The sequence below is a fragment of the Mustela lutreola genome, chromosome X, assembly GCF_030435805.1.
Source record: "Mustela lutreola isolate mMusLut2 chromosome X, mMusLut2.pri, whole genome shotgun sequence".
Lineage (NCBI taxonomy): Eukaryota > Metazoa > Chordata > Mammalia > Carnivora > Mustelidae > Mustela > Mustela lutreola.
The window spans coordinates 55,541,694-55,613,782 of NC_081308.1; the positions used below are offsets into that span (position 1 = coordinate 55,541,694).

The window sequence follows — 72,089 nt, forward strand, 5'->3', positions numbered from 1 at the left end:
CAACAACTGGATAAAAAACAAAGAGTGAAATGTGTATAGAAACATATTCTAAGAGAATGGACAAAGTATGAGAATCAGGAAGTAAATTCCTCCACGTCATCAGATAGAAGTTAAAAATTCAGGAAAATTCAATGCACTCCTGGGACATACAAACAAAGCTTGAAAATCCTATTGATGAGAACAGCAAAAGGAGGACTGACCTGTTGTCAGGAACCTGTCTTTGATCTGTCTCAGGATGTCTGTGTTTAAACGCACAGTTAATGATTGGGTTGGTGGTTGGCATGAGGGGATGGTCACTGAACAAAGGCACCCCACCTATCCTCTGCTCTCTGACTTCCTCCCTCTTCTCCAGGATCCCTATAGCATGTGACAAGCAGAATTAGCTCACATAAAGCTATCAAAGAACTCTCTCATTAACTTAGCCCCCAGGTGTCAAAAGAAACAGCTTAAGTCCCTGAAACATAAAATGAAGATGTGTCCCCACCTTAACGATATAACACCCCTTCCCTCACATGCTGCACACCATGGGAAGCTCTAATCACATCCATTAGGGACCTAGTTGCTGAGCATATATCAAAGGAATAGGACAGAAGTGAGGAAAGATAATTATGTTTAACAAATGAATTAAAACAATTATACAACCACCCACTGAGTACAGAGCTTTGAGCTCTGCTTCAAATAGGATATGAAAAGAATCAGCTGAGAAATTGTATTGCAATCAAAACTGGCCAGCACTTTCAGAGACCTTTTTTCTGCAGGATCAGAATGCAGACATTATTGGTTAGAGAAATCTAAAAGGTGCTCTCTTATGAGATATCTTATGAACCTACAGTAAATGATTCCCAGTAACATTAAAACCCAATAATAACTGTTTCAAGACATGAAAACCCCACTTCTGATGGTCAGTGGTATTGTTTGTCATGTTTGTTGTAATTTGCAACAGCCAGCATCCTTTGGACACTCTTCCTACCTCTGAGGAATTTTCCCATGTTGACTTTCTACCCCAAGAGAAGCCAGAAATTACTTTGCAAATGATACAAGGTCTGCCCATCAGATGCACCCACAGGAGGCTCTGATGGGAGAAGAAGAAGCAAGCACCAAGTAGGTAGGATCTGTTTCTAAGGATGTATGCAAAAGACTGGAGTTCTCTGAGCAGCCATGCCCACGGTTCCATCCAGGGGTCAACTGTTGGGGTATCACTGCACTATCTCCCCTGGGCAGTCCTACGGTGGTACAGCCCCAGAACCTGGCATTGGCACTCCGGGCATCTTCAAGGCCCTTGATAATGTTCAATAAAGTTCTTTTCTGTTCAAACTAATTACATCATTGACTGATACACATTTTGCTTTTCAGAAGTAAAGAATAGGGGAAGAACTCATAAGTGCTTTGAAAACTGTAAAAGTCTACCAATCTATGGTAGCAACTACAGTGCTTGGCTTTTAAAGGCAAGAAGCAGCAACCTAAGCTTGCAAATAAATAGGCCACTCACAAGCTTGTTGAATGTTTGGAATTCTACAAAGTAAAACATGGGTCATGGGATTAATGTTGTAGACGTCCCTTCATAGCCAGATGGATGATGAGTTGGGTTTTCAGAAGTTTCCAAAGCTACTCTTAGAGTAGGAACTAACTGAGGCTATTTCTGTCCCCACGCTCCGACACTGGACACTTGTCCTTTGGGGGGCAGATATCAGGAAGCACCAAGTTGGTTGGACGATGCAGGTTTTCAGTCCAGTCCTGGCTTAGGTCCCAGCCAAGAGACAGCGTGGCCCACCAGGGACATCACCCACACTCCTTCCTTTGTTAAGCTGAATAATCTTCCATTGTAATTTATTTATTTATTGCATCGCAATTTTATTTATTTATTGCATTTCATTTATTGATATAATAATATAACATTATGATAATATTTCATATATTATATGTAGTATATCATATCATTGGCTCTCTCCCGTCTCTTCCCATAAGGGCACTAATCCCATTGTTAGGGCCCCACCACCATGACCTAATAATCTCTTAAAGGCCTTATCTGTAAATGTCATTACACTTGGATTAGGGTTCCAACATATGACTTTTTTTTTTTTAATATTTTATTTATTTATTTGACAGACAGAGATCACAAGTAGGGAGAGAGGCAAGCAGATAGAGGGAGGGAAGCAGGCTCCCTGCTGAGCAAAAAGCCTGATACAGTGCTCGATCCCAGGACCCTGGGATCATGACCTGAGCCAAAGGCAGAGGCTTAGCCCACTGAGCAACCCAGGCGTCCCTCCAACATATGACTTTTGAGAGGGGACACAAACATTCGGACTATAGAGGAGCTATATTTTTTAAATTATTTTTTAAGAAACAGGAATAATTAACCAAAAACCATTAATGTAAAAAAAATGATAAAAGTACATTGTATTACTGTAGATTTATTTTGTAACTGCTAATATTCACTTAATATAATCAATCACCTGGGATGATTAAAAAATGTGGATTCAACAGCTTTGCCTGACAATTTGAGTTGGCATCTAAACTGTATCTGTGTTTTATTTTGTGTGTACGTGTATTTTGTGTCTTGAGAATAATCTGATTACAGAGATAAGTAACTGTAGATAAAGGCTGGCTCGTGACAATTTGCCTTAAAATCTCAGAGCACCCCTTAATTTAACCCAAAGTCTTGAAGAAAAGATGAAAAAAGCCTTTGCTTCAAAGTTGAATCACTAAGAAGGTCAAATACGTGTTCAGATTCCTAAACAGAAACATGCACATTTTATTATGGCAGCAGAAATTTACACAGTGATGGGTTAGTCCCTCACTTGCTATTGTATAACACTATCCGGTCCCGGAGGAAATTCCAGGGAGGAACATGAATTGAGCTACGCCCATTGGGGCAAAATAGTGCACATTCAGCATCTTCGCCTGACGTTTTAAGGGTTACCAGAAGGAGACACTTTGGGCTAAAAACCAACCTGTGCTTTGCTCCCCAAGCAGTCTCCACAGCACACAGCTGCAACCATGCAAAGGAAGGTGCTTCTTTTCCTAATCCACACCCAAGCACCATACAAAGATAATAAGACACCATACATTCAGCAGTGGGAGGGGTCCTTGTGTAATCAGGCATATTGTTTTGATTTTCTATGCACGGATATTTACAAGCCTGAATTTCTTAAAAGAGCAGTCAGAGTTTAAATTTTCCTGGTTAATTGCGTATTTGGAAGGTCGAAGATAGGCACAATAATGCAGAGAAAAAAACGTATTCAATAATCAGTATGAGGATGAATGAACAATGGCTTTATAAGTGAATGTGATGGTGGAAATTCAGGATATATAGCACACCTCGAGTTTTGCTGTCATCATTTTAATAAAAAAATATGAATAAAAATATTTTTAAGACACGTGAGTAAAGACTAGAAGTGCAGTCCTTACAGGCTACCCACATCAAATGAGGTCACACATCCATTACATCGAAATTAAAATGGCTTCAAGTTCTCACCCTCTTCCCTCAAAGGAATCTGAAGGTTGAACATTGCTATGCTGTCACTTGGGATGCCATTGTTGGCGCTGTCACCTTGCAAGGACAGAAATATGCACTGGTTATTATGGGATCAGAAGGAAGAGTCACAGAAACCTGATTTAGGGGAAGAGGGTGAAAAAAATATCAGGGAAGAATAATTGAACTCTGCATTAGAAACTATTGATACAGTCTACGTTAACTCATTGAATTTAAATAAAAGAAGTTTAAAAAGAAAAAAAAATCAGGGAAGATGAGTAACCGTCCTTTATTTTCCATATTTTGATACTTTGACCATCATGAGTGCTTGCTGAAGCTGGAAGGACTGCCCCTCCAGGGTTGGTCAGCTCCTAGAGAGAGTTACCCCTCAGCTGGGAGTGAGGTTTTTAAATGCAAAGCAATGAATCTAGAGTCTGAATTCCTGACCACCTTCTCTGTGGAACTGTTACTCAGGGTCCGAATCACCCCAGGGCCAAGTACCAGACAACCAGGGACAGCCGTTATACCCCAGCTCCTGCTGAAAGTGTCCAAATCAGCCAGTCCCAACCTACCATCCCTACTTCCCCCATTCCTTCCTACAGAAACCACAATAAAGGCTCTTATCCTCAGTCCCATCCTGACGGAACCCGGTGCTCCCCTTTGTCCTCCCCCACCCCTCCCTGGTGGCTGCGCCAGCCCCCTCCTTCTGGGATCTGTGAGTAACCAATTGTCTTTTCAACAGCAGTGATCTCCTGGTCTGTTGGCCTTGCTATCCCTAAATGACAATAAAACCCCTAAGTCCAAACAAAGACTTCCTGGAGGAGGTGATGTATGAGGTGTACGATGTGTGAAGAATGTCTGGAAGTATTATCTTTGTATAACAAGCCAGAAAACAGGGTTTTAGGCACAGAGAGCAGCAGGTGTGGCCAGATGCAGGTAAGAGAGAGCCAAAGCAATCCACGAATTCACAGGGGCTCACTGTGGTTCAAGCACAGAACCTGCGGAAGGAGCAGGGAAAAGTGGAATCGAGGAGATCATGTAAATGGTGGAAACTGTGGGCTATGTGTTGTGCCTGACCGCTGTACTTTCTCATCTTCCTCTTTCTGGGTACACAACGCCGTTCACTCTGGATAATTTCCCCTGTGCTTCACAGTATGAAGGTTCCTCAAAGAGGTAAATAGAATTACCCTAGGACCCAGCAATCCCACTAGTGGGTATTTACCTAAAGATACAAATGTAGTGATCCAAAGGGGCATGTGAACCTGAATGTTTACAGCAGCAATGTCCACAATAGCCAAACTATGGAAAGAACCAAGATGTTCATCAACAGAGGAATGGATAAAGAAGATGTAATACACACACACACACACACACACACACACACACACACACACAGGAATACTATGCAGCCATCAAAAATGAAATCTTGCCATTTTCAATGACTTGGATGGAACTAGAGGGTATTATGCTAAGTGAAGTAAGTCAATCAGAGAAAGGCAATTATCATATGATCTCTCTGATATGAGGAATTTGAAATGCAGGGTAGGGGATCATGGGAGGTAGGGAAGGAAAAAATGAAACAAGATGGGATGGGGAGAGAGACAAACCATAACAGACTTAATCTCACAAAACAAACTGAGGTTTGCGGGGATGGAGGGGGTATGGAGAGGGTGGCTAGGTTATGAACATTGGGCAGGGTATATGATATGATGAGTTCTGTGAAATGTGTAACACAGATGAATCACGGACCTGTACCCTTGGGGGCAAATAATACATTATAAGTTAATTTAAAAAAATTTCACCTGTGCTTTATGCAGTCTGAGGGAGGATGGGCACACATATAAACCCATATAGTGATTGGTCCACCTGACACCAATAGGACCAATCTGAGTCTCCCTGGGATTGATATGTAAATGACAGGAAGACAAGGTTCTCTCTTTAGGCGAGTGACTGGCCTTGCTGGATGGGATTCAGGAGCTGGCAATGGCCATCTTCCTGGACACTTGAAGAGTCCGACCAGAGAAGAAAGCAGCCATATGGAGACAAGTAAACATGAGACATGGACAAAGAGAAAAGTGTTTTGCCGGTTTCCAGTCCCTAGTTCTTGATTCTGAAATTTTAGTTCTGCAGCTCTTCTTTTGACTTTTTAAAAAGATTTTTTCTTTATTTATCTGACAGAGATCACAAGTAGGCAGAGAGGCAGGCAGAGAGAGAGGAGGAAGCAGGCTACCTGCAGAGCAGAAAGCCCGATGTGGGGCTCCATCCCAGGACCCTGGGATCATGACCTGAGCCGAAGGCAGAGGCTTAACCCACTGAGCCACCCAGGTGCCCCGTCTTCTTTTGGATTTGTATGAACTTCTGTGGTATCCACCCCTACAGGAACCTGGACATTCCTTTGTTTTTTGTTTGTCTGCTTGCTTTTCCCTTTTGGTTCCTCCAGTTTTCTTTGGATTGCTGCCACTTGCAAGCAAAGGGTCTTGTAAAAATACCACACCAAGGAAATTCACACGTCCTTAGGAGCTATTGAGTAAGTTCCTGTAGGGGGAAGGACACAATGAGATGCACATTTTAGAGTGATCATCTTAGAATAAGTTTAGAGGATGAATTGGTGTGAGGAGGGGAGGGAAAGGGGCATATTCCTGAAGATGAGATGACAGGTTGGAAGGCCGTTATGGTCATTCTGGCAAAGTATGGTGAGTGCCTGAAACAGAAGAGAAAAGGGGGCTGAGGAAAGATTAAACTTACACAAGGTGAGAAGACTAATGAGACTTTATGAAATCTGAGTTTGTGAAATCGGATATTGCTAGGCTTTTAGCACACTTACTTTGGGATCTAATCTTCAAAAATATTTAAATATCTCTGGTGGTAACAACACCATCGTCTTTCCAGTGATTAAGAACTCTGAAATCTTAATCTGGCCTGGGCTGTAGAATGTCAGCTGCGGCTTGAGCACAACGAAAAGCCATTGAAGGGTTTTACACTGGCGGGTGGAGGGTGGTCATGGGATTCCTTTTGCATTTTTAAAATGTCATTTTTGGATGCTGTGTAAAGAATGGATAGAGAAAAGGCAAAAATAGAAACAAATCATTCTCCAATATTTCCGGAACATCTACTATGTGTCAGGTACTGTTCTAAACCCTAAAGACAGAATGGTTAACAAGAGACAAAATAAATTTGATGTCCTCTTGGAGTTTTCATTTTAGTTGTTGAGTGAGAAATGAAGCAAATAAATATACATACATATCAGGGGTTGATGTGGGGTAGGAAGGAAACTAAGCTGAGTGAGTGGACATGGGGTGTGGGGGTTTAGGGGAGCAGGTTGGTATTTTCTATGGGACTGTGTCAGGGAAGTCTCCCTCATTTGAGGAAAGACCTGGAGGAAATTAAGGAACGAGCAGTTGTGCTGTTTGGAGAAGAGCATCCCACACAAAGCAAACAGTAAGCCCAAAGTGGGAGCACATCTAGTGTGTTAAAAGAATGACACGGCGACCAATAATGCTGGGCAAAAAATGAGCAAGATGGCAAGTGGTAGGAGGTAGGTAAGGAAGGTAGTGGGGTCAGATCACATAAAGTCTTGAAGGCCATTGTAAAGATTTGCCTTTAACTTTGTGCCAGATGAGAAGAGCTTGGATGGTTTTGAAGAGGTGAAAGACCCCTCTCCCCTTGCTAAAGGCTTGTTTAAGTAACCTGATGTCCCCAAAGCACCCCCTATCCCCTTGCTGAAGGCTTGATTGTTCCCATAGCCGGATGGCAACACATACCAGGATGTCTATTGTCTGTGATCACCTGGTCTGTCAAAAGAAAAGACAGATGAGGAATAGAGTATACCTGGGACTTTCCAGAGTGCTGAGCCAAGGCCCACCAGAGCAAACCGTTGTGTCCTTGCCTTAAACCCAGTGCCTGACAATGCTTGATTTAAGTTAACCAATCAGATCCCTGTAACCAAGCATCTGCTTCTGTAAGCACGCTTCCCGCCACCCCAACCTTGCCCTATATAATCTGCTCCCCAACTTAGCCCGGCGCGCTCAGCCCACAAAGGCTGATGCGTCCGCAGGCGCCTGTGTAACCAATAAACCTCTTGCAACTTGCATCCAGTGGAGGCTTGGTGTCTGCTTCTTGGGTGCGGATCGAGGGTCTTTCAGAGGCTTGACTTGATTTAGATTAGAAAAGGATCAGGGCGCCTGGGTGGCTCAGTGGGTTAAGCCTCTGTCTTCAGCTCAGGTCATTGTCTCGGGGTCCTGGCATCGAGCCCCGCATTAGGCTCTCTGATCATCAGGGAGCCTGATTCTCCCTTTCCCACTGCCTGCCTCTCTGCCTACATGGGTCTCTCTCGCACTCTGTCAAATAAATAAATAAAATCTTAAAGAGAAAAGAAAAGAATCACTCAGGCTGCTGTGTGCAGAACGGACTTGCGGGGTTGTGAAGTGGGGATGCTACTTGCATTAATGTAGACTGAGATTTCTATACTGCTGGCATTTGGGGCCATATTAATTTTTGCTATGGGGAGCTGTCCTGTGCACTGACCACTAGATCACAGGAGCGCCCTTTCCCAACTCCCAAGTTGTGACAACGAAAAGTGTGTCCAGACCCTGTCAAAATCCCCTGGGGGGGGGGAGCAGGTGCACAAAACTCTCCTGGTTGAGGACCACTGATCTGGGTGAGAGGGGGTATTGGCCCAGACCAGAGTAGTAGATGCAGGGGTGGGGAGAAGGGGGGAGATTCTGGGTGTATATTGAAGACAAAACACGCAGGATTTATAAATATATTAAGTGTGGAGTGTGCGGAAAAGACAAGAGTTGGGATGATTTTACAATTTTGGGAGCCTGAGGCCCTGGAACAGTGACGTTACCACTTGCTAAGATGGGAAAGACGACGGGAGAAGCAAGTTTGATAGGCAACAGGTGTTTGGTTCTGGAGATGGTGGCTGAATCCACATGGGGATGCCCAACCAGCAGCTGAACACACGAGTGTGGCATTCATGGGTGAGGTCTAGGCTTGAGGCACAAATATGAGCACCGTTAGGACATAGGGTTCAAGCTCTGAGAAGAAGTGGGCTTACCTATGCAGTGAGTATGGACAGAGGTGTGTTTGGCAACATGATAAGGCAGCTTCATGATATCTGTCCCCTGGTATTTGTCCTGTGAGTATGGATTGGAGTGTGTATGGGACTTAGGACTTGCTTTTAACCAATAGAATTTGGCAAGGAAAGAAGATGTCACTATTATAATCTCATTATATTAAATCAGACTGTTTTACTGATTGGAGTGAGAGGCTGTCCTGGACTTGAAGAAGCAAAGAGCCAAGTTCAGAATCACCTGTGGAGAGAGTTATATGGCAGGAAACCGCAAGCAGCCTCTGGGGGCTGAGGATGGTTTCCAGTTAACAGCCTGGAGAATCTCCCTGGCCCGCCCCAGCATGGGTTGCCCCCCAAATCACACAGCTACAAGGAAATGAGTTCTGCCAACAACCCGAGTGACTTTGGAAGCAGAGCTTTCCCTAGTGGAACCTGCACGTGAGAACACAGCTTGGTGGGCGCCTTCTCTCCTCCTTTGAGTGAGACGCAGAGCCGAGGACCCTGGTTAAGCTGTGTCTGGCCTCCTGACAGCTAGAGATGGTAGGATAGTAAACTGAGCTGTTTAAAGTTACTAAACTTGTTATTATTTGTTATGAAGTAACTATTAAAAACAAAACAAGAGGCCCAAAATGGAGTTGCTTATGCTAAGCCCCATGTCCCCCAAACCAGACTTAATTATGATTTCAGCTGTCCCAGAAATGGAATCTGAGCCCAGGCAAGCAGACACCACCTGATCCCCACTCCCTCGGACACCTGCCATCCCCAGAAGCCAAGTCACCTGGACATAACCAACCTGCCTTGTTTGCCTGATGTGAATTCCTTGCTCCTCCTCTCTTCTGCCTATAAAAGTATTTCATTTTGTACTGCTCCTCCGAGCTCCTTTCAGTCTGCAAGCAGGATGCTGCCCATTTCGTGAATCATTGAATAAAGGCAATAGGTTCTTTAAAATGTACTCAGCTGAATTTTTATTTTTTTTAACAAAACAGAAAACTCAAGCAGAAGGTCCGAGTCCCAGAGCACAGGACTGATGTCTAAAGGTCAGGAAGCTCAAAAAAACCCAGCCAGGAAAGGAGCCATCATCACTGACCAGTGTGGAAGAGGAAGGGAGAGCCAACATCACGATGAAAAAGATAGAATATTTCCAGAGAAGTGGAGGGACTTCTATGTCTATAGGACTGACAGGTTGAGTCATTTGGATCTGAGGGTTAACCATTGGGTTTGGCAACTTGGTGGTGATTAGCTATCTTGTAAAATATCTGTGTAGGTGTAGTCGTGGGACCAATGACTGTTAACAGTGTCTGAAGTGCAAAAAAAATTTCAGGGTTTGGATTCAAATGGGAGCAGTGGATATAAAAAGCAGTGAGCAAGTCTGACTTCTGTTTTGGAGGTCAAATCAGTTGGTTTTGCTGATGGATTAGATACGAGAAAAGGGAAAGGGGGAATTTATCCCAGGGGCTGAGGCTTTAGCCAGTAGGTGGTGGGGATGCTGTTTACTAAGATGGGGAGACTGGGACAGGATCAGGTTGAGGAGGGAGCAGGATAGAAATCATGGTGAAAATAAGACTCCTGTTACATATTCATGGAGAAATATGCTGCAGGCAGCTGGCCATGTGATTCTCAGCTCCAAGGGCGGGTTAGAATTAAAGACGTTAACTTCAGAGCCTTCAGCTTCTACAAAGAACTTAAATCAATGATGCTGAATGGAATCGGCTAAAGCAGTGGTTTTTAAACTGGGGCTGGGAGGCCAGGAGTTTTGCTCCCAGGGCTGATTGAACAATATCTGGCGACATTTTTGGTGGTCACCACTTGGGGGGGGTGCTGCTGGCATCTAGTAGCTAGAGACCAGAGATGCTGCTAACTGTCCTGCAGGGCACAGGACAGCCCCACAGCAGAGAATCACCCACCAGGTATCAATAGTGCTAGGTTGAGAAAGCCTGATCGAGGGAGAGAGAGAGAGAGAGAGTGAACTCATAGCTACAGAAGACCCAGAATCAAGCTCTTCAAAGGGGCGGAGATGAAATAGAAAAGCAAATTGAGAATACAGATCCAGGATGGTAGGAAGAGAAACCATGTGATTAAGAGGGCACTAAGGAAGCGGGAACCTGGAGACACTGAGTACATCCACGTTTGCTAGTAATAGGCGTGTATGGTGCATGGACCGCCTATGAGAATTCACACACCTTGCACATTTTTAAGTGGACATCTGAAACTTTTTAATCATAAAATTTTCATCACAATATATGTATATTTTATTAACTAGGTGTTGAAAATATTAAACATTTAAAAAATGAGATAGAGGGAATCTGGGTGGCTCAGTCACTAAGCAGCTGCCTTTGGCTCAGGTCATGATCCCAGGGGAAAGACCCACATTCCTGATCAGCAGGAAGCCTCCTTCTCCCTCCCCTGCTCTCCCTACTTGTGTTCTGTGTGTGTGTGTGTCTCTACCAAATAAATAAATAAATCTTGAAAAAGAAAATGAGATAGGAAAGGATCGACTTCATTGGAATAACATTTGCTGCTCCAAGTTGATTTTATTTTTTTAAAGCAGAACAGTCTCATTTTCTGTTATTTTATTTCCCAAACCACACTGGAATGGAATGAAACCATTAAAATCCTTACTTGTGCTTTTTCCTATTATGTCCCTAAAAATATGTTGTTTAATTTAAATATGAAGGAATGAGTGTCATTAACCAAAACTGATTGTTATTCTGATGTCAGAGCACTTCCAACATCTGCCCAAATCCCCTTTCCGATGTTAACCTTTACCCTAATAAGGAGAGGAAGCCCTAAAGGCAGAGCCCCAGGACTGCCCACAGAAGGGCATTATTTGAAACAAAACTGGTATTTCAACTTTGGTATCAGCCCAAGTCCTACACTCTAATAAGATCTGAGAGGAGTGTCTTGATCTTCCAGGAAGGAGAGGAGTATCCTGATATCAGACCCAAGAATGGGCATATCACCTATCCTACAGAGCATACATGGAGTTTGGATCTGGAAATGGACTCCCTTAAAATGATCTGCACATAAGGATTCTTTATAGAGATTTTTCAACTACCCTTGGGGACATGGTACCCTACACCCACAGGTGTAGACAAATATTTTACAAGCTATGCTGGGAATGAGGTGGGGAGAGAAATATGGAGGTTGTTATAGGAAGATAGAAGGTTAAAGGAAGTCTTTGTTTTGCGTTTTTTCCTTTTGTTTTTAAGAAAAAGGTCATTTGTCTTCTGACTGGAAGGATCCATTGGAACAAGAACTTGATATTGACCCTGGAGTGAAGTCCTGGAGAGGGCTGGAGGGAACAAATCCCAGGCATAAGGAAGAACAAACCCCAGCTGGGGATGTCTGCTCTTCTCAATAAACCTGCGCTGTCTTCAACTCTTTCTGTGTTTCTTGTACACTTCTCCAATTACCATGTAAATTCCATGATGCCAGGGACTTTTTTGTGTCGTTCACCACAGATTTACAAACACTCAGGGCAGTGTGTAGCACACAGTAGGTACTGACTAAATATTTGTTGAGTAAATGTCTAAAAAAAATTAAAAATGGATACAAATGTAGGTATAGATTTGATTGGGTGGTGGTAAGATAAGGGAATTCCTGCACAAGGGGCTTTTATTTTCTTGAAGTGTGACACTAGTGATGAAGTTTTGGAACACAGGTGAGGTTTGGGGGGTGAGGTCCAGAGCCGATGACCAAGAAAGGATTCTTGAGACGTCTTAGGTGCAAATGGTGGTTTTATTAAAACACAGGGACAGGACCCAGGGGCAGAAAGAGCTACTCAGACAGAGGCATGGTTGACTGGGAGCTGAGGAAGGTGAGGACAAAGTGGGTGTCCAGAAGGACTGTCATATGCTCAAGAAGAATTTCAGGATGAGTGAGACCTGGTTATTGTCAAGTCAAGGCTGTTTTTGCCTCCAATGAGGGAAAGCATGAAGACAGTTGAGAGTTTCCTGGAGATATGTTACATTCCTCCTATCACACATCCTTGTCAGTGGGCTTTGGGCTTAGAAAAAATTCAGTTTTATTACACTTCCCTTCCCCTTAGCCTCCCTCAATTTTATGGAGGGGAGGGTGATGTTAGGGCTTCCGGAAACTGAGGTATGCGTCTCTGGAAGTCAGGCTATTGATGAGAAAGCTTCTTCCTTCCTTGTAAGTCGCTAGGACATTTGTAGATGGAGGGAGACTCCTGTCCTGCAGGACTGGGATCTCTATCAGTTAAGCATCGTTTTTCCTTTAGGGCAGCCGGGAGTGCATGAGGAATGTTACACATATGGCATGGGGAGAGGGTGTAGGCTGCCAGTTTCTGCTTTGTCCTCAGTTTGCCTTCTGCTCCCTCATCCATAGGACAGGAGCTGAGAGTGAGGTGACATAGTTCAGAAGAGGTGGGGGTAGGGATTGTTGAGGCAAGTCTTGAAGGTGTGAAACGGTCATCCATTAGAGGGAAAGCAAACTCACCGGAGAGACAAGGGAGTTTGAAGCCAGAGTTGAGTATCCACTGGAGAATTGTGGTCAAGTGTTTTAAAGTACAGCAGGTTGGCTCAGCTGTATGATTCCTTCCTGGTTTCTGGTGCATGCCGCTGGCATTGGTAGAATCATTTCTAAAGAAACAAAACAAAAGAGGATAAGCCGTTCTTTCAGAAACGATGATGAATCAAGTTTTGAACATGCTGGGTTTTGAGGCACAGGTGGGACATCAATGAAATAGCATGAGTAGGTAGTCAGTTACACGGGCCTGGTGGGTAGGAAAGAAACAGATGGTCGTGTATCAGTGGGAGAGATGTTGGCTAGGGAATGGGAGCTGAAACCAAGGGCACAGTTGATATCACTACAAGAGCGGGTAGCTTGGAAGAGAAAGGTTAACTGAACCCCTGGGGAAACCCTGATGGGAAAGTCACATGCATTTCTCAGGCATGCCAATGTTGACACAGATTATTGTAACTCCTGGGGGCCAGAAGCCATGTCTTTGAGATTCATTCATTCTCTGCCTCTGGCATAGCCTGGGCCACATTGATGGTAATTTTAAAATTCATTCCGATTTGATTTCATTGCACTTTTCATTTACCAGAATCTTGTCATGGTTTGCTAGTGTATCATTTTCTCGAAAAGATTAAATAAGGACCATTTTACAAATATGAGATGAACGCCTGAGGGATTTTGTTTAATTCATTCATTAGCTCGAGAACCACTAAGAGGTTACCACCACTTCAAGCAAGAATCTCAAGGCAGACACATATACAATCAGTAATACTTAAACGAATTTGCTTTGATAGATGCAAATAGATATGCAAGTAGAATGCAAATGGATGCAAAACTGCCTTCTACCAAAAGAAAGGGGGTCAACTGTACTTCCAGTGGACAAAATTCATTTACATATAGCTAGACAAGATCATCTGCATCCACATCAATTATGTACAGTCTATAGAGTTACAAAATAGCTCAAAGACAAGAAAGGCACAGAATATCCCATAGAATTGGTCAGCCCAGAAGGGTACATGAGACAACACCTGTTTTCCCTTGGAAGACACTATAATCTTTTAGGTTCATTTCAATATCTTTCGTGATTTTGCCTATGCTTTAAAAGAAAAAAAAGTTACCCTTATCATTCTTATTAGTTTGAAAAAAACTAATAAAATACTAGTCTGTTATAAAATACACATGGAAGAATGTTCTGGCACTATCATACCCAATTTGGGGTACTAACTGATTAGGAAGATGAGGCAGAATTTGGGAGCCCCTAGGATGAGTCTGTTTCTGGTTGGAATGGGAAACATTTAAGAATCAAACTAAATGATCTCAAATCCACTCTGGAATGAAACGGGTTATAAGGAAAATACAGAAGATGTTGAAATGGACCTGTTGGCTCATTGTGAGCTTTCCTGGTTGAATGGAGACCTCTACCATGATGCTTGTCCTCTATGTCCCACCCGTCCCATACCTGCTATCCTGGCACCACAGGGGCACCACACTTTAGGCTCAGTCTGCAGTTCCAAATGGAAACCCTCTGTTCCCACAGTGGTGGACAGGATGACTCTGGTTTCTGGTGGAAGCGTCAGCTGCTTTAGTCCAACAGTTCAAGAGAGGATCAGAAGAGCATAAGGACGATATTGGGAAAAAATGCTCGGACGAATTTCCAGAAAACAATATTTCTCTTTGCAATTTTTGAGTGTTCTGTAGCCAACCTGCCAAAAAAATGTGAAAACTATAAATATAGAGGAGTAGGAAGGAGAAATGAGGACCTGTCACAGTGTCAGCGAAAATAGGGAACTGAGAAACTTCCAGAGATTCAGAGTCAAAGGGTTTAATATTTACTTAGAAAAGAAGTCATGGGCACAAGCTCTAGGATGAAATGAAGGAAAGAGAGGCAAGTTAGGGAATCGAGAGAGAGAGAGAGACTTGAAGATAAAAAGAAGTCAACTTAAAGTCTCATTCCTCATTAAGGAAAGTACAGATCAGAGAAGAGGGGAGAGACTGGGATATAGTTGATCGCCAATTGTGTCTGGCTCTGATTTGTATCCACTTTTTCATTTCATATTGCAGCCTGTTTCCTGGATTCCAGCTTCTATTTCCTATGAAATAGGTACCATCACCAAAGACGAGAGTCAAACATGTAACAGTAGTCAAATCTTTAACAGCGCGGACAACTAACTAACCAAAACCTGGCCCGGGGACCCCTGCAGAGTCAAGTGTTACACGCCCAGTTCCTGGATCGCGAGGCCATGGTAGGGATCTTGGGAAGGGTTCAGGGTAGGGAGACATACAGCAGGTTCTGGCCAGAGGCTAGTCACCAAACTTTGTGTGGCTGAAGGGGTGTGTGTACCAGCTGAATGTCAGCTCCCAGATGAAACTGAGGGAAATGTCCTTTGGGAAGGTTTCCGCTGACTCTCTGCCTTTCCTTCGTCTTCCCCAGGGTGTTCCATTAGCATTTGGGGTCTGGGGTCTTGCCTGTTGCTCCTGGCTTTGGTGGGCCACGCCACTGCCACAGCCAGGGCTCCAAGTGGCAGTGCACTGTATGGGGTCTTGACTGTTCCCTCCTGACTCTCGTAAGGAGAGCAGGCAGCAGGGATTTTCATTCTTTGTTGGCACCTACTCTCTTCAGCAACCCCAAGATCAGTACCCCAGGCTGCACAAGCTCAGGTTCATGTCTTTACCAAAGGCCGGCAATAATTTCAGAAAGGAATGACAATGAAGGTAAAAAACAGTTCAACTACTCGCTCATCTGGACTTCTAGGGCAGGTGGGGTTCCCAGACAACTTTGTTCCGTCGGTCTGGCACCCTTGCCCCCCCTCTCGGTGCCTTGGTGATGAGTGTGGGCCTTGCTGTTTGTGCTGCTTGAATTTGCCCTTGTTGCTTATTAGCACTGTGGCCCTGGGCTAAAAGTCATGCCTCTCAGAGCCAATCGGAATAGCTTATTAGAACTATTGATTCTGACATAGTGGGCCTGTGCAGAAATCTCTCTTCTTCATCCCTCCTCCTTCTCAGTCTTCCCCTCCTCCACCTCTTCCTCCTCCTTCTTTGATGTGTAAACCAAGGTATTTGGGGAGCAGGGAATGATGTGATGTTTGGGATTTACTTTAAAATATATTCCAGACCTCCCCCCTCCCCCCAAAACAAAAATACAGGCACTTCGGGGGCAGTAGAAGGAGGAGGGCCTAAGAAACAGTTGGGGAAGCAGAGTGATAAGTACTGGGAAGGGCTGCGATCCTTCTACTCTACACACTTTGGTGTATGCTTGAGAATTTTCATAATAAGAGTAAACAAACAAAGACCAAATAATGAGGCTTTCATTCCCTATATCCAAATGACCACAACAGGGCATAGAATGCACTTTCATAGTTGCTCCCCTGGCAATTTATTCTGATTCTCCAAATAAGATTCCAACTCTCGTCCTACCTGTCATAGTCTCTGGATATTGACTGGCAACGTTTTCCTCAACAAGGCCTTGCCAGGCCCACTGCTAGGGAATGTATTGTTTCAGATTCTGTACTCACGTTTTAAAGATTCTTTTTAATTTATTTATCAGAGAGAGAGAGGGGGAGAGAGCGAGCACAGGCAGACAGAATGGCAGGCAGAGGCAGAGGAAGAAACAGGCTCCCTGCTGAGCAAGGAGCCCGATGTGGGACTCGATCCGAGGACGCTGGTATCATGACCTGAGCAGAAGGCAGCTGCTTAACCAAGTGAGCCACCCAGGCGTCCCTGTACTCACGTCCTAAAAAAAAAAAAGTGACCAGTTTTCCGTTTGGAGTGACTCGAATGCAAGACTCACTCTAAGCCCTTGTCTTGCTGTGTCCCACCCCTTTCTAAGGACTGCTTGTGCTATCTCTGTGAGATCACAGCATTGGGAGGGGCAGCCCAGGCCTGGGCTATTACAGCTAAGCTGCAGCCTGAAGGGCGCGCGTGAGATCTGTGGTTTGAGCTGTCAGAGTCTCACGGAGAAAAAAAAAGAGAAATGAATCATCATTTGACCATGACATTCCCACTAAAGGGGAGGACAGCGGGAGAAAGAGCAAGGGAAGAGGAAAGAAAAATCTCAAAATAAATATGGGGTGGATGGCAGGAGGAGGAGGGGGTCTCGGAAATTGGGGACAGGTGTGGCGATCGAACCAACGCTAGTCACAAACACACGATTCCGCCCATTCTAGAGTGGACTGGACATAAACATGCTCGCACATCTACTTGTCGGCTGCGTTTTGTCTGCCGGTAGCGAGGTGATTCTTTAAGAGCTCTGAGAACCCAAACTTGTGGCCGCCCCGCAGCTGAGCCGAAGTGGAGCTGGGAGCTGCCCAGACGACCTGAGGCTGCCAGCTGACCACCTTCCTCCCTACAGATCGCTGGAGCCAAGCTCAGCGGGGGAGAAGCCACGCTCGCGGGTGGGTGCCGGGGCTAAGGGCGGAAGCCGGGTTCCCACAGAGGCCTCCGCGCCCAGGCGGCTGCAGCGGCGGCGCCGGGGGACCGGAGGCCTGACACCGGGATGCGCCCCCCACTCTGGACAACCGGCCGCAGAAGTAAAGGGCCAGCATCCCGCCACAGCTATGCTTCCCGCGGGACAATCTCGGGAGAAGGTCCTGGAAGAGGCTCGCAGGCCGGTTTTCCGAGGGAAACGGCGAGGTGGGGAGGGAGCGCCCATGACCCTCCCCGCCCTCCCCTCTCCCGCTCACCCGGCCGCACAGGCGACAGGACTGTTCCGAAGAAACGTACTCGGGGTTGTAGTGTCGCCCTCCGCCACACGGGGCTGGATCACCTGCTGGCTCGGCGGCATCGGTCCGGGCTCCTCTCTTGGTGGAGGCAGGCGGAGGCGCGCCTGCGGCGTCCTCTTTCATTGGCCGCGGCGAGGGCGCTGCCATGTTGGAGGAAGCGGTGCCTTCTGTGAGGTGGAAACGCCGTGGCTTCACCCATAGCGTTGGGGAGCGCAGCCTCCTACCTTTCCTTCTCGCTGGAGTGTTGGTGCTGAGAGGCGGCGGCCGGCGGGATGGAGAGAAGTAGGATGAACCTGCCCAAGGGGCCGGACACGCTCTGCTTCGACAAGGACGAGTTCATGAAGGTGCGCGCCTGGTCTCTGCTCCCCGGAGCCGGGCCGTGTGTGGCCTGCCCTCCTTGGCCCTCCGGGGCCTCTCCTCGGGCTTCTCCTGCGGGCTTCCTGGGCCGTCCCCGCCCCGGAGGGGTCCTCGGCCGGGACCTCACTGCACTTCGCAGTGAGTCTCTTGGCCTCGGGTGGGCTAGGTGCAGCCTGAAGAAAGCACTCCTGTGAAATCGTACACATTGAATGAAAAGGCCTGAACGTTCAGGGCAAGTGGTTTTGAGCTAAACGTAAAAGCCCCGGACCCGTAGGATCCGCCTCTGGTACCGTGCGGCACAGTCAGACCGCCGCTCCCCCGGCCTGACAGAAGTCTCCCAGTGCCTTGTGCCTAGAAGCTCAGCGACTGTGCGTTGAACACATCTCTGAACGCACGTACTTACCAGAAATCGGGTCAAAAAGGCACTTAACCTAACGTTTATGCCTGACTTTCGTCTTAAGCTCCCGGAATGAGAAATCTGAAAGACTGTACTGTCCTTACTGGTTCTGGTCCAGTACTACAAAGCATACCAAGCTCCTTTTCTAAAGTTGCCCTACTTCTCTTGGTGAGGTCAGCCTGAAGCTGGCAGCAGATAACTGTAGGACATAAACTTACAGAATAGAAATTTAAACTGAAAAGACTTTACTGACAGGAAAGGTTCATCAGACATAGCCTTGAAAATGTCCCAAGGTTTGAATCAGAGCCAGGAGGAGCTTTATCTGTTTTCTGTATCCCTCTGGGTCTGTACTTAAACTATCAAAACGTATATGTTTAATTTCTAAGGATTGGGATTTAGTAGCTGGGTTCAGTGTTAAAAAGTTTTGGCTCTGCCGGTACCTAAAATTCTGAAAAGAGTTTGAATTTCTTACTTTTTTATGGCTTCAAGTCATAATATGTTTTTTTCTTTTTTGGGTTAACCAGCTAGTTCCTTTTTGATACTTGCATTCAGATCACATCTCCCAAACTCTGGTTTTAAAAGTGCTTATGTCTGGATCCTCTGCGGTGTGGCCATATCATTTTTAATATGTAGGGATGTCTAGATGAAGGTATATTGTACTCTTGTTCTTGTATGGTGATGTTAAGCCACTGTAATAAAAGGTGTAAATTGAATGGAGTGTCTGAAGGAGAGCACAGAGTGAATTCTCTGATCCAGAAACCTTTTTTTAACGAAGGACACGTGATGAGGAGAGAGGTCATTGGAAGAAGAAAAGCACACACACAGACTTAAAGAATCTCAAAGCACGGAAGTCTCTTTAGCTTGTCTGTCTTTGGACTTCGTCAGGCTTTCTTTGGGCCTAACACTAGCATTTTCTCACACTTCCTCGCCCCGCCATCTTTCTCACTCTGAGCTGACAGAATGCCTTTGGTCAAAGCAGCTTCGGAAAATAGAAATCTCAAAATAGCAGTTCTAAAGTAGGACTTAGAGGTAGGGAGAGAGCAAACTGGGAAAGTGGCTAGAATGCCAGCAATTCCATATTCTTTCAAGGCTCTGAAATTTCTGAATATAATGTACAATTTGTAGTGTTAATGAACGTGACCCCTTCATACATAGAAGAAAAATACATGGAACAGCTGTTCTGTGTAAAGTGGTATTGATCTTCTATGTGGGAGCTGGAGATAAAGGTTATTTGCAATCTGTGTTTCCGTCAGAGAGATGTTTTGTTAAGTTACAGTTCCGAGGCAGAAATGAGTGGAGAGCTTGCTGTCGGGGTTGTATTTCTACATAGGTGTCTTGTTTGGCACATTTTGGAATGAGACTGGGATGGTAGAAAGGGAGATGGGGTGGGGCTGCGGGTTGCACCTTGGACACTGCATACATTGAGGGGTCCACATTGATGCAGTCTTCACGGTAGAGCTGCAGTCAGGTTTACAGCAGGAAGTTGCATGGTCATATCTGTTGAGTTCGAGTGGACTGGTGGCAGGAGACTACTTAAAAAGTCATGTTTAGGGGCGCCTGGGTGGCTCAGTGGGTTAAGCCTCTGCCTTCGGCTCAGGTCATGATCTCAGGGTCCTGGGATCGAGTCCCGCATCGGGCTCTCTGCTCAGCAGGGAGCCTGCTTCTCTCTCTCTCTCTCTCTCTCTCTCTGCCTGCCTCTCCATCTACTTGTGATTTCTCTCTGTCAAATAAATAAATAAAATCTTTAAAAAAAAAGTCATGTTTATGAGATCTAATGAGAAATAGAATGGGAAAGGTATGCAAAAGAGGTAGGTGATCAAAGTGCAGGAATGGCAGATGGGGAAGGGTCACCTGGGGCAGAGGCACTGGCAACATCATACTTTGTCGGCTTAGAAATACGAAAATCCTTTGGGTTGACAGCCAACTAATAGATGAGCAGGACATAAGGTATTGGTAGTAGGGGGAGAAAGTGGCATAACAGATAAATTAGACCATTTACATGGGTGTGCTATTGACATCACATGTAGCCTTCCTCTTCCATCTCAACATATGACTTCATCTCCAGTCGTACAGAAAAATTAGCAGCCATCCCACGGGACCTCCTCCATCCTGCTGATCATGATCCCATTCTTGTATTTGTCCCCTTCTCCTCCTCGCCTGGTACGGGAAGGGGCTCTCCTTCCTCCTCGGGTTCAGTCTCCACTCTGGCTCGGAGTCCATGCCCTCCCGCCCTTCCAGGAGCCTGCGAGGATCCTCTCCCCTGCACTCCTTCCCATCACGTGCTCCTGTTTGATCCTCTCCCACTTGAATGCCCCACCTCTAGGTATTGCCCTGTCAGTGTCGCACATCACAGCCAGTGCTCAGGGGTTGACTTGACTTTCCCACCTTCCACCCTTCAGGCCCTGTCATTCCACTAAAGAGTTCTTACCAAAACTGTTTCTAAGTCAGCGCACCTGACCTTTCTCTGTCTCCTTACTCGACATCGCAGTAGACCAAATGCTCTGCATTGCTTCCTGTCTTTCTTCGACCTCTCTTATGTGTCTCCTGTGCAAAGTCATGCTCCTGGTAGCCACTGAATGCTCATTATGGGCTCAGCCCCGTGTTGCTTTCTTTCCCTAGATGACCTTTTGTGCAGCTTCATGACCACCTATCAGCAGGTAAGGTAGATTCCTGTCTCTGGCCCACACGCCTCCTGAGCACCAGTTCTGTGTATCGGACTTGCTGACCTTTCTTCTCGGATGTGTCTGTGGCCCCTCAGACTCATCAGGTTCAAGACGGAATTCATGAGCACCTCCTCCACTAAAAGCCACCTTTCTTATTCTATTGCCTCTCTCGGTAAACACTTCATCCGTTTAGCCTGGAGTCGGGAAACCAGAAGTCAACTCCTACTCTGTCACCTTTCCAAAATCTAGTCTGTCACACCAAGTCCTGTGGATTTCGCTTCCTAAACCTCTTGAACCCATATACTTCTTTCCATCTCTTCTCATACCTTTGCAGTGCGCCCTTGCCATCACACCGTAGAAGCTTCTCACCCAGTCTCCATGTGCCTTCCTTGTCTTTCTGACCCCTGGTCTACACTGCAGGCTAGCCACTCTTGTCAGAATGTGGATGTGATCTTGTATGTACCAGGTGACTGGTCAGTCCACCGGCTCTTGAAAAACCATTTTCCCACGCACTCGAACGTATTTCAAAGAGAATCAGTCCCCCATGGGGTAGTTTTCCTTGGTAGACAGTTTGTTTCTGCGCTGTGCCAGTCTGCCTCCTTCGAACTTCTCTGTGTCAGTTCCTCTCTGGAACCTGTGGCTTCGTTGGCACCCCGGGTAGGCAGATGATGACCTTTTCCATGAGAAGTAAAGGCAGGAGCCCTCTGGATGGTGAATGTATGTACCCTCATGTTCCATAGGTAAAAGAACCGTGTATGTGGGTGGGGGGGATAAGTCCTTGAGGCTCCTCCCCGTTCTAATTGGGTGAACTGGGAATTTTGAGACAGGAAGCAGGTCATGTGTGTCCTTGTTTGCAGGGAGCATGCATTCTGATGGACAAAACGGAAAAGGGGAAGAATGAGCAGCTGCTCAGATCTGTTTTTACTGTGCTGGCTGATTAGCTGTGACCTGCAGATGTGGGTCCCATCCTCGGCTCTGCTCTCTGCCTGCTTATGTCTGACTTGGGGCAAATCACTCGCCTCCGGCCTTCTGTTTGCTTGTTAGTATAATGAGGTGGTGCTTATCTATGTGATCTTTGCCAGATCCTCTGAAAAGACTCGTCCAACCTGGCTTGCAGATAAGGAAACTGAGGCCTGAGGTGTGATGACTTCCTTTAAAGCCACACAGCTAGTTGGGGCCAATCACAGGCCAGATCTCCTGACCCCCACACATCAGTCCTTGGAAATCCTACTGTAATATGTTCCTTTCCAGAGGCCACAGGTGGGAACTGAGGGAAGTGGGACAATCAGAACATTAAGAATAGCGCAGAAGATGGCACAATGTCCGCATGCCTTGGCACCTGCATTTCACCAATAGGGCCACCTCTTACCTTAGAAGAAGTTCCCACAGGGCTGGTGATCTGGATGCCTGGCCTGGAGCTTAGCTACGGTAAACGGGACCAGAGGGAAGTGATGGCTGTTTGAGGTGGACTTTGAGGTGGCTGGGGATAGCAGCTGACAGAGGAGGAAGAGGGAAGAGTGACAGACAGCAGATAGCCGCAGGCCCGCAGGTCAGCCACTGTTGCCCAGGCTCGCCCATCCCCAGGAGCCGTCTTCGTATCACAGGAGCTGAGTCCTTACCCTGTGGGTTCTTAGTTCGATGTCACGGCTTGATGACAAGATTCCATTCTCTTCCGCATCAGTTTGAGACAGATATCTTAATGAAATTCTAATTAGCCAAATATGGAATGTAAGCCTGCAACTCATTTTATAGAGAAATTTTCTTATGTGAACTACTTTCCCTGATGATAGAGGAGTTGTGACGATGTAACATCAGATAAAGTTTATCTGATTGGCACTTGTAAGAAGGGTTCCCGGCAAAAAAGAACTGTTTTTTCTGTTGTTGTTGTCCTCCCTTTTGATCTTTCCTTTCCATTATCATTATTATTATTTTTTTTTTGTCTTGTGAGCGGTCATCTGATTTATAAAAAGATGCAACAAAAAGTAAAATGGTACAAGATAATCAGTTTCAAAACATAAAAAAGTGAGTGTCTTTAGCCATAGCTCAGAACAGAGGAACTGGGTAAGGAGAATTGCTTGTATGAACTGGCAACAGGAAAAGTTGGTAAAGGAGAGCTGAGGAACTCTATTAAGACATAGGAGTGAGGGGCTCTGTCATCATCTGACATTCGCTCAGTGTCGTCTATATGGTTAGAGATGTCCATGATGGGAACTCCAGCAATCTTCTGGGTCTGGGTCAGCTGATGCCACAGTGTAACACTCTGAATTGCTTCCGTACTGAGCAGTCATCTGCATAGTTTGTCTTGTGTGTACGTGGTAATTGTTTGAATCTTGGCTCTTTCGCAATCCTTAGAGCCTCTTGATACTTTCACCCCGGTTTCAGCCATTACACAGTCAGTTGTACAACTGGTACACTTGGCACACAGCCCGTCCATCATTGACCGGTCAAGTTTGGCCTAAATAGAAAAGTTGATAAAGTCGGTACCAACCAGGATGTGGTAAGTCGGCCCAGCTGTGTGTTTATATTGGAAAAAGCAGGAGGGGTGTTGGGGGACTTCTCTTTCCTTGAGTGCATGGGATCCTTCTTTTCTTTCTTTTTAGGTTTTAATCTGTCCTTCTCTCGGAGAAGGATCTCAGAGCTAAGCATTCGCTTCCCGGTCACATACTTGCTTGCTTTCTCTTGCTTCCCCATGTTCACACCATGCCCATTTCTCCTTGCTTTTGATTTTATAATTCATTCTGTGTAGTACCATAAAACTTATTTAAATAAAATGTTGGCCTACTAAGTTATTGATTATTAGTAAGTTCTTTGTTCAAAATTTGAGAGCAAGAAGTATTATGTAAATATATCTTTTTGTTATTTAACTAGTTTTACAACATTTAGCATCAAATTTCTTGAAACATTTAAACAAATTAATCACAAACTTGGGCTTGGGCTTTTTCTTTTTTTTTTTTTAAAGTAATCTCTACACCCAACAGGGGACTTGAACCCACAACCCTGAGATCAAGACCTGCACGCTCCAGTGACTGAACGAGCCAGGTGCCCTTTGGGCTTTTTGTTTTTAAGTTCCTCAGGTGAGGGGGTGCCTTAGTGGCTCAGAGAGTTAAGCTTCTGCCTTCAGCTCAGGTCATGGTCTCAGGGTCCTGGGATCGAGCCCTGCATGGGACACTCTGCTCAGCATGGAGCATGATTCCCTCCCTCTCTGCCTACTTGTGATCTCTCTCTCTGTGTCAAATAAATAAATAAAATCTTAAAAAAAAAAGTTCCTTAAGTGATTGTAATGTGTGACCAGTGTTGAGAACTCTAGCACTGGATAATTCCTTTAAATAGCTCAAGAAATTAATTTTGAAAAGCGAACTAAAAGCCTACATAATTTATGATTGGTGTTAAATTGAGGGGAAAAAAGAGATAAAGAGAAGAAATCAGCTGGAACAGAGTGTAATTAGGTACTCAAATATTTGTTAGATGGATAAATACATTTACGGAATGTAGGGTTTTTTTTTTTTTTGTCTCTTCATAAATATGTCAAATGGGTATATAAATTCAACAAAGGAGTTTGATATAAAATTGATTAAAATGTTAGAACAGAAGTTTTTTAGAATTTTAGTGTTACTATTTCATGATGCTTTTAAGATGATCTCTCTGTAGATGGTGGGAAGATCTTGTTAGCATATGTTTTTAATTTCTCAAGCTTGAATAATTTAGTCACTGAACAAACATTTAGAATGAGTTTTGGGAGACACAAGTCCTAGATTATGTCCCCACCTAGCTGGGGCAGAGATTTGAGAGCAGGGGCTGGAGGGAGGAGCTCCAAGGACATTTTTGTATACATGCTGATACCTTGGGCGGGAACACTCTTCCCACACTTCCTGTGGCTAGCTCCTTTGTGTCATTTGGATCTCAACTCATTGTTCTATATTTCCGGGTTCATCCAAGTTTAAATACATCCCATTTGTCACTCAGACCTTTACTGTGTCCTCATTTCTTTTTAGCTGTGATCACTATTCATTAATCACTATTTGATCACTGTTCATTAATATAATGTTTGTTTACATATTTATTTTCTCATTTCTGCATTAGAATATCTGCTCCTTAAAAGCAGAGACCTTGTCTTTTCTTTTCATGACTGTGTCCCCAGGTCTTAGAGCAGAGCTGGAGTTGCATGATAAATATTTGAGGAATATTTATGGGATATACAGGGACATTTATTCATCTCTGTTGTCCATTGTTTTCAAGAATGGTTGGAAATACACACATACGTGAGCTCACACAAACTTTCTATGTCTTTCAACCCCTATGTAGTGTGCAGATTAGTGCTTAACTATTTTGGTTTTTTGTCTCGATGAAATGGGACATGTTTCAGGGCAGAGCTCATAAATTTCATATGCCCTCTTAGTACTTCTCATCATTACAGAGTGATGGTTCTGGGGGATTCTGCTTCTCGTGGAGATAGTATATAGTGATTTTATAAGTCCATGTATCTGGGAAGGAGTGTTTTACTTCTTGGCAGCTTAGAGAACTTCAATCTTTCCACATTCCATGTAATTTTCATAGCATTAAAGCTACTAATTTCAGATTATTGGTAAGTTTTAAATGATTAATTCCCAGGTTACTTTGAATTAGTCTTTGTTTGCCATCCCTGATTGCAGCTAGTTAGTAAAGTAGCTAAACTTTTAAACTCTACTTGGTTTTAATTTTGAGTGATGTCACTGCTTCTCTTATGGTTAATGGTTCTTAATTACCTGCAGCTTGTCTGGTTTGCTCATTTATTTTCCTGTGTTCCAACACCTCTTGTGATCTCCCAACTTCTGGCCTTTTGGGGGATTTGTACTTTAACTGGGTTCAGATAGGAAATACCCCTGAGTACAAAGAGAAGTTATTTTTCTTCTAACTTCACTATCTCCTATTATTAATGTATTACATTGTTGTGGTACATGTGTTACAACTGATGAACCACCAGCATTGATACAGTATTAATTAAAATCCATGGTTTACATTAAGGTTCACTCCTCTTTCTATAGTTCTGTGGGTTTTGAAAAATGTATAATGTTATTTACCTACTGTTGGTATCTTACAGCCTAGTTTCATTGCCTTGAAAACCCCTGTTCCTCATCTTTTTGTTTCTTCTCCTCTCTCTGCACCCTCCTCCCTCACCCCTCAGCCCAGGATCTTTTTACTGTCTAGGCTTTTACCTTTTCAGAGTTGAAAGACCCCCCCCCCCCCCCGTCGTTAACTAATTAACTGCTCTTTTGTTGTGTGGAAGTGCCCCTCCTCCCCTTGCAGTGAAGGGACCCTTCCCCCAGGGTTGAATTCAGTGTGGCTGCTCTTTTGCCTTTCTGTGGCTGCTTGGCTTTTGGGGCATGACACTTGTCTCCTGTTTGAACAAGATACCTTCTCCTAATAGCCGAGGCATGGTCACATAGGCAAGGGGGCTGCATGGTCACGTAGGTCACGTAGACGGGGGGGGGGGCTGCATAGTCACGTAGACAGGATGTCTTTCTGCTGAGTAATAAGGTCAAACTTCCCCTCTTTGTTTCCCCTTCCAGCCTTTCTCTTCGCGCGAGGGGGTCTTCCAAGGCCAATCCGCTAACACCAAGTATGCCTTTTTTCAAATGTTCAAATTGTCAGCCAATCGGCCCCGTCCCATCCGGGACTTGTTTGTACCTGTCTATAAAAATCCTGCACCACCCCAGCCAGGTGTGCTCAGCTAGCAGGAGCTGCTAACCACCCGCAGGCGCCTGCGCTACAATAAAGAACCTCTTGCTGTTTGCATCCTGTGGCAGTGTTGAATTCTTGGGTAAGGGGATCCGCGGGTCTTTCATTTGGAGGTCCCACCGAGATCATCGGACTCCTGCCCAAGGATCCAACTGACTCCCACTGGGAGGTAAGCTGGCCAGCATTTAAATTTTAATAACTGTGTTCTTGTCTCCTGTCTCGTGTTCTTGTTTGTCCTCTGTCCTGCCTATACGCCTGTATAGGACTGTACTACTACGCGTAGTAGCTCTGTATTCTGGGCAGCTTGAGAAGGAGTTGACGAACTCGGACTTCTCCCCTGCCACCCTGGGGGACGCCCCAGGGATCAGAGGGGCCCGGTTTATTGGGGCCCCACAAGTATCCGAGGGATACGTCTGTCTGTAGGCCTCAGAGGAAACTTGCAGTTCCTCGCGGCCTTCTGAATCTGTACTTTCGGTGTTGCACCGAAATCACGCAGCGTTTTCCTTTGCCGGCTTGTTAATTGTTTTATGTGTCTTTCTCGTCGCCCTTTGTGTTTCCCTTGATTAAGGTTAACTGGAGCCAACTGGGGTTAGTCTAACTCAAGACAGAGACTATAAGGAATATTCCCAAGCAGCTGCCGAAACTCTCTTTGTTTCGGGGAAGTTTCCCTGTGTTCTCTGGCCTGACTTGGACTGCCTAACCCCTCCCCCCTGGCTGAGGGGAAAACATGGTGTCTGCTCCTCTGTTGGGCTTTATGAGCTCTAAAACCAGGAATCTTTTCTCTGCCTCCTGGCGGCACTTTGTGTCTTCTGTTTCCCCCTTACGTGTTTCTGTACCAACGTGTGTGCAGCCTGCATGACTGGCCTCTAGATCATGCACCACAGCTCCTTCTCTCTTCACTGTCAAAGAGCAAGAACAACACCTCCTGGACCTAACACCTCCCCACTCCAGATCTTCCCACGCATGTCTCAGGTAAACGTAAACATTCAAAGTGGAGTGGGTCCAGGTGGAACATAAATCAGAGTTGGAACTAAGTTGAGTTTGTTGGTTTAATTAAGATAAGATGTGTCTTTGAAGTTACAGCAGTAAATGTGAAACTTTTATTCTATCAAAGTTTACTGAAGGTCAGATAAGCTTGTGTTATTAAAATATGTTAGCAAAGAAATGACTAAACTGATGGTTAATTGTCTCAAAGTTCTAATGGGTAATTGCTGAAGTAACTTTAAAAGTCTTTGGTAACCTGAAAGTTTTAAAGTTTTGCTTGGATGACAATGGAATTAAATTGTGGACATCTATATCTTAACCAAACAGCATATAAAGCTAAGTCGTTAATTACTGGATGTAGGTTTGTGCTTTTGACTTCTTACTGCAAGGAAACTAAGAGTATTTAAATCTGTTGGTAAACTTGTTTGCCACTTAACTGATTGATAAATTGCCACCTGAAGAATTCTGTTGTAACAGTTCACAATTGGTTAATAACTAAAGGTGTTTCTAAGAATACAAAGTTCTGCTTAGTGTAACTAAGACTGATGGAAATAAAGGGAAACTGTATGTAGGAAAGTAGGAGATATGTAAGAAAGATTTAAGGAATGGGAATACATTTTGTTGAAGGTAAGGGAAAATAATTTTGTCCTAAATGAGATGGTTGTTTGGAAGGAAATGGCTTGGGACAAAACCTGAATGCAAAGGAAAGTTGTAGAAGGTTTGTGAAGGGAAATCTGAAGAAAAGGAATTTTAGCTATGATCAAGAATGAACTAAGATTGAAATGAATGGGTTTTAAAGGTACATTGGTACAAGACTGAAATTGTCTCTGTTCAAAAGGACAATGTTTACTTAGATCAATTGATCTGCTGTTAAGAAAATGTAAATGGTTTTCTCTTTGCCTGCCCAGAAAAACCAGTTTCTATGTTTTGTTTATCAGGTGTTTAACATCCCTAGTTATATTTAGGCATGTGCTTCAACACTTTCTAAGATTTTAGGAAATGTTGACAGGATTTAAATTGTAAATCTCTTTAACTCAGGCTTTTCCTTGGTATATGAAGTTGCTCATGAAGTACTACTGAACCAATGATAAACCTTGGATTACATTTGGGAAAATGCTATAACTATTCTAGAGATTCTATGCACTTCTTAAAGTTTTAATGTTTTGAGAGATCATTGCTTGATACTGTAATTATGGAAATGTTATGTATCACAGAAATAACCTGATTTCCTTGCAGCTAAATTGTAAACTCCCGTGTCTCTTTAGCTCTAACCATATCCATTCTGAGTTTTTGTCATTTATAATTGTTTTAATTTTCTTGTAAAATGAGTTTTATCTTCAAGGAGATTCCTATAAAGGACTTTCAGGACAAATACAGATATTTGATATACTTGAAAATCCTAAAACTGAAATGGGTAAGAATTTCCAAAACTGACTAAAGCCGCATTCACCAGATTTAGTAACATGGGACTAAATGAACTAAAAGATTATAATGTTGTGTCTCTTAATGTTTTGTCTTACTTTAAACATTGCTGGTTCTCTATAATGTTCGCTCTTCCAGACTAGGGATACTTCCTCCTAGTTATCTGTAACTTATAGAGTTGTATAAGTGCTCATTTGTAAAAGTGCTCAAAGCATTCAAGCTTTTCTCTCTATATGAACCCTCTGAAACCAAAAGGTCTCAGGAAGCATTCTTCCATGGCAATCAGTCATTTGCATAAGTTCAATAAGAATCTGTTCTCCTTGTAACAGGACACCATTGGAAACTGATTATTTTACAAAGGCTTTGACTGGGATGTCATATTTGAAAAGACTCAGATATGACCAGACAGTTTAAAGGAACTAAGGTTGACTTTATGAAACCTGGAGCCATAAAGCCCCTTGGGACTGTTGGCCTGATACCTTGCTTACAGAGTTCCCAGCAGCCTCACCAGGTGAGTAAAGAATGTCACTCCTTGGTAGGTGCAGTCTCAGAAGAGGAATTCGCCCAAATCAACAGGTATTGCAGGCATGCCTGATGGCAAGTACAGGGCTTGGCTTCTGGCCCGGAGAGGCTACTAAAAGTTTAACCTAGAGATTCCTTATAAAAAGTTCCAGCAAAGCAGATGCTAAAAGATCTATTGATCACACTCAATGGTTCTTGCTGAGCTTATCTAAATAATTAGGCCAAGTTTGTTAAAACTGGACTTGTTTCACAAGTGAATTAGTCCTGATTTGGCTATCTCTGTAATTGAGGGTTATTTTAGAGAGAAAAATTATGTTTTAGTAACACACCTTTATGGATGTTAAATTCTAGATTTGATTGTCTTTAAATGTTTGTTTACCTAAGCTAAACAATTTGAGGTAAACTTCAGAGAAGTTGTACAATAGCTCCTTTCGTCGATCTTACTGTTTTGTGGGGATATTCGCAGACCCCACGGCACATGATTAAACAACTGGAAAATGGGATTAATTCCCTACAATTATTTAACTTAACTAACACCTTGTGTGTGGCGGGGATAATGAAATTGCCTAAAAGCCAACCTGTCACACTCCATAGGATTAACTATGGACTTGGAGGCACCGTGGATGACCCCATTTTCTTTATGAGTGGATTGAATGATGCATGGGGAACTCCCCTTATCTCTTGACAAGTTTTCTCACTTGCCAATGATCCTCTGTAATCAGGATATTGTTAAGGCTGGACCACTCAAAGGTCTTCTTATTGGTTTCATCCCTTAGTCATATTTATCCTAGAGGCCACCTCTGTTGAGGTGCAATTGCAAATAGATGCTTTAGCTAAGCATAGAACAGCCCTCATAAAAGGAGCCTCAAAGCTCACTATGGGACAGTCCCTGACTGTAATGACTTCACATCAGGTCCAGATTTGTCTTAGAATTCAAAGGCAATCAGTGGATGATAGAAACCAACTAATTAAGTATTGGACTATACTTATAGATATGCCAGAATTAATACTTAAAACTTGTCAAACTTTAAACTTAGTTACCTGTATGCCTGAACCTGACCACTGTACTTCTTTCTCTATAGAGCAAAAATGTTCAGAGGTTATTGATCTTGCTTACTCTATTGGTCCAGATTTAAGATGCCCCTGTTAAAAATACGAATGACAGTTGGATTTCTGATAACAGTAGTTTTCATAGAAAAAATAAGATAAGCTAGGTATGCCATAGTGCTCACTAGCACTTTGCAATTGCCAAAGCCTAAGAATTAACATTTATACTGACTCCAAATATGCCTTCCTGGTACTACATGCCCATGGAGCTATTTGGAAGGAAAGGGGATTGCTATCAAGCCATAACTCCCCAATCAAATATGGTCCTGAGATCATAGCCCTTCTTGAGGCTGTATACTTGCCTAAGGAGGTAGCGGTGATTCACATCAAAGGACATCAGAAGGATATGACCTTGGAATCTAAAGGAAACAATCTAGCAGACCATGCAGCCAAAGAGGCAGCAAAGGGTAAGCAGATATTAAGCCTTATACCAGTCTTGACTCCAATGGAGTCCATGACTCCAGTCTATTCAGAGCAAGAAATTCATATTGCTCAGGAGCGAGGGTATACTAAAAATGCACAAGACTGGCTTGTTAACGATGAGGGAAAATTCTTTATGCCTAAGATTAGTCAATGGAAAATAATACAGGGCTTGCACCAGGCTACTCATTTGGGCAAAGACGCCTTAAAACATTTAATCAAAAATATATTTGATGGAGTGAATTTAACAACCACAATAAAACAAGTGTGTCGATCCTGTAGCATCTGTGCCCAAGTAAATCCGGAGGGTGCGGCTCGCCCCCCACCTCTCTTAAAACCAGTCCAGAGGCGTGGATCCTATCCAGGAGAGGACTGGCAACTTGATTTCACACAAATGCCACCTTGCAAAGGCTATAAATATCTATTAGTATTTGTTGATACCTTCACCGGATGGGTTGAAGCCTTTCCATGTAAAACTGAAAGGGCCGTAGAAGTAACTAAGGTTTTGTTGCGAGAAATTATCCCTAGATTTGGCCTTCCTCAATCTCTTCAAAGTGATAATGGTCCTTCTTTTACTGCTCAGATAACTCAGCAGATAGCTCAAGCCTTAAAAATTAAATATTTCTTACATTCAGCCTGGCATCCACAGTCCTCCGGGAAGGTGGAGAAAGCTAATCATACTTTAAAACGTCATCTTACTAAACTTAGTCTAGAAACCCAGGAAAATTGGGTTACTCTCCTACCAATAGGACTTCTTAGGATGAGAACTGCTTCAAAACAACCTATAGGACTCAGCCCTTTTGAGTTAATATATGGAAGACCATTTCTTTCTGTAGATCTGCTATTAGATGGAGATTATAATGCATTACTAAATTATTCGCTGGAAGCTGGGTTAATTCATAAGTCACTTAATGAGTATACTAATCGTATTCTTCCCAAACCTGATTTAACTATAACTGAAAGCCCACCCCATGTAAATCCCGGAGATATGGTTTACTTAAAAAATTGGAAGTCAGATATAACTGAAAACTTACATCCAAGATGGAAAGGTCCATATCGGCATAATCAGACAGATTGCTGGATCTGCGGAAGTTTGCCTATTTCAAGTACATCTGGATTACCCTGGTGGGTTTTTCCTTTACAGGGCACTGATTGGCATTCTCTACAAAATTATATCTCAGAGATGATAGATGGAGGCAGCACATTCCGGGATAAATCTATTACTAATCAAAATGTTTCTTCCTGGCCCATGATCAGTAAAACATGGGATTCACCAGGACATAATCAAAGTTTTTCATATTCTCAAACTATTAAAATTCTAACTGGCTTTACAGGCTCACAAGATGATACTCACCGGCTAGGGCCTAAGTTACAAAACCCTCCTTATCGCTATACTAAGGATGGCATATATCAAATCTGGGATACATATCTGTGGCTTACACACACGATTGGATGGCTCAGTCAGAAGACAGTTTTATGCTGGGAACAAAGAAATCATATGTATGATACTTGGGCAAATAACACACGACATCTAGGATGGCTGTCTTTAGAAATGTGTTCCCAAGTAATAGTACTCCAGGCTACTGACTGGTTTGCTACTGATTGGGCAAGGCGACCTGGCATCAGATGGCCAGCTCCAAACGGAACCCACTGGATATGTGGAACCAACCTGTGGCCCTGGCTTCCTCCAGGGTGGATAGGTCGCTGTACTTTAGGATTTGCCTGGATCCATGGGCGCATTACTAAAACCATTACAACTCCAGCTAATCTCCCCAACTTGAAACAAAGATGGACGCAATCTGTTTTTAAATGGTATGATCACTTAGCATCCATCTTTGTTCCATCTGCGGGACTAGAGGATGTCAGGTGGCATGTAGAAGCCCTTAATAAATATACTACAAAGGCACTCAATGATTCACTAAATAGCATCTCCCAGCTTAATACCGAGGTGTCACAGATATGCAAGGCAGTCCTACAAAATAGGATGGCCTTGGATGTCCTGACAGCAGCCCAGGGTGGCACATGTGCAATTATCAAGACAGAATGTTGTGTATATATCCCAGACTATCACAAAAGTATCACAGAACTAATAAAGGATATAAATGCCCAGATTAAGGCCCTACAAGATCCTTCTCTCTCTCAGTAAATGGTTAAGTTCCTAATTTGAAGGAGGACTATGGCCGAATCTCCCTTTCGGGCTTCTCATTCTTATTGCCTTATTAATTTTAATATGTTGCTTTGTTCACTGTTTCCCTACTTGGTGCCGAGACTCCATTGCTACAATGACTACACCACGACAGACGATCCTTGTCGCGCGAGAGGACGCCTCTTCACTGTCAGCGCTGGATTCAGCTGCCTCCACCTTTCCTAACTCCCTTATACATTCCTACCCTGATCAATATTGACCCCAGTAGGTAGGGACAGCTCTACACCCCTATTCAGCACGAAGAAGTTACAGAAGATGAGACCTTCCACCTTCAACCCCCTTAAAGATTTCAGGGTCAAGATTGTTCAGGGGGAAATGAAGGAGCAGGAGGCTGGCTGAGGAGAAAGCAAAACCTGGCGCCGTGCACCCCACTTAGTGCAAGAAAAGGACAAATGGATATAAGATTCTATCCATGATGAAGAAAAAGGGGGGAATGAAAGACCCCCCCCCTCGTTAACTAATTAACTGCTCTTTTGTTGTGTGGAAGTGCCCCTCCTCCCCTTGCAGTGAAGGGACCCTTCCCCCAGGGTTGAATTCAGTGTGGCTGCTCTTTTGCCTTTCTGTGGCTGCTTGGCTTTTGGGGCATGACACTTGTCTCCTGTTTGAACAAGATACCTTCTCCTAATAGCCGAGGCATGGTCACATAGGCAAGGGGGCTGCATGGTCACGTAGGTCACGTAGGGGGGGCTGCATAGTCACGTAGACAGGATGTCTTTCTGCTGAGTAATAAGGTCAAACTTCCCCTCTTTGTTTCCCCTTCCCGCCTTTCTCTTCGCGTGAGGGGTTCTTCCAAGGCCAATCCGCTAACACCAAGTATGCCTTTTTTCAAATGTTCAAATTGTCAGCCAATCGGCCCCGTCCCATCCGGGACTTGTTTGTACCTGTCTATAAAAATCCTGCACCACCCCAGCCAGGTGTGCTCAGCTAGCAGGAGCTGCTGACCACCCACAGGTGCGCGCTGACCACCCGCAGGTGCCTGCGTAACAATAAAGAACCTCTTGCTGTTTGCATCCTGTGGCAGTGTTGAATTCTTGGGTAAGGGGATCCGCGGGTCTTTCATTGGCACCTGGCTGGCTTAGTTGCTAGGGCATCTGACTCTTGATCTCGGGGTTGTGAGTTCTAGCCACCACATTGGGTATAGAGATGACCTAAAAAATAAATAAAAATTAAAATGTTGGTTAATTTTTACCTTTTCCAGAATGCCATAGAGTTGGAATCATATAGTATTTAGCCTTTGAGACTGGTCTTTCACTTAGCAATATGCATTTAAGGTTCTTCGAAGTCTTGTAGCTTAATAATTCATCTTTTAATTGTTGAATAATCCATTGTGTGGGTGTGGCACAGTGTACCTGTTCACCTACTGAAGGAGATTTGGATTGCTTCCAAGTTTTGGCACTTCAGAGAATAAAGCTGCTGTAAACATCCGTGTGCAGGTTTTTGTGTGGACACTAGTTTTAAGCTCTTTTGGGTAAATACAAAGGAGCACAATTACTGATCTTACAGTGAGAATGTGTGTAGTTCTGTGAGAAACTGCCAAGCTGTCTCACACAGTGCCTCCCATTTTGCATTCTGACCAAACAGTGAATGAGAGTTCAGTTGTCCCACATCCTTGCTAGCATTTGGTATTACTAGTGCTTTGGATTTTTTATATTCTACGTGATATGTAATAGTACCTTGTTTAAATTTGCAATTTCTTAGTGACATACAAAGTTGAGCATCTTTTCAGATCCTTTTTTTTCTTTTTTAAAGATTCTATTTATTTATTAACAGCACAAGCACAGGAAGAGGTAGCAGCAGGCAGCGGGAGAGGGAAAAAAGCAGGCTCCTCGCTGAGCTGGGGGCCCAGTGTGGGGTTCAGTCCCAGGACCTGAGCTAAAGGCAGATGCTTAACTGACTGGGTTTCCCAGCCACCGCTCTTTTCACATTTTTAAATTAGGTTTGATTTCTTGTTGCTACTAAGACATCTTTATATTATATTTCTTTTTTTTTTATAAATTTTTATTTTTTATAAACATATATTTTTATCCCCAGGGGTACAGGTCTGTGAATCACCAGGTTTACACACTTCACAGCACTCACCAAAGCACATACCCTCCCCAATGTCCATAGTCCCACCCCCTTCTCCCTAACCCCCTCCCCCCAGCAACCCTCAGTTTGTTTTGTGAGATTAAGAGTCACTTATGGTTTGTCTCCCTCCCAATCCCATCTTGTTTCATTGATTCTTCTCCTACCCACTTAAGCCCCCATGTTGCATCACCACTTCCTCATATCAGGGAGATCATATGATAGTTGTCTTTCTCTGCTTGACTTATTTCGCTAAGCATGATACGCTCTAGTTCCATCCATGTTGTCGCAAATGGCAAGATTTCATTTCTTTTGATGGCTGCATAGTATTCCATTGTGTATATATACCACATCTTCTTGATCCATTCATCTGTTGATGGCCATCTAGGTTCTTTCCATAGTTTGGCTATTGTGGACATTGCTGCTATAAACATTCGGGTGCACGTGCCCCTTTGGATCACTACGTTTGTATCTTTAGGGTAAATACCCAATAGTGCAATTGCTGGGTCATACGGCAGTTCTATTTTCAACATTTTGAGGAACCTCCATACTGTTTTCCAGAGTGGCTGCACCAGCTTGCATTCCCACCAACAGTGTAGGAGGGTTCCCCTTTCTCCGCATCCTCGCCAGCATCTGTCATTTCCTGACTTGTTGATTTTAGCCATTCTGACTGGTGTGAGGTGATATCTCATTGTGGTTTTGATTTGTATTTCCCTGATGCCGAGTGATATGGAGCACTTTTTCATGTGTCTGTTGGCCATCTGGATGTCTTCTTTGCAGAAATGTCTGTTCATGTCCTCTGCCCATTTCTTGATTGGATTATTTATTCTTTGGGTGTTGAGTTTGCTAAGTTCTTTATAGATTCTGGACACTAGTCCTTTATCTGATATGTTGTTTGCAAATATCTTCTCCCATTCTGTCAGTTGTCTTTTGATTTTGTTAACTGTTTCCTTTGCTGTGCAAAAGCTTTTGATCTTGATGAAATCCCAATAGTTCATTTTTGCCCTTGCTTCCCTTGCCTTTTGCGTTGTTCCTAGGAAGATGTTGCTGCGGCAGAGGTCGAAGAGGTTGCTGCCCGTGTTCTCCTCAAGGATTTTGATGGATTCCTTTCGCACATTGAGGTCCTTCATCCATTTTGAGTCTATTTTTGTGTGTGGTGTAAGGAAATGGTCCAATTTCATTTTTCTGCATGTGGCTGTCCAATTTTCCCAGCACCATTTATTGAAGAGGCTGTCTTTTTTCCATTGGACATTCTTTCCTGCTTTGTCGAAGATTAGTTGACCATAGATTTGAGGGTCTATTTCTGGGCTCTCTATTCTGTTCCATTGATCTATGTGTCTGTTTTTGTGCCAGTACCATGCTGTCTTGATGATGACAGCTTTGTAATAGAGCTTGAAATCCGGAATTGTGATGCCACCAACGTTGGCTTTCTTTTTCAATATCCCTTTGGCTATTCGAGGTCTTTTCTGGTTCCATATAAATTTTAGCATTATTTGTTCCATTTCTTTGAAAAAGATGGATGGTACTTTGATAGGAATTGCATTAAATGTGTAGATTGCTTTAGGTAGCATAGACATTTTCACAATATTTATTCTTCCAATCCAGGAGCATGGAACATTTTTCCATTTCTTTGTGTCTTCCTCAATTTCTTTCATGAGTACTTTATAGTTTTCTGAGTATAGATTCTGTGTCTCTTTGGTTAGGTTTATTCCTAGGTATCTTATGGTTTTGGATGCAATTGTAAATGGGATTGACTCCTTAATATCTCTTTCTTCTGTCTTGCTGTTGGTGTAAAGAAATGCAACTGATTTCTGTGCATTGATTTTATATCCTGACACTTTACTGAATTCCTGTATAAGTTCTAGCAGTTTTGGAGTGGAGTCTTTTGGGTTTTCCACATAGAGTATCATATCATCTGCGAAGAGTGATAATTTGACTTCTTCTTTGCCGATTTGGATGCCTTTAATTTCCTTTTGTTGTCTGATTGCTGAGGCTAGGACCTCTAGTACTATGTTGAATAGCAGTGGTGATAATGGACATCCCTGCCGTGTTCCTGACCTTAGCGGAAAAGCTTTCAGTTTTTCTCCATTGAGAATGATATTTGCGGTGGGTTTTTCATAGATGGCTTTGATGATATTGAGGTATGTGCCCTCTATCCCTACACTTTGAAGAGTTTTGATCAGGAAGGGATGCTGTACTTTGTCAAATGCTTTTTCAGCATCTATTGAGAGTATCATATGGTTCTGGTTCTTTCTTTTATTGATGTGTTGTATCACATTGACTGATTTGCGGATGTTGAACCAACCTTGCAGCCCTGGAATAAATCCCACTTGGTCGTGGTGAATGATCTTTTTAATGTACTGTTGAATCCTATTGGCTAGTATTTTGTTGAGTATTTTCGCATCTGTGTTCATCAAGGATATCGGTCTATAGCTCTCTTTTTTGGTGGGATCCTTGTCTGGTTTTGGGATCAAGGTGATGCTGGCCTCATAAAATGAGTTTGGAAGTTTTCCTTCCATTTCTATTTTTTGGAACAGTTTCAGGAGAATAGGAATTAGTTCTTCTTTATATTATATTTCTTATTTTAAGTCCTTTACCATGGATGTGTTTTGCAGATATTTACTCTGTGACTGGTCTTTTCATTCTCTCTCTCTATTTTTTTTTTAAGATTTTATTTATTTATTTGTCAGAGAGCGAGCGAGCGAGAGCGAGCACAGGCAGTCAGAGTGTAAGGCAGAGTCAGAGGGAGAAGCAGGCTCCCTGCGGAGCAAGGATCCCGATGTGGGACTCGATCCCAGGACTCTGGGATCATGACCTGAGCCGAAGGCAGCTGCTTAACCAACTGAGCCACCCAGGTGTCCCGTCTTTTCATTCTCTTAACAGTGTCTTACAGAGAAGTTTAATTTTAGCAAAGTCCCTCTCATCAATTTTTTCTTTCGTAGATCATGCTTTTGGTTTTATATCTGAAAAATCATTGCCAAATCCAAGGATCCCTACATTTTTTGTTCTGTCATCTTTAAGAAGTTTTGCATTTTACGTTTAGGTTTTGTGAAAGGTGTGAAAAGTTTGTTTTTATTCTTTTCATTTGTTTGTTTTTTCTTATCAATGTGCCATTGTTCGGTTCCATTTGTTGAAGACTGTCCTTGCCATTGAGTTGCCTTTGCCTGTGTGTGTGGATGTTTTTCTGGGCTCTCCACTCTGTTCCAAGCACCTGTCTCTTTTGCCAGGCACCTTCTGTCTTAATCACTATAGCTTGAATAGTAAGTCTAGAGATGGGTGGTGGCAATCCTCAATTTCCTTTTTTTCCCCGCTCTTTAATATTTTGTTGACTACTCTGGGACTCTTGGTTTTCCAGTTTTCCATCCAAATTTTAGAGTCAACATGTTGGTATCCACAGAATAACTTCCTGGCATTTTGATTGGGATTGCATTGAGTCTGTCGATCAGTTTGGGAAGAACTGACCTCTTAACAGTATTGAGTGTTCTTCCTCAAGATTATGGACTTTCTTTCCACTTCACATCTTACCTTGCTTGTTGTCTTTCATCAGAATTTTATACTTTTTCTCACATAGGTCTTGTGCATATTTCATTAGATTTGCACCTAAGTATTAATTTTTTTTTGGTATGCTAATGTAAATGGTCTTGTGTTTTTAACTTCAAATTCCACTTGTACATTGCTGGTATATACGAAAGCAATTGACTTTTTAAATTTTTTAATTAAAATTCAATCTCGTTAACATAGAGTGTAATTTTAGTTTCATGGTTAGAATTTCGTGATTCATTGGTTGCATACAACACCCAGAGCTCATCGCAACAAGTGCCCTCTTTAATACCCCTCACCCAGTTACCCCAACTTTCCCCTCTCCAGTAACCCTCAGTTTGTTTCCTGTAGTTAACTTTCTTGTGATTTGCCTCCCTGTCTGTTTCTATTTTTCCTTCTCTTCTCCTATATTCATCTGTTGTTTCTTAAGTTCCACATGTGACTGAAACTATATGGTATTTGTGTTCCTCTAGTTCCATCCATTTCCTTCCAAATGGCAAGATTTTGTTCTTTTTGATGGCTGAGTAATGTGTGTGTGTGTGTACACCACATCTTTTTTATCCATTCATCTGTTGATGGACATCTGGGCTCTTATAGTTTGACTATAAACATTGGGGTGCTTTTGCCCCTTCAAATCACTTTGTGTACTTTGGATAAACATCTAATAGGGCAATTGCTAAGTCGTTTGGTTGTTACATTTTTAACTTTTTGAGGAGCATCCATACTGTTTTCCAGAGTTGCGTTCCCACCAACAGTGTAGGAGGATTCCCCTTTCTTCACATCCTTGCCAACATCTGTTGTTTCCTGACTTGTTAATTTTAGCCATTTTGACTGATGTAAGGTGGTGTCTCATTGTGGTTTTATTTATTTATTTATTTATTTGACAGAAAGAAATCACAGGTAGATGGAGAGGCAGGCAGAGAGAGAGAGAGAGGGAAGCAGGCTCCCTGCCGAGCAGAGAGCCCGATGCGGGACTCGATCCCAGGACCCTGAGATCATAACCCGAGCTGAAGGCAGCGGCCTAACCCACTGAGCCACCCAGGCGCCCCTCATTGTGGTTTTGATTTGTATTTCCCTGATGCTGAGTGATGTGGAGCCCTTTTTCATGTGTCTGTTGGCCATTTGGATGTCTTCTTTGGTCTGTTCATATCTTCTGTCCATTTCTTGACTGGATTTTTTTGTTTTTTGGATGTTGAGTTTAATAAATTCTTTATAAATTTTGAATACTGGCCCTTTGTCTGATACATCATTGGAAAGCAATTGACTTCTGTATTTTAACTGTGTATCATGCAATCTTGCTATAATCACTTGACTAGTTTCAGGAGGGTGTGGGTGTGGGGTGGGAAGTCTTTGTAATTTCTGTAGACAGTCATGTCATCTGTGAACAAAGTTTTATTCTTTCCCAGGTTGTATACCTTTTGTTTCCTTTTCTTACCTTATTTCATTAGTTTGGCCTTCCAGTATAGTATTGAATAGTAGTAGTAGGAGGGACATCCTTGCCTTGATTCCCTGTCTTCTATTTTCTCAGTATTAATATCATGTTAGCTGTGGATTTTTGGAGACATTCTTATCAAGTTGAGGAAGTCCTCCTATTCCTAGTTCCCTGAGGGTTAATAATGAAGAGGTGTGGATTTTGTTAAATGCTTTTTTTCCTCCCTTCATTGATATGATCATGTGATTTTTTTTCTGTTGATATGATGGATCACATTGATTTTCTAATGTTGAACATTTTCTAACGTTGCATACCTGGAATAAATCCTACATGATCCTGGTGTATAATTTTTTAATATAGTGTTTGCTTTTATTTGCTAATTTTTGTTGAAGATTTTTGTGTCTGTGTTCATGAGAGATACTAGTTTGTAGTTTCTTTTCTTGTAGTATTGGTTTTGGTGTCAGGGTAATAATGATCTCCTTGAATGATTTAGAAAGTATTCCGTGTAGTTTTACTTTCTGGAAGAGATTTTAGAGAATTGTGTAGTATTCCATAAATGTTTGGTTGAATTTACAGTGATTGAGATTGTTAGCAGTGGCCCTCCCTTCTTTCATCTGATATTAGTAATTTATGTCTTCTACCTTTTTTTCTTTGTTTGCCTGGCTAAGGGTGTATCTGTTTTATTGATGTTTTAAAAGAAACAGACTTGGGGTTTATTGATTTAAAAAAAAAATTCCTGGTTTTAATTACATTGATTTCTGCTCTAATTTTTATTTTTTTCTACTTCCTTTAGGGTTTATTTTTTATGATTTTATTTGACACAGAGAGAGTCAGTGAGAGAGGGAATACAGACAGGAGGAATCAGAGAGGGAGAAGCAGCCTCCCTGAGCAGGAAGCTCTGATGCAGGGCTCTGTCCCAGGACCCTAGGACCATGTCCTGAGCCAAAGGCAGATGATTAACCAACTGAACCACCCAGGAGCCCCTCCTTACCTTAGATTTGATATTTGTCATTGTTGCCTAAAATGGAAGCTTAGATTATTAACTTTAATCTTTTTTTTTCTAATATTTGCATTCAGTACTGTATTTTCCCTTTAAGCAGCATTCCACACATTTTGCTACATTGTATTTTGTTGAGACTGGTCTCCTGTCATTTAGAAGTGTGTCATTTAATCTCCATGTATTTTGGACTTTTTCAGCTATCTTCTGTTACTGATTTTTAATACCATTGCGGTCTGAGAACATACTTGGTATAATTTTTAGTTTTAAAAATTTGTTGTGTTTTGTGGCCCAGAATTATTCTGTCTTGATGAGCTTAAGAATGTGTGTTGCACTATTACTGGGCGAAATTGTCTGTGTACGTCTATTGTATGGTAATTGATGGTGGTGTTGAGTGTGCCATGTCTGGACTGAATGTCCACATCTGTCAGATCCTTGTTGCCCTGCTGCTGGATCGGCCCAATACTGATGGAGAAGTGTTGAAGTCACCAGCTGAGAAAATGGAATTGTTTATTTCTCCCTACAGTTCTGTTAGGTTGTGTCTCACCTGTGTTGATCAGGCACACATACGTTAAGGATAATTGTGTCTTCTTGGTCAGTCGATTTCTTTATCATTATGTAATGCTGCTCTTTATGCCGGATAGTTTTCCTTCTCTGAAATCTGCTTTGTCTGAAATTCATGTAGCTACTCCATTGTTCCTGTGATTAGTGTTACTTTGGATTTTTTTTAATGTATTCTAGCATTTAACTTGTTGATATTTAAGTTGTTTCATTTTTCATCAAAATATAATTCACAAAGCATAATAGTTGCCATTTGAAAGTGTACTCTTCTCTGGTTTTTAGTATATTTACTGTGTATATGGTACATACGTCACTTCTGTCTAATTCCAGAATGCTTCCATCACCCGAAAAATAAACCTCTTGGTTCCAATTCTCCCCTCCCCTTATTCCCTGGCAATCATGAATCTACTTTCTGTTTTTATGGATTTGCCTTTTCTGGAACATCTCCTATCAGTGGAATTGTATAACACGTGACCTTTTGTGTCTGGCTTCCTTTAACCTGAGAGTAGAATGTTTTCAGACTTCACTCGTGTTGTAGCATGTAACAGTTTATTCCTTTTTGTGGTTGTGTAAGAGGCTCTTTCACCTTTTATGTATCCATTCATCAGTTGATGGACGTTGGGTATATACTCATTTGGCTGTTACGAGCAGCGCTGCTGTGCACATTCATGTACAGGTTGTGGCAGGAACATCTGTTGTCAGTTCTGTCGGTGTCATACCCCTAGACGTAGAACTGCTGGGTAATTGTACGTGTGTAACTTCTTGAGGAGCTACCGAGCTGTTTGCTGCCTTAGCCACACTATTTTACATTCTCACCGACAATACAGGAGGGTTCCAGCTTCTCCGCCTTCTTGCCAGCACTTTTCTTCTTCTTTTTTTTTCTTTTTCTTTTTCTTATTTTACCATAGTTGTCCTAGTGGGTGTGACGTGGCATCTGCATGTGCTTTTGATTCGCATTTCCCCAATGACTAAGGATGTCGAACATCCCGACATGTGCTCTTGACCGTCTGTGTATCATCTTTGGAGAAATGTCTATTCAAAAGTCTTTGGCTTGTTTTTAAATTAGGTTATTTGTCTTTTTGTTGTTGAGTTCTAAGAGTATATTTGCATATTCTGGTTATTAGGTCCTTGTCAGACAAATGATTTGCAGATACTCTCTCCCATTCTGTGGGTTGTCTTTTCACGTTCTCCGTAGTGTCCTTTGACACACGAAAGTTTTTATTTTGAACAAGTTCAGCTTATCTAATATTTCTTATTGCTTTGTGTATCATGTCTAAAAAAGCTTTGCCCGATCCCAAGTCATACAGATTTTCACCTGTTTTCTCTGAGTGTTACAGTTTTTACTCTTACATTTAAATCTTTGATCCATTTTGAGTTATATTTTTGTGTATGTGTGACGTTGCTGTTCCAAGTTCATCCTTTTGCATGTAGATATTCATTTGTCCCAGTAGTAGGCACTCAAAAAGACTGTTTTTCCCCCCATTAAATGGTCTTGGCATCCTTGTGAAAAATCAGTTGACCATAAATGTATGGGTTGTAAATACTTTCTTTTTGAATACTTGGGAAATCTACACTATAAAGTAAAACCATTCCTAAAGTAGTAAAACCATTCTTGGTTAAGTGAAATGGGTCTCTATTATGGCACTGTGAGTTTGGGTTTGCTTTTCACAGCAAACGCTGCCTAACCCAGTATTCACAGATGTTCTGAGTTATTTAGTCATGTGTTATGCAACTTTTGTTTATCTGAGAACAAATGCATAAATGGTGAGTTGAGTACTAATATTACCTAATAGCATTTGTTCACTGAGGCTAAGTTATATGAATTATTTATTTATTTAAGATTTTATTTGAGAGTGAGAGAGTGCGGGAGCAGGAGGAAGGGACAGAGGGAGAAGCAGGCTCCTTGCTCAGCAGAGCGCCTGATGTGGAACTCAAACCCAAGAGACTGGGATCATGACCTGAGCCAAAGGCAGATGCTTAACCAACTGAGCCACATAGGCACCCCAGTTATACAATTTAGAATGCCATCATGAAGTTCAAGAACTTCAACAATGTGTAACTGAGGCAGGGAAAGTGATCGACCTAAAGGTATACAGTTGGTGAGTAGGATGGCCAGGATTATGAACCGAGACCCCCTCCCGTGATGTACTACATAACTATGATGTAAGGTCTGAGATGGTCTCAGGAGAGAAAGGTCCAGGCTAATTTGGTCACCAGTGTAAGAAGCAGGTGGCTTTCTGTAGATGACTGTGAAATTACGGTTTGGTATGAAGTCCTTCTCTTCGACACTAGCAGGGTCAGTCTTTGGTTGATTAACTAAGAAAGTCAGTTTAAACAAGTACTCTTAGGGAATGGTATATACAGTTTTTAGCATTTTATTTGGAAAAAATATATGTACATTTATTCTCCATTGAAACAGTGCCAGGTCTTTTCTTTGGAAACTGGCCTGCAGATTAGATTTCTGAGTTATCACAGCACTTGGGTCGCTCAATAGGTTAGGCATCTACCTTCGGTTCAGGTCATGACCTCAGGGTCCTGGGATAGAGTCCCGCATTGGGCTCCCTGTTCAGCAGGGAATCTCCTTCTCCCATTGCCCCTTTCCCTGCTCATACTGTCTGTCTGTGTCTCAAATAAATAAAAAGAATCTTTTTTAAAAAAGCTTTCTATGTTGTCTTTTTTTGCATTCAGTTTCAGTTTCTTTAACTGAATTGAGTGAGAATCCTGTGATCACTCCCTCCCTGCCTGGCATGTGGTCATCTCACCCATACCTAACTTAGCAAAAATTTTCTTATTGATTTCTTTGTATCAAATCTTTCCAAAGTAGCTGTGTTAGTTTTCAAAAGAACAGTGATTTTTTTTGCAGTCATATTTTGTTGGTTTACATAGTGTTTAATGAAGCTATATAATTACGAAGTAAGTGTAGGTGTCCTTAACTAGTTTGGGAATCATCACATTTGATTCTTGCTGACTAAACAGGTCATGGAGTAGCAGAGTCACAGGGGAAGTAGATAGTAATTTATTGCCTCTAAGCATATAAGCCTACCGGGGTATCACAGTATTGTAAAGGGGAAACACAGGATAGCTAATCCTGTGAGACCAATACTTGGAAATAGGTTATGAAAGATTTGGAACATCTGTTCAATGGGACACTCAGCATGCACATAAAATATTAATAGAAATGTATGTGTTTTACGTAAAGACATTCAAGTTATATTTTTAGATGGGAAATTTTTTTTTATAGAATGGTTTTTTGTTTTTTATTTTTTAATTTTTTTAAGATTTTATTTATTTATTTGACAGAGAGAGAGAGAGGTCAGGCAGAGAGAGGGGGAAAAGTAGGGGAAAAGTAGGCTCCCGGCGGAGCAGAGAGCCTGATGTGAGGCTTAATCTCAGGGCCCTGAGATATGACCTGAGCCGAAGGCAGAGGCTTAACCCACTGAGCCACCCAGGTGCCCGTAGATGGGAAATAGTTTAGAAGAGCATGAATATTTGTGTGTGTGTGTATGTTTACACACATACATAGAGAAGGTCTGGGATTTCCATTCAAGATGGTGGCATAGGAGGATCTTGAACTCATCTCTTCTATGAAATACACACTGAATCTATAGCTCCATATGGAAAAATTTCCTGTGGAAAAAACCCTACAACTAGCTGAGTGACTCCTACACATTAGGTGAGTAAGGAAAAAAACCTATGTTGAATTAAGAATCACTCTTGCCATAAACCCCACCCCTGGTACAGCGACCTGGGATTGAGAGGGTACTCACAACCCCAGGCTTCTCCCTGAGGAGTAAAGGCTTTGAGCCCCACTTCTGGCACCCCAACTTTCAAGATGTACATCTAAGAGACAAGACTCCAAAACATCCAGCTTTGAAAGCCATCAGAGCTTGCACCCATGAGACCCACAAGGCTATAGCAAACTGAGAAAGAGTTCTTAAAGCAGTCGCGGGAGTAGACTGACCCACCCTGGAACTCAGCACAGAAGCAGCAGACTGAAATGCGTTCAGATTTCTGTGAAAGAGGCCCATTTGCTTATCTTAAAGCCCTGAGGGGCAGGCATCTCATTTAACATGGATCTAGGAGCCTAGTAAGGTATTCTCCAAAGATGGAGCTGATGGGTACCATCTTTGCGCTGTCCCTCTGCCTCGCTTCTGCTTTCTGGTATCTCCTGGAAAGGAGCTTGAATGCTCGTATGATGCCCCGAGGTTTGCAGTTGCTACCCAGGGTATACCTCTAGATCACCTGGCTCTAGCGGCCAGCAAGACTCATACTCACAGTAGTGAGTATTACAGTATTTACAACAACCAAGACTTGGAAATAACTAAAGTGTCCACCAACGGGGTGAATGGATAAAGAAAATGTGTGTGTATACGATGGAATATTACTCAACCATAAAAAGAAGGAAGTCTTGCCATTTGCAGCAACATGGATGGACCTTGAGGATATTGTGCTGAGTGAAATAAGTCAGACAGAGAAAGAGAAATACTGTATGATCTCCCTCACATGTGGAATCTAAAAAACAAAACAAAATGAAGTCATAGAGAACAGATTGGTGGTTGCCAGAGGTGAGGTTGTGGAGGAAATAGATGAGGGGTCCAGTGTTATAAACTTCCAGTTAATAATATAAGCCCTGGGGATGTAATGTACATCATAGTGACTGTAGTAAATAATACTGTGTATTATTGTATATTTATTTTATTATTTTTTATTAGAAATATGTATTATTAGCCCCAGGGTTACAGGTCTGTGGATTGTCAGGCTTACACACTTCCCAGCACTCATCATAGTACATACCTTCCCCAATGTCCACAACCCCACCACGCTCTCCCTACACCCCTCCCCCCAGCAACCCTCAGTTTGTTTTGTGAGATTAAGAGTCTCTTATGGTTTGTCTCCCTCCCAATCCAATCTTTTTTTTTTAAAGATTTTATTTATTTATTGGACAGACAGATCACAAGTAGGCAGAGAGGCAGGCAGAGAGAGAGGAGGAAGCAGGCTCCCCGCTGAGCAGAGAGCCCGATGTGGGGCTCGATCCCAGGGCCCTGGGATCATGACCTGAGCCGAAGGCAGAGGCTTTAACCCACTGATACACCCAGGTGCCCCCCTCCCAATCCAATCTTGTTTCATTTTTTTTCCTTCCCTACCCCCACACCCCCCACTTTGCCTCTCAAATTCCTCATATCAGGGAGATGGTATGATAATTGTCTTTCTCTGATTATTTCACTCAGCATACTCTCTAGTTCCATCCACATCACTGCACATGGCAAGATTTCATTTCTTTTGATGGCTGCATAGTATATTATATATATATATATATATATATATATATATATATATATATGTATATTTTAAGATTTTATTTATTTATTTGACAGAGATCACAAGTAGGAAGAGAGGCAGGCAGAGAGAGAGGAGGAAACAGGCTCCCTGCTGAGGAGAGAACCTGATGTGGGGCTCGATCCCAGGACCCTGGAATCATGACCTGAGCCGAAGGCAGAGGCATTAACTCACTGAGATACCCAGGTGCCCTATATTATTATATATTTAAAGTTGCTAAAGCTTAAGAGTTCTTAGCACAAGAAAAAAATGTGTATGTTTGGTGATGGATGTTAACTAGTCTTAGGGTGATCATTTCACAACAGATAAAAATATGGAATTTTTATGTTGTACGCCTGAAACTAACATGTGTCCATTATATGTCAGTTTCTTTAAAAAGTAATTGATATTTATTTTTTTAAAAATTATTTACTTATTTGACAGAGATCACAAGTAGGCAGAGAGGCAGGCAGAGAGAGAGACAGGGAAGCAGGCTCTCTGCTGAGCAGAAAGCCCAATGCGGGGTTTGAACCCATAACCCTGGGATCACGACCTGAGCTAAAGACAGAGGCCTTAACCCACTGAACCAGCCAGGCACCCCAAAAGTAATTTATATTTTAAAGAGAAAGACTAGGGCACCTGGGTGGCTCAGTCAGTTAAGCGTCTGCCTTCGGTTGAGGTCTTGATTTCAGGGTCTTGGAATGAACCCTGGCATCAGGCTCCCAGCTCAGCAGAGAGCCGGCTTCTCCCTCTGCCCCTTCTCCCACTTGTTCTCTCAGTCTCTCTCTCTCAAATAAATAAAATCTTAAAAAAAAAAGTAAAGAGAAAGACCAAAACAAAGTCTGGAAGAATGTGAATCGCTGTGTTAAATAGTGAAGAAAAATAAACATTAACAGTGCTTAACTGCAGAGCATTAGAGAGTGGGTGATTTTTTTTTTCTCTCTTACATAAGTATTTCTTGGTTGGTTGAAAGTTTGACAGTGAACATTTGTTACTTTTAAAATTAAGAAGAAAAAGCTGTTTCTATTTTAAGAAGAGCCTCTTTGAAATGTATAATTAAAAGAAATAAAATACCTGTAGAGTTAGGCAACAGGAGAGAATGGTCTTGGTGAGGGGCCCCCTTTCCCATAATCTTAGGAAGTGAGCAGACCCCCTGATGTCCCTGTGTGTGTTCCCATGCAGTAATACGGCCTCTTATTCTTTCTCTGATCTTATTTTTCTATGTAAAATGTGGTATCATTGCAATCATTTTTTTCTTTCTGGTTTGATTTTCAGGAAGATTTTGACGTCGATCACTTTGTGTCTGACTATAGGAAGCATGTCCAGCTGGAGGAACTAAGAGGAGATCTGGAACTCTACTATAAACATCTTAAAATAGCCATGGTCGAGCTCATCAATAAGGATTATGCAGATTTTGTCAACCTTTCCACAAACTTGGTAAACCTGAAATTCACAAGTCCTACAAACACACACACACACACACACACACACACACACACACACACACACACACACACACACTTTCTCTCTCCTTCATATTTATTAAAAGGGCAGAGTTTTTAGAAACCTTTCAGTTGATTACCCCACCAACCCCACCAGAAACTTGAAGAAATTACCAATTTCATTAATAAAAGAACTAAACTTTTGGGAATACATTTTTTTGTTTGTTTTAGTTTTTATTCATTTATGGTTGCTCTAGTTAGATTATGTTTCAAATTCATTAGTCAACAGTGAAAAGTAAAGGATGATAATACCCAAGGGGTTGTTTTATTAGTTGCTAAGTGATTACCCTGAAGTCTTCCTTGATTTAGACTAATTTTTAGGAGCAAATGTCCACCACTCTTACAATGTTTAATTTACTCCCAGGTATATGTTAGCCAGAGCTAGGTTGAGGGAACATTGGCCAATATTGATATTTTAAAAGTTTGGTTTTATAACAATATAAGAATGATTTGCAGTGAGCTTATCAATTGTTTGTAAAAGCCTTTTAGAAATGTTGAATTTTGTTACTTGGCAGAAAAGTCTCCTTGTTGATGCTTCATTTTGTTTTAAATCTGTTTGTGCAGAGAAGCACAGAAAGTTGCAGCTCCGTGGGAATTTCAAGAAGCATTAAAATTAATGGTGCACATTTGCTTTTGGGAAATATACCACTAAGATAAATATCCCAATAGGATTAAAAACCTAGAAAATTTTACTTCTGTTTAATTTCTATTTTTCTCAAGGCTTATAATAATGTTTAAGAGAGACGTAGCCCGTCTCTCAGCCCGATACTCAGCTGGCTGAGTATCATCAGTTACAGACAGAGAAGTGTTCACCTTCTCTGAAAATTTTTCACATTCATTTAAAATGTCATCTAAAGGCAAATTGTTCTTAAGGAAACTTTCATTTCTCATGACTTCCCTTATTTTTATAGTTTCATGTATTTCAACAGATTTTTTTCATATACTATGAACAACATTAATGGCCAAATAACACTTCTGTTGTTTAGCTAGTTATTTAGCAAAATACGGTTGTGCCAAAAAACATAATTTAAATCTGGTACTGCTTTGATTGTTAAATAGATACGTCACTATTACTCCTTATCGTGATGTGTTTGTGCCAACCTGGTTTTGCCTTTAGGTTGGCATGGACAAAGCCCTCAATCAACTTTCTGTGCCTTTGGGACAGTTACGAGAAGTTCTGGTAAGTCCCAAATTAATGAAAACAGTCTGCTGTGATGCCTGTTGTCCTCGTCGGCTTTTCTCTAAGAATTCTTTTCATCTGTTAGTTTGGTGGTACTGGTGGTTGTATTTTAACGGTTCATGATTATAATATTCACCTTCAGAAGAGTTGTAAATGATTTTGTTTTTGCATATGCTAAAAACCTAAAAAAACATGTTCGATTTGAAGAAGACATATTCTCAGATTAGACAACCTTAAAATGTCAGGGGAGAGGAAGCATATTTCCAAATTCAACGTATTAATGCCCCTTTGGTCATATGTAAGTGGTTTCTAACTTACGAATGACTTGTATTTTAACAGTTTGTAATCTTGTAAATATCCCCCCCTGCCCACGTAATCTACATGTGGTTAGGTTCCTGGGCTGATCTACAAAAACTGTGTAATCCCTAATGGAACTGAAGGATAATATAAATAAAATGTAATACTTAATAAATGTTACATTTGCATGTTCTCTCAGAAAAATCTCTGTTGTGGGAATGGGACTCCCGACCTCTAAACCATTGGGAATAGGAACTCCACCTGGGTGAACAGTGGAGGGGGAGTTGTGGCATCACTTCTAACAGAAAACTGTGCTGCCCTGTCTCCCCCCCCCCCCCCGTCTGTGTTTGGTGCCCTGACTTCCGGCCTCTGTCCGTTCTGATGCCCTGTCATAAACTTGTCATAAACGACACCATCCTTCCTTGTGTGTCTCCTCTAGCTTGAGTGGCCTCGTGCATCCCTCCCCTAAGACAGTGCCTGCATCCTAGAGAGAATATAAGGAGAACATAATTTAAGGGAGGACACAGTACATGGTTAGAACCAAGAAAAATGCAGAGTAACGGAAATATCAGTGCTGAGAAGCCTAGGGGAGGGGCAGGCAGGAAAGAGTTCGTGAAAGAGGTAAAAATCTTGAGTTGTGCCTTGAGGTAGCCAATACTTTCCATGGTTTATGTCTCATTTGAATTTTACAAAATCTTGTTAAAGGTACTTTTCCTTGCAATGGAAGGAATTTTCTTGGTCCGCTGTTGGATTCCACACCAGCCGCTGTGGGGCTCTCCCACTGCCTCCTTGGTGTGCCTCTTCCTCCCAGGGCCTCATAGTGGTGTTGTTTCCCAAGCCTAGCCTTCCTTTGGCCTCCCACTCTTCTCTCGAACCCCTCCCCGGAGGCAGATTTGCTCTACTCACACAGGTTCCCGTCCTGCCTCACCCCCTGCCATCACCGTATCCCCTCCCTTTTCCATGGCCTGTCTTTATGGCCACTTTGGTCCTGCTCAGCCACAGGCCTGACCTGCCTTTGTGGTCCCAACTCTGAAGCTGTTCTGTGAGATTCTCAGACCACTGAGGGATACGACTATATCTGTCTTCATTGTATCCCTGTGAGGTGCCACAATACTGACATCCAGGAGGTGTTTCATAATGTTGATGGAGTGAATTAATTCACCTTCCTGTGGAATTTTTGTGATATGCCTACTTCATTCTAGTTGTTTCTGTTAACCTTTGTTTTGGCCCTAATTCCTAATTATCTCTTTATTCATTAGCTTCTGGACATGTTTCTCCACCTCTGCGTTCTGCCTTTTTCTGGTCTTCTGTTCTTCATTCTTGATTCCTGGTATTTCCATACCCACATTTCATCATCATGCATCAGTGCTTTGACATTCTCCCGTTCTCCAAAATATGAAGAATCTAAAGACCTCATCTCAGTGAAGTTGGCCCTCCATTCCTATTTCTGCTTCTCTCCAGAAGGAAGCCTGCAGTGCACATGGCTGTGTGCCTGTCTGCCCCTGCCCCTGAGTGTGTCTGCACTTATATCTGCTCCCCATCCCCTCCCCACCTCGGCAGCTGTGTACACATGGCTTTCAGAGTCCGATTCGAGCCCCGTCACATTTCCAGACTCTCCTGTACTTTGCTTCATATTATCTGTTCTCCATTCTAAGCCCCCTCATCCCCATAACTTTCACTGTATATGTGTCATTCTTCTTCTGGCCATGCGACCCTGCCTTCGTGTCATTATGCCCCCAGATCATGAGTCCCCTCAACAGTAACTGTGTCTGGTATATATATATTTTTTTTGTCAATACCTGCATAGTACTGGTGCACAGGTATTAAGTTCTCTGGAATTGAATGAGATGTAGGAACTTGATAATGTGACAAAACAATGTCTGTAATACGTTTTCTTTATTATTCTTTTAAAGAGTCTCAGGTCATCTGTCAGTTAAGGAATTCGGGCAGTAGATGAACGAATGTGTAAACAAGAGGACATAAGGAAGAAAAACGTACCCTCCAGTAGTTTTCTTATGCTGCATGCCAGTTGAAGCCTTCTCCTCTTGTCTCTGCGAACTTGTCAGCACTATTCAGCTTTTTTTCAAAGCTCTCACGCATGTGCATTTTATGCATTATGTCACCTTATCTACCTGAAATAATAAGACAGAATTTTAGAGGTACCCACACGATCTCAAGATCACCCACTTTTTCCAGAACAAGAAACAGTGATAACTGTTGTCGGTGCAGCGCTTGACAGTTAACGACTGTATAAATTGTCAGTGGCCCTGTAAAGAAAATAGGCCTATATTAGAGACTAGGGGAGAAGTGGGTTTTCCAAAGCAAACTCAGGATTCTGCCATAGGTTTGTTGTTATTTTCTGATCCTGTGTTCTTTATGTTCTGGTGTTCACTTTAATTTTTTCGATTCCCAGTAGTTAGCATGCAGTGTTGGCTTAGTTTCAGGTGTGTGAGACAGGCAACGGCTCTGTACATCTGAGGGCTCACCCCGGGAGTGTGCCCCTTAGTGCTATCTCCAGTTTCAAGTGTCCCCGATGTCATTCATGATCATAACGATGTAGGGGCACAGCGGGCATTGGGAGTCTGGGCTTCTGACTCTCGCCTGCTGCTCTGTACAATGTTTTCTATGTGTATTATTAGCATATTTGTTAAAATCTCAGTGGGGAGAAAGCCTGTTTGAGGGACCTTCTGTTTAATTCGCCTCTGGATCTCCTCACAGCTTTTATCCAAAGAATGCTTGTCATGCGCTTCCAGACAAAACAGTAAGCTTTATGAGAGCAGGGTGTATTTCTTGCTTTATTTTCTCGTGTCCCCCCTCCTCCCCCACCCCCCGTCGGAATGAATGTCGAGCTCCCAGCGGTGTTCAGTAACTATTTATTGAATGGATGACTTTGTATTTTTTGTTCTTTTAGGATGAGAGTTTTCATAATGTTCCTCAACCTCTTTGATAATATTTGTAGTGTAAAAGGTCTTTAATTATTTGGTGCTTGGGTATATAGGTATATGCACATGTAAACTGAGAGGGTCAGTATGATCGGAAGCCAAAGTTAAAACATGAATAAAGGGCCATAAGAAAACAAATGGAGGGGTGCCTGGTGGCTCAGTTGGTTAAACGTCCGACTCTTGATTTTGGCTCAGGTCATGATCTCAGGGTCATGAGATTGAGCCCTGCATTGAGCTCTGTGCTCAGCAGGATGTCTGCTCGCGATTCTCTCTCTCCCTCTGCCCCTCCCCTGCATGTGCACATGCAGTTTCTCTCTCTCTCAAATAAACAAATCTTTTTTAAAAAAATAGGAAAGAAATGCCCATAGAAAGATTCAGGATGGGGAAAAGAAGAAATAAGAGTATAGAATATGAGAAAGCAAAGTCGGGTTTTTTTTTTTTTTCTCTATAAACTTGCAATAGAATATGGAAGTATGCTTATTCTAGAACTAAGATTTGAATTCTTGAGAATTCTGTGTTTCATAGAAATATTCAAAATATAGCATGCCCTATATATTTGAAGTTAACTTTTGGGCTTATATTTTCCTGCATTTAGCATGGGAAATAAAGATGATTAAGAGTAAAGATGGTGATGTTTTTTGTTTGCTTAATTTTTATTTTTATAGATGTGTGTGTTGAGGCTTATACAAGTTATTTGATCAGTTGAAAAGATTGAAAAAATCTTAAATTCACAAAGTTCTAAAGAAACCTCTGCACTAGAAGCAAGCAGGTAAGCATTTTTTTTAACTAAGTAGCACATAAATTAATACTTCACATCCAGTCTAAGTAGGTGGGGACAGCTTAGTTAGAATTCATTTATGAACAAGAAGAAAATCCAGGTTTGTGGCTAGAATGTAGCTCCAGGAGAGTGGAGAGCATGAAATGGTGAAATCTATAACACGTTCCTATAAACCCTTTGGTTATAGACCACAGTTCCAACACGTCATTATGCTTGCAGTGGAAAAGTATATTTGGAATCACCTTCCCTGAGGACTAGCAAAGACCTGTTGATCTTTAAGGCATACCTACCATTCATCTTGGTTTTTCTCCATCTCATTTTTTTTTTCCTAGACATGCCCAGAGTATTACCATTGATGTATTTTGCACCAGCATTATATTATTATGAAACAGTATAGGACACATCCAGTTGAAATTTACAAACAGGAAAGAAAAAGCTTATGAAATAGGAAAAAGATGATGGCTCTCTTTGTTATACTGTGATTGTCTTGTTCCCTTCCTGGTGTGAATTTTCAGTCAGCCAGGGTAGATGAGTGACTCAGAAAATGAGTAGTTAGGTCCTGTCAGCACCGTGAGACGCACAGTGCTGCAGTGGGAGTAGCCTGGGCTGGTCCTGCACATGCCAGCTGGGCTGCCTGCGTCAAGGTCGCCTGGTGCCCTGCGTGCTCTGTTGTGTGAGGCTAACAGTCCCTCCCCCTGCAGGCGGAGTTAGGTTTCTAAATTTTAGGAATTAAGGTTTTAGATTTGGAAGGAACTTGAGAGACCATATGCTCCACATGTCTCATGATGGACATTAAGAACGGACACATCCCAAAGGAAGCGATTCTCTGGTCCTAGGTGTCTGCCCCCTTTCACATCAAGGCGTTCAACTAAGTGGTCAGCCTCCACTGTGCTTGTGTCTCTAGCCCGTAGCACTCGTGCTTCTGCCCCTGTTCGTCCACACTTAGCAGACAGTGTGTACACGGCCCTTCTGCAGCCCGTGTGTCTCCAGCGGCTCTGCTTCGCTGCGGCCCTTGGCAGCGCCTGCAGCCCCTCCAGCCATGTCCACGTTCGGCCCCTGGGGAGCTGGCCCTCCAGTGTTCTTCCCGTCTTTGCTGTTGCTGCTGTGCTCCTCGGATAGAAACACCTCGGTGAGCTCTGTGTCTACAATCCTGTCCCTTTGCAACACTGTCCTTGATAAACAGACATTGTGCGCTTTCTTGCTCAGAATTACCTTGGAGGACTTTTTTCTCCAGAAGAGCAGCTCTGAGCTCTAGAGTCAGGAAAGCCAGAGCAGCGTCAGCGCACGGCAAATCCATCATGCTCTGCCAGGCCCAGAAATGCTGAGATAAGGATAAATAGGAAATGCGCATGGGATCAATCAGTAGAGGTTGGGATTAGGCTTCGGCATTGGTCGTGCCGAGCGCTTGCCTTCCCTCCACACCAGTTCTGATGCTCTGGGACGGGGCACAACGTGGCAGGTCTCCAGACATTTTGGGTTTCCTTACAGTGTGTTTCCTCACTACCTGACTGCCCATCCTCAGATGTGGGATGCCTCATAGAGCCCAGCAGGGGCTTTGGGTCTTTGTTGTGTTTTGTTTTGTTTTTTTTTTTCTTTCACTGTTCAGCTTCTTTTTGAATGGGGTTGACGCTTTCTAATGTGGGGGGCAAGAGGGAAGTGTATCCAGTCCACTTGATGGCAGATGCACTGTGAGTGATTTCTCACCAGCTCCCAGAGCACCGAGCTTGCTCTTTCTCCCGTTGGGTAAATGTAAACTTGGAGTCCGCTGCTCTGAGCGATTTCCCAGGTTGCTGCTAGGCGGTCAGTTTTAGCTGATTGAGGAGACAGCAGTAGTTAGTACTGGGGAGGTACTTGGGAGGGAGAATGAGGCAGGCGGAGAAGAAGAGGGGGATGCGGGTATGAACGGTAGGACAGGGAAAGAGAGAGGAGGGGGTTAGAGAATGGGAAAAGAAGGGAGAAGAAGGGCACGAATGGGAGAGCCCGAGGAACGTGATGGAAACTTGCAGTTGTACCCACACTGACCTAAAATAGCTCCATCCCCTTGCCTGGGCCCTGTGGCCTGGGCCAGGCTGCGTCAGTGGCTTCTACGACCTCCCCGCTCCTCACCCCTCGCACCTGGGGCCTGCTGCACAGACAGTTTGTCCTGAAAATTGATGGCATGCAGGTGCAGGTGGCATGGGGGGCGGTGGGGGTGGCAGGTTTTAACTTTGGGAATTACACTTCTCTAATTGTCTCTACTAGCCCTCTCTGGACTAGAGAGATTTTGGAGAGAATTGCCACAGAATTTAACCAGTTACAGTTTCATGCTGTTCAGAGCAAAGGCCTGCCTCTTCTGGACAAAGTAAGACCAGTAAGTGTTGGTTTCGATTTTCAATTTGCTGTTTGCGAATTTCCTGGATGATTTTGGTTTGACCTAGCATTGCCCCCTGATAATTGCTACTCTATAGGATTTTGAAGCTAGCTTTGAATTTTTTTTTCAGTGTCTCTTGCTTGGGACCCTGCTTCCATTATGTCACGCTAGATAGATTTTGTGTAAAGACACAAGCGTAGTCTCCAAACTGTGCAAGTAAAATTAATTCTGAATTTCATGTAACTTGACACATCATATGATGTAGTCAGAGTTCATTTATCCAAAGCCTTTGACTGGGTTTAAATGCACGTTTGTCAGATTTACTCCGTAGCTTAAGAGGCAAATAACTTTTTGTCGTTCAGTAATTGTCTAAACTTCACTTTGATGAAGCCGACTTACTTTCAAAGAAATCACAGGGAGGGGACGCCTCAGTGGCTCAGTCCGTTAAGCCACTGCCTCTGGCTTAGGTCATGATCTCAGGGTCCTGGGATTGAGTCCCACCTTGGGCTCCTTGCTTGGCAGGAAGCCTGCTTCTCTTTCTGCCTGTGCCTCCTTGTGTGCTTGTGCTCTCTCTCGACAAATAAATAAATAAAAACCTTAAACAAAAAAAAGAAAGAGAGAAAGAAAGAAAGAAGGAAAGCAATCATGGGGAGAAGAGATTGATTCTTATTCTCTAGGAAATGTTGGGATTTTAATCTTACATATATTCTGGTAGAATTAGAGGCTCGCTTTATATGTATAACACATATGTATATAAATTATACACATATATTTGAGCTTTTAGAAACTGTTGTGCCTGGACCTTCTTTCCTGGTCTCTCTGTTCTTGCAGCGTATAGCCCACATTACGGCCATGCTGCAGCAGTTCCTGGGAGGCCTGCTGCTAGAAGGGCTTCAGACTTCCAATGTGGACATCATATGGCACTGCCTCCGGATTTACGCTACAATTGACAAGACACGGGATGCAGAGGCGTTAGTCTGTCAAGTACTGGTGAAACCGTACATGGTTGAGGTTTCTGCCCCATGCACCTCATTCCGCAAACACAGAGCATCTAATCTGGCTTCGTTTCTTGACTGGGTGCGAGAGAGCTCAGGGCTCTTCCTTGAAGATGCTCCTAGTTCCTGCTCTTCTGGTTGTAAGAAAAGGTTGGTCCCGCTTGGTGCCCATCAGCATGCCAGGAATCAGGCATGCGCTCTGGTCTCTTCCAGTGATGCCATAGCTCAGGGATCATCTTAATTTAGTAGGGGTGAGGGACTTGCCTAGGAAGAAGGTACGGATCAGAACATTTTCAGGTCAATTTCCATTTCCCTAAGTTATACGTCAATGAAGTTGCCGAAAAGCGTGACCCCACCAAGGCGCCCATGCCCACAGGAGGAGGTGGAAGACAGCTCTGTGCTCAGGGAAAGTCCGTGAGGGTAGGCATCTTCGCAGAATTGATGTGGCCTAAGTCTTGAAGACCATGGGGGAGTTTGCCAGGCTAGGAAGGTGGGAGGGAGGGAATATTCAAAGATAAAGGGCTTTTAAGGGCGAGTTAGCAGGGTAGTACCTTAAGTCCAGAACTTGGTTACCCAGTGTTCTTGACCTATGAGGATACAGTTAAATACAGGGAGTCAGTGTATCTTGCCTCTGAGCGGCCGGAGTATGGGCTGCACCGTGTGAGGCCGCCAGCAATCAGCATCGGTTTCATCTAGTTCAGGCTGACAGAAGTCATGAAGCCAGTCTCAGTGTTTGAGGGCTTTCTTCCAGTCACCTGCCAGTGCGAGTGTTCTTTCTGTCCGGTAAGTATAAAGCTACCCACCATGACTTCAGGATGAAAGGCTTCCAGTTTTAAAACGGGACAGTATCCCAGTGATAGAAGTGAAATTGAAGGATTAATTTCAGTAATCTTCTCAGCTTCATTAGGACTACTAAAAGTAAATGATCTGTCAGTTCTTTGTATGTATCCTATTATAGTTCATAGCTCTCTCTGTGGGGGTGAAAAAGATCACATTATTCTTTGTCACTATATGAAAATATTTTAGGTATTTAATTTATGCCCTTTTCATTGAACTGAATCTAATATGCTAAATTAGGGAAGTACTTTATGCTTCCGTGTCGTTAAATGAACTGTGGCCACGTTTGTATTTTAAGTTTGTATGCTTGTCATTCACCTCCTGCAACTCAGCCTCACCAAAAAAATAAAATACTAAAGCAAAATAAGATGTGTTTTCTTCCATCACTTTCCATCTCAGCCCTTTCCCTGTTCTGGAGACGGTAGAGGATAAGGCCAGGGTGAAGATGGTACAGAGCTGTTGTCTGCAGATACAGTACTTCGCTTTTAAGCTCAGAAGGGAAGCAGATGAGTGTGTGTGATGTTTTAGCTTCAGGCCAGTCTCTGTCCCTCAGCCTCTGTGTCCCCCAGGGTTGGAGCAGTATTCCCAAATCCCTGGACCTAGATTTTTGTGCCGTTGTTACTTACCTCCTGTTTAGAAAGCATACTGAGTGGGGAGGAGGAAGGACGAAGTGCATTTTTAAGGTTTACTCGATTCTTTTCTCTGTAGTGTATAGTTCATACTTCTCTTGTAGGTGCTTTAAAAACAAACAAAAACACAAAGAAACAAATAAATAAATAAATAAAAATAAAACGCTCTTCCTTCTGCTAGGTGATTGTAGAGCAGATCGTTGAGTCTCATCTGGACGGCCTGAAGATCATGTATGCTAATAAGCTCCTGGAGTTCGTTCCTCACCACTGCCGCCTTCTTTGAGAGGTCACAGGAGGAGCCATCTCAAGGTGACGTAAACTGCTGTGTATGCACCTGAGCTCAGTTTAGTGACCACCTGTCACCTCCTCATGTGCCGCTGATCCCTGGCTGTCCTGTCTGACCCGGGAACGTGTGCTCTTCCCTATTTGTTACCAGTGCTGTGAGGCAGGTGTCGCTTGCCTGGGTTTACAGGGAAAGGGAATGAAGAGTGGGGACGAATCTCAACGGTGACATTTGTGTGACTCCAGAGCCTCTGCTTTTCTCTTGTCTATACTTTCTCCTTAACCAGGTTCAAAATCAAAATTGGTTTCCTTCCATTATTGTGATGTCATCATCGGTCTAGAAATACCAATTCATTTTAATTCAACACGTTTTATACTGATGGCAATTAAAGTCATGTTCGGTTTTCCCTCCCTCTCTTATTTCATTTCCATGGCTTTCCAGTTCTGTTTCATGAATATCCCATTACCTTCCACCATCTCCGTCATCCCAGTCCAGACCTTTGTCGCCTTTTGTTCGAGGGTAGCGGGCTCTCCCCACCTGGTCTCCCAGCTCCACCTGTCCCTCTTCATTGCAGCCCTCAGCTGTCCCACCTGCCCAGAGCTCTGCAGCCTTTCTGAGTCGCTCATGGCTTCTCATCGCCCACAGAGGAGCATCCAGTCTTCCTGGCGCAACCTGTGACCCTTGGTGCTTGAGTCCTAGTGGTTCTCTGCTGTAGAACTTTCTACTGTGGAACTTTCCCCCATACCACTATGGTTCCTGGCCAGAGAGGAGCGCTTGACCTTCCCTAACACACCTGGTACAGAAGATCCCTGACTTCACCTTGGTTCAGTTTATGGTTTTTTGACTTTTTATAATAGTGCAGAAGTGATATGCATTTAGTTTGGATCTTTTCCCAGGCTGGCGATCTACAGTAGGGTCCTCTTTTGTAATGCTGGGCAGGGGCAGTGAGCACAGCCCCCAGGCAAACCACGTGATCACAAGGGTCAACTGTCCTATTCTGGCTTTCAGTGCAGTGTTCAGTAAGTTACATGAGATACCAGACACTTTATTGTGGAATAGGCTTTGTGTTAGAGGATTTTGCCCAACTGTGCAATACTGTAAGTGTTCTCAACACATTTAAGGTTGGCGGGGCTAAGCTCTGATGTTCAGTCGCTTAGGTGTTTTCCATGCATTTTCAACTAAAGAGATTTCCAGCTGAACAATGGGTTTATTAGAAGCCGAGGCCGTCATAAGCTGAGGAACATCTGTCTGTACTGTGCGCCTCTGTGTTTTCCTTCATTGCTTCCTGTCTCATATCCCTTTGTCTTTCTGTTGATCTGTCACTCCACATGAAGCTCCAGTCAAATACAACTTCTTTTTTTTAGGTTATTAATTTATTTACTTATTAGAGAAAGCATAAGCAGAGGGGGAGGCAAAGAGTGAAGCAGGCTCCCCACTGAGCAGGAAGCCCGATGTGGGACTCGATCCCAGGACCCTGAGATCATGACCTGAGCCACTCAAGCGCCCCCAGGCTATGATTATTTCAAGAAAAAGTCCTATTTGTGAATTCTTCATCTAGTGAAGATGAATTAAAATCAGAAAGTCAACTCTGCCGCCTTTAAAAACCCAGGAACAGAAAAAAATTCCACGAGCAGGTATAACCCTATCCACAATAAATCACTTTCAATCCAGTCCTGAAAACTAATACAGAGTAGGAAGAAAGCATTACAGAAAAATTTTGTTTTCATTAATCAAGCTGGAAAATAACGGGCCTTACACGAATGCCCTTTAGGAAGACAGTTCTTATAGTTTTATGTTGATGGAAACTAACATTACATTCGAAATGCATGTTAAAACCATGACTGTAGACTAACTACCACTTTCAGTCGTCAGAAGATGAAAAATGATCAAGAGTCACCCAAACTGAATCCTGGTTCCTCCTGGAAAATGTGTTCCTAAATATTTTCCCCCTGAACTACTGTGCTCTTTCTGTATCTTACACAGCAGACACTGCGATGCACAAACACATCCAGAAGGCCTTTGAGGGCTGACAGCCTGCTGGAACAATGAGGAATTCACCCGGGTTTCTGCCTTTCTGCCAGGCCCTGAAAGTTCTGGGTAACCCAGGTGACGTGTCATGAGAATACAGGTGTGCCTCACACCGTACGTATCATCTCCTCAGGGTAGACACCAAAATCCATGTTCGTATATGAAAATCTGAGATGCATATAGAAATCAAGAGTGATTCTGTCATCTTGAAAGAAAAACACACTGTTGCGCTGCCACATGCCTTGTTTCTCCTCGAGTGACTGCAGGAAGTAGCGATTGCAGTCAGAAATCTCAGAAAGAAAAATTAGAGTAAGGGCAACACCTGAAGTTTACTCCTGAAAATACTTGGAGAACGACTGTGGCCAATAAACCAGGGCTTAGTTCATGAGACTATGTCAATGAGCTTATACCATCCCATGTTTTGGTCAAACCCTCATGTCTGGGAGATGGAGGGACGTCTTCATTTTCCAGAGCTACTATTAGGGAAAAAGGTGGAGACAATACTGACAGGAGTCCCTACTTCAGCAGGAGAACCAAAAACACCTTGCCTCTCCATAATTCCAAATGAAAAAAAAATCTCGGGGCGCCTGGGTGGGTTAAGCTTCTGCCTTTGGCTCGGGTCATCTCAGGCTCTTGGGATCAAGCCCCACATCGGGCTCTTTGCTCAGCGGGGAGCCCACTTCCCTCTTTCTCTCTCTGCCTGCCTCTCTGCCTACTTGTGATCTCTGTCTGTCAAATAAATAAAATAAATTATCTTTAAAAAAGAAAAAAAAGAAAAGAAAAGAAACATCTCATTTTACTAGTGTGCAGCAGTGACTATGCAGGAGAAATTATTATATTATTATTAGATATTATTATTATTATTATTATTGTACTATATTGTTAACCTTTAGAATTTGGACACCTAAAATTTTTAATAAAATATGAAGACCTTTTTTTTTAAGATTTTATTTATTTGAAAGACAGAGATCACAAATAGGCAGAGAGGCAGGCAGAGAGATGGGGAAGCAGGCTCCCCACTGAACAGAGAACCCGATGCGGGGCTTGATCCCAGGACCTTGGGATCATGACCTGGGCTGAAGGCAAGAGGCTTTAGCCCACTGAGCCACCCAGGCGCCCCATGAAGGCTTTTTTTAAAGAACAAAAACTTCAGACTATATCTTTATCCTAGAAGTTCCCACTACAACTGGCTTCTCTCTTGGCCAACATTTAGCCATTCAGATAAAGTCCGTATTTAGTGCTTCGTGTGTATGCATGTGTAAAATAAGAGGACAGTCATAAATCTTTAAGATTGTGTATAATAACTGTAAAATAAGGATTCTTGATACACAAGGTCTCGTTCTGGGGAAAACAGCTGGTGAACAGTATGCAGTTTTCAAATGACGGAGGGGAAATACGCATTTGGTTATGAGAAAGGGAAGGAGAACAAGACCAAATATTAATAAAAGGGAAAAAAGCTTTTCTGCCATCTTTTCGTGCTGCAGTAACAGTGTGAACAAATGTCCCACAGATGCCCTCAAGAACATTAACACTGCTGAATGGGGAGGCGAAGGCCAGGTTCTTAGGAGGCCCTGCACCAAAGTCATCGTCCCATTTCCTCACTGTGATGACGAAGAATGAGTACATTGGCAAATTTGAAATTATTGACCACAGAGCTGGGAAAACTGCTGTGAGCCTCACGGGCAAGTTAAACAAGTGTGGCATGATCAGCCCTAGACTTGTATAACTGAAAGATCTAGAAAAGTGGCAGAATATTTCCATCCCCTCAGTTTGGTTTCACTGCATGGAAAAATTTTTCTGGCATCATGCACCATGAAGAAGGAAGACTCCAGGCAGGAGGGAAAATCCTAGGATTCCTTTTTCCTAGAAATATAATATACATGGCACATGAAATGCCTCAATGGGGGAAAAAAAAAGGAAAATAAATTACAGTCAACTAATGTTTGACAAGGGTGCCAAACAATTCAATGGGGATAAGAACAGTATTTTACTCCCAAGCAGCCACATGCAAATAATGAAACGGGAGTCCTGCCTCACACCATACAGAGAAAATAACCCAAAATGCATCAAAGACATAAATGTAAGCATTAAAATGATAAAGTTCGGGATGCCTGGGTAGCTCAGTTGGTTGGACGGCTGCCTTCTGCTCAGGTCATGATCCCGGAGTTCCCGGATCAAGTCCTGCATCAGGCTCCCAGCTCCACCGGGAGTCTGCTTCTCCTTCTGACCTTCTCCTCGCTCATGCTCTCTCTCATTGTCTCTTTCTGAAATAAATAAATAAAATCTTTTAAAAAATAAAAATAAAATAAAATGATAAAGTTTTCAGAAGAAAACACAAAGGTAAATGTTAGTGGTCTTGAATCTAACAACGGCTCCTCAGCCATAACACCAAAGTACAAGCAACTTAAAAAAAATAGTAAACAAATAAATGGGACTCAACCAAAATGTCCCAGTTTTGTGTTTCCAAGGACCCCATTGACAAAGTCAAAAGACAAGCCACTAAATGGGATTAAATATTTGCAGGTCATATATAAGGAACATGCATTCAGGCTGTGTGAAGAATTCTTACAACTCAAATAAAAAGACAACCCAGTTAAGAAATGAGCAAAGAGGGGTGTCTGGGTGGCTCAGCGGGTTAAGCTGCTGTCTTCGGCTCAGGTCATGAACTCGGAGTCCTGGGATCGAGTCCCGCATCGGGCTCTCTGCTCAGCAGGGAGCCTGCTTCCTCTCTCTCTGCCTGCTTGTGATCTCTCTCAATAAATCTCTCTCAAATAAATAAATAAAATCTTTAAAAAAATGAGCAAAGAACTTGAATACACATTTCTCCAATATTCAAATGTATACATTAATATATAAATGTATATATAAATATATTTTACATTATCATATATTTATATAAACATATTTATGTAAATATATTTACATTCTTAAATATGTATTTAAATATAAATAAAATATGAAATATATAATATATATTTAAAGATACATACAAGGTATATATAAAATATATGGGACAATAAGCACGTGAAAATATGCTCAACATCACTAATCATTCAGGAAATGCAAATCACAACCATGGTGAGATACCACCTCCCACCCACGTGGATGGCTACTATCAAAAAACCCAAAAGCAGGTGTTGGAAGGATGTGAAGAGCTGGAACCTGTAAATTGCTGGTGGGCTTGGAAAATGGTGCAGCCACATTAGAAACGGTTTAGTAGCTCCTCAAAATGCTGAACACAGAGTTGCCATATGACACACCAATATCACTCCTGTGTATAGAGCCAAGAAAAAAACTATGCCCACACAAAAACTTGTGCATGAAGGTTTAGGGTTTATTTGTAATAGCAAAAAGGTGAGAACAACCCAGATGTTCATCAACTGATGAACAGATAAATAAAATATGATCCATCCAGCCAGTGGAATATTACCCAGCCTTGAAAAGGAATAGAATTTTGCTATTTGCCACAACTCAGAGGAGCCTTGAGAACATTCTGCTGATTGAGAGAAGTCAGTCACAGAAGACCACATATTGCATAATTTGATTTATATGGAATTTGCAGAATAGCTAAATCTACAGAGACCGAAAGTAGATTAGCAGTTGCCTAAGACTGGTGGTGATGGCTAAAGTTTTCTTTTGAGGATGATGAAAATGTGTAGGTAGTTCAGTATAGTATAGTTAACTATAGTGAAAGCCATTAAAATGTCCACATTAGATGGTGAGTGGTATGTCCTGTGAATTATATCTCAATTAAGCTGTCATCGAAAATTGCAAAGAACTTCTATATTTATCAAGTAGAAAAAGAATGAACTTGATTAAAAACATCAAAAATGGGGAAAATAAAAACAAACAAAATAAGATGGGAGGAATAAGATCATGACTGTTTATCATTAATTTAAATGTGTACAGACTGACTTTTTCTATTAAAGCGCCTATCAGGGAATTACAGATCCACGCTGTTCAAGAAACATACTTAAAATGCAAAAGGGATTGAGAATGTATCAGGTGAGGAGATACCATGCAAAAGAGAAAGCCGGAATGGCAAAATTTATCGCAGACAAGTTGGGTCTAAAGTTATAGGTACTAAGATGAAGAGGGACATTTTAAAGGCAGAGTTTGGAAAGAAGATGTAAAAGGTATAAGCAGGTATACATCTAACAACATAATACCTAAAGACACTAAAAATGCAATAACAAGGTAAAGTTTTAGCTTTTCAAATGGGAGTATCTACTAGAAGGAGGGAAAAACAAGGACACACAGAAAATAGACATCCTGGGGCGCCTGGGTGGCTCAGTGGGTTAAAGCCTCTACCTTCGGCTCAGGTCACGATCCCAGGGTCCTAGGATCAAGCCCCACATAGGGCTCTCTGCTCCGCGGGGAGCCTGCTTCCTCCTCTCTCTCACTCTCTGCCTGCATCTCTTCCTACTTGTGATCTCTGTCTGTCAAATAAATAAATAAAATCTTTTTTTTAAAGATTTTATTTATTTATTTGACAGAGAGAAATCACAAGTAGATGGAGAGGCAGGCAGAGAGAGAGGGAAGCAGGCTCCCCGCTGAGCAGAGAGCCTGATGTGGGACTCAATCCCAGGACCCTGGTATCATGACCTGAGCCGAAGGCAGCGGCTTAACACACTGAGCCACCCAGGCGTCCAATAAGTAAAATCTTTAAAAAAAAAAAAAAAAAGAAAATAGACATCCTTATTTCTCTCGGAAAACATTTCTTTCTTACACCTAAGAAAAGCCATATTTGTAAAGATTAATTGCATACTAGGCAACAAAGGAAACCTTTACAAGCCTTCCAAATTAAAGATTTAAAGAACAGTTCTTTGATCACAATCCAGTAGAATCAGAATTAGATAACCTGGTAACATATAATTGAAACTACATACAAGTTAAGAAATACAGTCTTTAGTCAAAGAAGAAATCATAAGACGACTGAAGAAAATCTTGAAAGCAATGGAAAGGAGACTATTTCATACCAAAACTTACAGAAGACACCAGAAGTTATACTCTAAGGAGACTTCAGTGTCAAATGTCTTCAATTTCAAACATTTTTTTGAATAAAAGAAACTACTCATTTAAACCCATCAGAAAAGGGCAGCTCAATCAAAAGAAAGGAAGTAATTATAATAAAGATAAATTTTTAAAGTAATAAAAAATATGAGGGGCAAATAAACTCAAAGTTGTTTCTATGAAAGACTAATGAAATAATAATAAAAAAACTTCACATGTCCTATTACGGATAAGAGAGGGGAAAGATGGGGTGTGGGAGGAGGTGGGGAGGGAGGGAAGGGGGATGGGGAAAGGGGGGTTTCAGGGAGGAGGGGACAGAGAGAGGGAGAGAGAGAGTTGCAAAACAGATAAGGATTGGGAACAGAGATATAAAAGCAAATGCATAATATAAAAGAAGCACTAAACTGCAAGGCACTTTATACTAATCAATTTGATAACCTAGAAGAAACGATGATTTCCTAGGAAAACCAAATCATCCAAATGATTCAAGAATGGAAAATTCAGAAGAGGAGTTCCAAGATCAGACAGGTTTGCAGCTGGATAACTGTCATTCTACTGTTAAATGGCAGCAGGCAATTAAGCAATAATAAGTCAATTCACTTGATGAAGCTGAGCACAATGTTAATACCCAAACCTGAGAGGGAGGAACGGGGAAGCTATTAACACATCTGGCTTAGGACAGATTAGTTAACAGAAACTGAACTAATGTTAGCAAATATCAGAAGTCAAGCATCTATCAAAAGACTATATCCTGAGACCAACTTGGATTCATTCCAGGAAAATAAAGGGAGCTCAAGACCAGAAAATCAATAAGATTTACCTCATCACTAAATTAACTGTGAAAAAACTCTTAAGACCATAGCAATAAATGCATTTCATAAAAAATAAAGGAACCTGATAAAAGGTGAGCAGCCATTCTTTATAAAAAATGAAGATAAAAACAAGGACGATATGCAGGAGGGATTATTAACCGGGAAGCACTAGATCAAGAGGTAGATAAAAGGAGCCCATATTTGTTAAACAGTGACAGAGCCCCATGCGTGCGTGGATAGAGGCGAATGAGCTCATGGATGAGCACCAGGCTGTCAACAGGTATTATAGGGACAAAGGCAGCGGTGAGGCGAGGAGAGTCTTAACAACATGGAAGAAGGTAAAAGGAAGATTGCAGTTAAAAATTGTGCATGATACAAACACATGCAAATAAGACCGGATATTTTCCCGTGTATAGTTTTTTAAAACCCTGCACACATTCCTGGAACTACCAACTCTTGCTTTCAGCTCCGCAGCCCTCGCGTGTTTTCCCAGTACCAGGATGCAGGAGTAGATCCTCCGTTGGTACATCCTATGTCATTGTACTCCTAAAGGGACAGGTGAAACAGCACAGGAGCTGCAGGTCGGAACTCAGGCATCGCTGTGCCCACCCCAGCTCCCTGCTCGCCCAGCCCCCATTCTGAAGCGGCGGGCACTTGGAGCTGTTAAGAAGCAGGGATCTGAGCAGTTCTCTGATTCCCCCTGGAGCCATCTGCATCCATCATGTTTCCCACAGCTCTCCCCGAGTGTTGGTGCTGGCTCCCCCCGAGTGTTCCCTTAGCTCCTAGCACACCCTTCTTATGAGAGCACCTAGTACTCCCCGTCACAGTGCTCTGTCTGTCACATGCGTCCATTGATCCACTTTGTGCTGGTTGAGGGCTGGAGCCCCCTCCTGTTAACTTCTAAAGTCAATTTCTAATGCAGCAGCACCTGGCACTTAAGCACCCTGTCAGTACCTGCCAAATGAATGAAATGTACTCAAAACATAGTATGAAGTCTGCGTTTTGAAACTCCTTTTTGGAGCCCTTTGCTATCATTTTCCCAGGCAATTTAAAAAAATTTCCAGCGTTGCTGCCAATAACCTGAAGGGGTAAAGGAATGCCGGCGTGCCCCATGGGACATGTCACTCTGGATGGTCCTTTGGCAGCAGGGACTTTGATAGTGCTCTTTCAAACCCAGCAGGATGGTGGAAGGGGTATGTGGCTGAGTGCCTCCCAGGTCTGACCCTGTGTGACGCCACCCGGTGCCTGCAGCTGCCCTCTGGAAGGTGTTGCTGTAGCGGCAGAGCCGGAGGGCACCAAGCATGTGTCTGTCTCCAAAGTCCTGGGCACCACATCACAATGCCTTCCTGAGAAGCAGAATCAAGGACAGTTGCTGATCTTCATTCCTTCCCACCAAAGGTATCTCATACACCATCTTTGGAAGTTGGAGCCAGGGGGCGCCTGGGTGGCTCAGTCGGTTAAGTGTCTGCCTTCAGCTCAGGTTATGATCCCAGGGTCCCGGGATCGAGTCCCACACACTTGCCTCCCTGCTCAGCGGGGAGCCTGCTTCTCCTTCTCCCTCTGCCATTCCCCCCACTTGTGCTTTCTGGCTCTCTGTGTGTCAAATAAATGAATAAAATCTTTTTTAAAAGTTTGGGCCATATTCTTTCACAATTCTACTTTCCCTGGGGTAATTTGCCACCTCCCTGAATTTACCTGCATCTTTCCCAAAATCTACTTATCTTCCAGCCTTCTTGACCATAATGAGTCTATAAATTTTCAATAGACAGTGTGAACTTACACTTGCTAATATTTGCATAACATGCACCTCTTTCAATCTCAAAGAAAAGCTTTGCACCGCAATGGTCTCTAATCTCCAATTAGGTTCTGTTCCGGGATCCCACTGGAATTCTACGCGCCTGTCCCCTAAGATGCCATAAATTGTGGTCCAGTTTCCCAGTCAGCCCAGGAAAGCACATGGGAAATCTTGCTGAAGTATGAGTAAGAGCCAACGAAAGGGAACATATTTATCTGCCTCGAATGCTGGGACCTGAGGAAAGTTAGTTTCATTACAGACAAATCAGGAAGGAGGTGCAGATTGCTTTTTATGTCACTCTGGAGTGGAGGTCTGCCATTGATCATTAAGGCCATTTCCTGCAATGCACTCACCAAAGTGATACTCACTTCGGAGTGGACAAAACTTAGGAAATGGCCAAGGGGAGCTCTGCTTACACTTTACACTCTCAGCATTTATGTGTATTAATTTCTTTATAGGGCAGTATAGAGACATGAGACCACATTGAAAAAGCAAAGATTGTCATCCTATGGCCTTGGGTCAAGAATAGAGATATTGCTGCTCATGTCAGTTTCAACCTCCAGTGGCCAAGGGTTTGATCTGATGCTCTTTCAAGTTTTCACCATAGCCTTTCTCAAGCTCAATGGCCAATAATCCCACAGGAGGAGATTTTAGGGCCCTCTCAAACTTCTGTTTTGCTATCTCTCCCCAGCCTGCTTCCTCTGCAAAAGTCACCACTTTGCCTGTGCATCTACCACCTCTTAGAGCCTTTGGAATCAGCCACGAATTGCAGTGCTGATGCCTTCCATGACCACATATTGTTTACAGGAAAACTCTTCTTCATTATGCCTTGCCAGTCAGAGTGACGGTTTCATCTGCAACCTGGACCAGGTTTGGGAATGTTCTACACATAAATGTGAGCAAATGTCTTCTGTATTGAGAGACGTGTACATTCTGTAAATGGACTCTATTGAAAAACCAATACATAGGGTACACTTATGTCCTGACCCAGCTGGAAGGAGGCACTTCATTTCCATCTTTCAGAAAATTGGTGTAACACATTGATTCTCCTAACAAAGAAAGCAGTTTTGTGTCCTCTACCAAAAGACGGTCATAGTAAGCAATAAATTGCCTCTTTGGAGTGAACAAATTAATAAGATATTTTCTAAATTTCAAAATAACAAAGACAGAACGATTTCTGCAATGCTAAGTGCATCCCCTTAGTTGCAGGACATTGTGTCATAGACTACCTAAGCAATGACACATGGCGGCCGGTAGTCTGATTTGTACATCAATTCCCCTGGCAACCTGTTAAAAGAAAGTCTTGCACATGACAAGCTTTCAATAAGACACTGACAAGATGGCCAGGAAGCCCCCTTAGCTGGCTTTTTCAGGTGTCCAGACATCTAGTCAACCTACCTCACCAACTCATCACCATGCTTACTGGAGTAAACCCAATCTCTTCCTTCCCCCCTGGAGATGGGAGAAGAGCCACTCACACGTTTGTATGGAATTCTCATTCCCCCTCGCTCTGTCCCCACATGGCGCTGTCCGTGTAATAAATAAACAAATCTTTATGTCACCCGGAAGTTCCTGGGTCAAATTACACAACTCGTACAATTTTGGGTCGCTACAGCCTTTAGTTTTTCTCTCCATCTTAAGCCTTCTGGGTTACCAACAGCTATCTAAAACTCATGTTGCTGCAATATGCTGTTTTTCTGCTTCATCTTCCTAGTAAAGTTCAGTATTTTCCCCTAAATTTTGGTTTATCAGTATCTCCAGCATCTATCTCCAGCTCGGGTCACGATCCCAGGTCCTGGTATCAAGTCCCACTCTGGACTTCCTGCTCTGTGGGAAACCTGGTTCTGCTCTGCCTCCCGTCTCTTATGAATAAATTAAAAAAATCTTTAAAAATTAAAAAAAAACATTTCTATCTTCCCACTTTTAAAGATTAATTCTAGGAATTATTGCTTTAAATCCAAGTGTCCTATCTCTTTCTTAAAAAGTCTTCTCCAGGGAACCTGGGTGTCTCAGTGGATTAAATGTCTGAGTCAAGATTTTGCCTCAAGTTATGATCTCAGGGTCATGGGATTGAGCCCTAGTGAGGCCTCTGCGCTCAATGGGGAGTCTGCTTCTCTCCTTTTCCCTTTGCCCCACCCCACTACTCACATGTACACACACGTGTTGTCTCTCTCCCTCTCTCAATAAATAAATAAACAAATTTAAAAAGTCTTCTCCAAAGGGAGTTTGAGAAATAGTCCAGTAAGGGGCTGGAAGAAAATATTATAAGTTTTATTCATATTTCCTGTCATCCATTTAACTGTTTAGATTTTGCATGTCATTTATAATGTGCATAATAATTTAGTAGAGTAGTAGAGTCTATAATTTATCAAAAATTTGCTTAAATTGGTGGTATGTCTGCAAATATTTTTGTATGTATGTATGTATTTATTTATTTATTTATGTGAAAGAGAGGTGCACAGTAATAAAAGGAGATCACTGCTCCAGGGACCCAGATATTTCCCCAAGTCCTATTTCCTTCCATTCCCTCTGGGTTTCATTAGACCCCCTTAACACCAATCTTGTCCCTAAAACATGCCTTCTGCAGTACCAAGTTCAAATGCTTAACTCGGGCCATCACTGCAGGCTGTACTGGAATGACCTAAGGGAAAAGGGTGGTGGGTCTCACGGGTTTGCTGTGTCACCCCCATGAATAGTCCTTTGTTCTGAACAGCTAGTGCAGCCCACGTTTGCAATCACAGGCTCTGGCACCAGAGTGGGCGTAGATCCCAGCTGGCCCCTCAGTAGCAATATGGCTTTGGGAAAGTTGTGTCATTTCTGGCCTAGACTTCATGCTCATCCATAACGTGGAGGAGAAGACAGTGTGACCCTCAGTGGGATGTTGAAAGGGTCATGAGATGGTTCGACTCAGGTGCTCTGAGGTACAGTAGGCCCACAGTAGAACAAAAAGTTGTTTTATTGATCTTATAGTTACTATTACTCATACTAACAAAACTGATCATTTGAGATGATTTTCAAGCGAATTGTCTTTGCCTGGATTTCTAAGATTAACCTGCTTCAAAATGAATTCTGCTCTACTGTGAAAAACGAGCTAACCAGCAGGTTTCTTCTGCGTCTTTTCTGAACTTTTTAGGATCCTCTCTAAAGAAAGGTTCTAAAGGAAGGCAAAGTGCAGAAATACTCTTGCTTTAAAGGATGTGTA

General features: G+C 42.8%; 1 protein-coding gene across 2 annotated transcripts; it reads left to right on the top strand.

The window, feature by feature from the left end:
• Positions 1-17,152: 17,152 nt before the first annotated feature.
• LOC131822052 (conserved oligomeric Golgi complex subunit 2-like) lies at positions 17,153-52,531 on the top strand. 2 transcript variants are annotated; one of them, XM_059158444.1, is made up of 4 exons: positions 17,164-18,087; positions 48,722-48,883; positions 50,066-50,128; positions 52,339-52,531. In XM_059158444.1, the coding sequence occupies exons 1-4, from the start codon at positions 18,016-18,018 to the stop codon at positions 52,360-52,362; spliced, it is 321 nt and encodes a 106-aa protein (XP_059014427.1). In that variant the 5' UTR covers positions 17,164-18,015; the 3' UTR covers positions 52,363-52,531. The 2 variants fall into 2 exon arrangements, with proteins under 2 accessions (XP_059014426.1, XP_059014427.1); XM_059158443.1 differs by lacking the exon at positions 52,339-52,531 and having other exon boundaries at positions 17,153-18,087; positions 50,066-50,405.
• Positions 52,532-72,089: the final 19,558 nt, after the last annotated feature.

Coding starts and splice junctions, on each gene's coding strand:
- LOC131822052 (XM_059158443.1), top strand. CDS start 18,016: ATGGAGAGAAGTAGGATGAACCTGCCCAAGGGGCCGGACACGCTCTGC. Junction 18,088..48,721: donor ACAAGGACGAGTTCATGAAG/GTGCGCGCCTGG, acceptor TTTGATTTTCAG/GAAGATTTTGACGTCGATCA. Junction 48,884..50,065: donor TCAACCTTTCCACAAACTTG/GTAAACCTGAAA, acceptor TTTTGCCTTTAG/GTTGGCATGGACAAAGCCCT.